At 42.6% G+C, this 72,089-nt stretch overlaps 2 protein-coding genes and 1 long non-coding RNA gene across 3 annotated transcripts; 2 read left to right on the top strand and 1 right to left on the bottom strand.

Annotated features, from left to right (window-relative positions):
* Positions 1-31,973: 31,973 nt before the first annotated feature.
* Positions 31,974-36,151, top strand: LOC146035222 (uncharacterized). The gene is made up of 5 exons (XM_083158552.1): positions 31,974-32,290; positions 32,387-32,961; positions 33,178-33,438; positions 33,874-34,522; positions 35,275-36,151. Coding segments are annotated over exons 2-5 (1,131 nt in total). The 5' UTR covers positions 31,974-32,290; positions 32,387-32,741; the 3' UTR covers positions 35,276-36,151.
* On the bottom strand, positions 35,038-39,127 carry LOC146035224 (uncharacterized). Its single transcript, XR_014460602.1, has 4 exons — positions 36,722-39,127; positions 36,536-36,623; positions 36,288-36,354; positions 35,038-35,357 (listed from the first exon to the last, which is right to left on the bottom strand). It is a non-coding gene; the product is annotated as an uncharacterized LOC146035224 (long non-coding RNA).
* A 15,235-nt stretch (positions 39,128-54,362) lies between these two features.
* Positions 54,363-62,610, top strand: LOC146035221 (uncharacterized). Its single transcript, XM_083158551.1, has 2 exons — positions 54,363-54,711; positions 59,869-62,610. Exon 2 carries the CDS (start codon positions 60,227-60,229, stop codon positions 62,246-62,248), a length of 2,022 nt encoding a protein of 673 aa, XP_083014677.1. The 5' UTR covers positions 54,363-54,711; positions 59,869-60,226; the 3' UTR covers positions 62,249-62,610.
* Positions 62,611-72,089: the final 9,479 nt, after the last annotated feature.

Below are 72,089 nucleotides of genomic sequence, written 5' to 3'. Positions count from 1 at the left end.
GAGCCACAAATTCACATTTTACCACACAGAATGAGCCACAAATTCACATTTTACCACACTGAATGAGCCAAAATTCATATTTTGCCACATGAAATGGGCCAAAATACACAATATGCCACACAATATGAACCACAAATTCACACTTTAACACTCGGAATGAGCCAAAAATTCACATTTTACCACATGGAATAGGCCAAAATTCACAATATGCCACACAGTATGAGCCACAAATTCACATTTTACCACACAGAATGAGCCACAATTCATATTTGGCACATGGAATGAGCCAAAATACACAATATGCCACACAGTATGAGCCAAAAATTCACACTTTACCACACCGAATGAGCCAAAATTCAGACTTTACCACATGGAATGAGCCAAAATACACAATAAGCCACGCAGAATAAGACAAGAATTCACATTTTACCACACGGAATGAGAAAAAAAATCATATTTTGCCACATGTGGAGCCCCATATAATCCGGTCACCAGTTACTACACCAAGGAGATGTCCCTGAATCTGTGCTAACAAGCATTCAAAAGCATTTGGATACTCAGCACCTGGAGCGCTCCCCCTCATCAGAGGGAGGTAGCGGGCTCAGAAAAAGGAATGGGTTGTTACAAAGATCCAGAGGAGACCCATATACTTTTAAACAGGGTCTGGTAATTATACCTATATTGCCTCATTTTCAAAGAGACATTCAGAATCAGAATCTAAGCCATATAAGCCTCATTAGAGACACTATAACATTGCCTCATATGATTGCCTCAAATTTTATTTTATGTTATATGTTGTATGTTTTGTTTGTCTATTTTTATGCATTGTTATGATTATGAAATTGCTCATTTTTAAAATAAAATATGCAAATATAGCGCACTAAGAAGTGTTGCAGAATTATTATAGTTGGAGTACAGCTGCACTTTCTAGGTGTCAATTAATAATTGTCACCAATCCTTTTACCTCCTATACAGCATGGGCCCTATACAACCTCTACAGTATGTGCCCTATACATCCTATACAGCATGTACCCTGTACAACCTATAGAGCATGTGCCCTGTACATCCTATATGTGCCCTATACATCCTATATGTGCCATATACATCCTATACAGCATGTGCCCTATACATCCTATACAGCATGCACCCTATACATCCTATACAGCATGTGCCCTATACATCCTATACAGCATGCACCCTATACATCCTATACATTTTAATTTAGTAAATTTTTTTCACAATATTTTCATTAAATAAAACATCTCATAAAATTGACAATAAAAAGGTATCCACAATGCAATATACAAAACACAGTTTAAAGTGCATAAAGAAAGTCCTGAATGAGACAGAGGCTAAGACTTACCGGATCTTAAGGAACTGAAATGCAACAGTTCCATACAAGCTTAGAGCAGTCCCACACTGGTGCATCAGCTGGGTTTCCTGTCCTGCCGTTTACATCCCTTACAGCTTGTGCCCTATACAACCTATACAGTATGTGCCCTATACATCCTATACAGTATGTGCCATATACATCCTATACAGCATGTGCCCTGTACAACCTATACAGTATGTGCCCTATACATTGTATACAGCCTATATGTGCCCTATACATCCTATTCAGCATGGGCCCTATACATCCTATACAGCATGTGCCCTATACATTGTATACAGCCTATATGTGCCCTATACATCCTATTCAGCATGGGCCCTATACCTCCTATAAAGCATGTGCCTTATACTCCTATCCAGCATGTGCCCTATAAATCCTATACAGCATATGCCCTATACATACTATACAGTTTGTGTGCCCTATACATCCTATTCAGCATGGGCCCTATACATCCTATACATCATGGGCCCTATATATCCTATACAGCATGGGCCCTATACATCCAATACAGCAGGGTTGGCCGGACTTTTGTAACTCGGGATCTACTTTTTGTACACTTACTTACCGGTGGTCTACCGGCATCTCCCCCGGTGCAAAATATTCCCCTACCAGTGCAATATGCCCCTTACACATTATGGCACACGGAATAAGACAAAATTCACATTATGCCACACAGTATAAGCCAAAATTTGCATTATGCCACACGGAATGTGCCGAAAATTCATATTTTGCCACATAGAATAAGCCATTAATTCACATTTTACCACACAGAATGAGCCAATATTCATATTTTCCAGATGGAATGGGCCAAGATACACAATATGCCAGACAGTATGAATAACAAATTCACGTTTTACCACACGAAGTGAGCCAAAAATTCCCATTTTACCACACAGAATGAGCCAAAAATTCATATTTTACCACATGGAATGGGCCAAAATACACAATATGCCACACAGTTAGAGCCACAAATTCACATTTTACCACACAGAATGAGCCAAAATTCATATTTTCCACATGGAATGGGCCAAAATACACAATATGCCACACAGTATGAATCACAAATTCACATTTTACCACACGAAGTGAGCCAAAAATTCACATTTTACCACACAGAATGAGCCAAAAATTCATATTTTACCAAATGGAATGGGCCAAAATACACAATACGCCACACAGTATGAATCACAAATTCACATTTTACCACATTAAGTGAGCCACAAATTCACATTTTACCACACAGAATGAACCAAAAATTCACATTTTACCACACGGAATGAGCCAAAATTCATATTTTGCTACATGAAATGGGCCAAAATACACAATATGCCACACAATATGAGCCACAAATTCACATTTTACAACACAGAATGAGCCAAAATTCATATTTGGCCACATGGAATGAGCCAAAATACACAATATGCCACACAGTTAGAGCCACAAATTCACATTTTACCACACAGAATGAGCCAAACTTCATATTTTCCACATGGAATAGGCCAAAAGACACAATATGCCACACAGTATGAATCACAAATTCACATTTTACCACACGAAGTGAGCCAAAAATTGACATTTTACCACACAGAATGAGCCAAAAATTCATATTTTACCACATGGAATGGGCCAAAATACGCTATATGCCACACAGAGCCACAAATTCACATTTTTCCACACAGAATGAGCCAAAAATTCACATTTTACCACACGGAATGAGCCAAAATTCATATTTTGCCATATGAAATGGGCCAAAAGACACAATATGCCACACAATATAAACCACAAATTCACACTTTAACACTCGGAATGAGCCAAAAATTCACATTTTACCACATGGAATAGGTCAAAATACACCATATGCCACACAGTATGAGCCACAAATTCACATTTTACCACACAGAATGAGCCAAAATTCATATTTGGCACATGGAATGAGCCAAAATACACAATATGCAACACAGTATGAGCCAAAAATTAGTATTATGCCACACAAAATGTGCCGAAAATTCATATTTTGCCACATAGAATGAGCCATAAATGCACATTTTACCACCCAGAATGAGCCAAAATTCATATTTTCCACATGGAATGGCCCAAAATACACAATATGCCACACAGTATGAATCACAAATTCACATTTTACCACACGAAGTGAGCCAAAAATTCACATTTTACCACACAGAATAAGCCAAAAATTCATATTTTACCACATGGAATGGGCCAAAATACACAATATGCCACACAATATGAGCCACAAATTCACATTTTACCACACGGAATGAGCCAAAAATTCACATTTTACCACACTGAATGAGCCAAAATTCATATTTTGCCACATGAAATGGGCCAAAAGACACAATATGCCACACAATATAAACCACAAATTCACACTTTAACACTCGGAATGAGCCAAAAATTCACATTTTACCACATGGAATAGGTCAAAATACACCATATGCCACACAGTATGAGCCACAAATTCACATTTTAACACACAGAATGAGCCAAAATTCATATTTGGCACATAGAATGAGCCAAAATACACAATATGCCACACAGTATGAGCCAAAAATTCACATTTTACCACACTGAATGAGCCAAAATTCAGACTTTACCACATGGAATGAGCCAAAAATACACAATAAGCTATGCAGAATAAGCCAAAAATTCACATTTTACCACACGGAATGAGAAAAAAAATCGCATTTTGCCACATGTGGAGCCCCATATAATCCGGTGGCGGTCACCAGTTATTACACCAAGGAGATGTCCCTGAACCTGTGCTAACAAGCATTCAAATGCATTTGGACACTCAGCACCTGGAGCGCTTCCCCTCATCAGAGGGAGGTAGCGGGCTCAGAAAAAGGAACTGTGTTGTTACAAAGATCCAGAGGAGACCCATATACTTTTAAACTGGGTATGGTAATTATACCTATATTGCCTCATTTTCAAATAGACATTAAGAATCAGAATCTAAGCCATATAAGCCTCATTAGAGACATTATAACATTGCCTCATATGATTGCCTCAAATTTTATTTTATGTGATATGTTGTATGTTTTGTTTGTCTATTTTATGCATTGTTATGATTATGAAATTGCTCATTTTTAAAATAAAATATGCAAATATAGCGCACTAAGAAGTGTTGCAGAATTATTATAGTTGGAGTACAGCTGCGCTTTCTAGGTGTCAATTATTAAATGTCACCAACCTTTTACCTCCTATACAGCATGGGCCCTATACAACCTCTACAGTATGTGCCCTATACATCCTATACAGCATGTGCCCTGTACAACCTATAGAGCATGTGCCCTATACATCCTATATGTGCCCTATACATCCTATATGTGCCCTATACAGCATGTGCCCTATACATCCTATACTGCATGCACCCTATAAATCCTATAAAGTATGAGCCCTATGCAACCTATACAGAATGTGCCCTATACATACTATACAGCATGTAACCCTATACAATCTATAAAGTATGTGCCCTGTACATCCTATACAGTATGTGCCCTATACATCCTATAGAGCATGGGCCCTGTACAAAACTACAAAAAAAAAATGTACCGACCAAGTTTAACAGATATCAACCGCAAGAATACAGAGAAGCCAGGACCTACAGGCCGGGTAGGGCCTATAAAAGGGGAACCTGGATGTCAAGGGCAAATTTTCGTGCCCAAAGGGGCAGAGAAGGTTAATTTCCCTTAAAAAAAGAACAGCAATGACGCCGACCCGTGAAGGGTAGGGGCCAGGCTGCTGCAATTTTATCAAGTCTGGCAAGGATCCACCACTGACAGGTGGGTCTTAGAGATTCTAAACTTAACAGTAAAGCCTTCCTTTCCTCTTTGTCCCTGGGAATAGGAGACTCTATTATCAGATTCCCTGGACGTCTTCTGAAGTCTATCTTGTATCCCGACTAAATAATATGTGCCATATACATCCTATACAGCATGTGCCCTGTACAACCTATTCAGCAAGGGCCCTATACATCCTATACAGCATGTGCCCTATACATCCTATACAGCATGTGCCCTATACATCATATTCAGCATGGCCGTATACCTCCTATAAAGCATGTGCCCTATAAATCTTATACAGCATGTGCCCTTTACATCCTATACAGCATGTGCCCTATACATCCTATACAGATTGTGTGCCCTATACATCTTATTCAGCATGGGCCCTATACATCCTATACAGCATGGGCCCTATACATCCTATACAGCAGGGTTGCCCGGACTTTTGTAACCCGGGATCTACTTTTTGTACACTTACTTACCGGTGATATACCGGCATCTCCCCCGGTGCAAAATATTCAGCTCCCAGTGCAATATGCCCCTTACACATTATGGCACATGGAATGAGCCAAAATACACAATATGCAACACAGTATGAGCCAAAAATGAGTATTATGCCACACGAAATGTGCCGAAAATTCATATTTTGCCACATAGAATGAGCCATAAATGCACATTTTACCACACAGAATGAGCCAAAAATTCATATTTTACCACATGGAATGGGCCAAAATACACAATATGCCACACAGTTAGAGCCACAAATTCACATTTTACCACACAGAATGAGCCAAACTTCATATTTTCCACATGGAATAGGCCAAAATACACAATATGCCACACAGTATGAATCACAAATTCACATTTTACCACACGAAGTGAGCCAAAAATTGACATTTTACCACACAGAATGAGCCAAAAATTCATATTTTACCACATGGAATGGGCCAAAATACACTATATGCCACACAGAGCCACAAATTCACATTTTTCCACACAGAATGAGCCAAAAATTCACATTTTACCACACGGAATGAGCCACAAATTCATATTTTGCTACATGAAATGAGCCAAAATAAACAATATGCCACACAGTATGAGCCACAAATTCACATTTTACCACACAGAATGAGCCAAAATTCATATTTGGCACATGGAATGAGCCAAAATACACAATATGCAACACAGTATGAGCCAAAAATTAGTATTATGCCACACAAAATGTGCCGAAAATTCATATTTTGCCACATAGAATGAGCCATAAATGCACATTTTACCACACAGAATGAGCCAAAATTCATATTTTCCACATGAAATGGCCCAAAATACACAATATGCCACACAGTTTGAATCACAAATTCACATTTTACCACACGAAGTGAGCCAAAAATTCACATTTTACCACACAGAATAAGCCAAAAATTCATATTTTACCACATGGAATGGGCCAAAATACACAATATGCCACACAATATGAGCCACAAATTCACATTTTACCACACAGAATGAGCCAAAAATTCACATTTTACCACACTGAATGAGCCAAAATTCATATTTTGCCATATGAAATGGGCCAAAAGACACAATATGCCACACAATATAAACCACAAATTCACACTTTAACACTCGGAATGAGCCAAAAATTCACATTTTACCACATGGAATAGGTCAAAATACACCATATGCCACACAGTATGAGCCACAAATTCACATTTTAACACACATAATGAGCCAAAATTCATATTTGGCACATGGAATGAGCCAAAATACACAATATGCCACACAGTATGAGCCAAAAATTCACATTTTACCACACTGAATGAGCCAAAATTCAGACTTTACCACATGGAATGAGCCAAAAATACACAATAAGCTATGCAGAATAAGCCAAAAATTCACATTTTACCACACGGAATGAGAAAAAAAATCGCATTTTGCCACATGTGGAGCCCCATATAATCCGGTGGCGGTCATCAGTTATTACACCAAGGAGATGTCCCTGAACCTGTGCTAACAAGCATTCAAATGCATTTGGACACTCAGCACCTGGAGCGCTTCCCCTCATCAGAGGGAGGTAGCGGGCTCAGAAAAAGGAACTGTGTTGTTACAAAGATCCAGAGGAGACCCATATACTTTTTTTTTTTTTTTTTTTTAAAGATGCTTTTTATTGAAACACCAAAATCAAACAAGCATAAAGAAAATGAAATACAAGTACAATAGAATATAAATCTCGCTCAGACTATGGCAGCGTACAGAGGTTCACTAGTTGGTTCTGCGACAATCATACTTATTTGGTTTTACAATAAAACTTTTAGTTTTGAAATATATCCTCTGTCCAGCTTTCCTTATTTGCGAAGTGTTTTTACCGTCAATGAATGTCCTCTAATCCACTGGTTTTAACACTTAGTAGATGGTCAGGTGGCCATGGCTCAGGGCTGTTTCCCCACCGTAAGACAAAGGGGAGAGAGGGAAGAGAGTAATAATACCCGATAATTTATCTGGTCTAAAGATTAATCTTGTAGTGTTATCGGAGGGTCTCCTGAGGTGAGACGCAACATGTACCATTGGGTGTTTTTAAGTGAGTTGTGGATCTTGGACCTGAGTGTTAGAGGGAGGGTGGTCACGTAGCTCTCCCATGTTTCGAAGAGTTTTTTAGTCAGTCGGTCCTTATTCAGGAGGCACTCTATCCATTCCATATTAAATATATGAAACAGTTTAGTTTTGAACAGTTGTAAAGAGGGTGGGGTACTGTCGATCCATGCCTGCAGGATGGCCTTTCTTGCTGCCGCGCTGACTATCAGCATGAGGCGCCTACTCCCCCTCGCCGCTCTCTGATCCTCAGGAACAATGCCAAATATGGCCCATTGATCTGTAAAGGGGACATAGTTTACCAGGTGGTCCAGCGCGAATTTCTGGACTTGGAGCCAAAAACATCTGAGTAAAGGGCAGCCCCAAAAGTAATGGTATAAATTTGCCTCACCCGCGCCGCACCTCGGGCAAGATGCCGAAGATGACATTACCGCTAGAAACTGCCTCCGAGGAGAAAAATAAGCCTTATGAAATATGTTTAGGAACATCTCCTGATACTGTATTGCGGGCAGCATCTTCCTGGAACGCTGCAGGGCCCTAGACAACTTTGCGCAAGTAAGCTCTGGCATCACCTTCGTCCAGGCCTTCATGCCTGATTCTATCTGTTCGTGATCTACTATCTGTCTAAAGAAATTATAGTGTATCGAGATGGCTTTGTACTCTGCCACTCCCGACAGAATCATAGTGTCAAGTGTGTTGGACCAATCTGCTTCTGAGAAATTACGTATTTCCGTCTGTGTGTAATGTTTAGCCTGGATATAGGCGAAGGGGTACTTCTTAAAAGATGGGAATGTCTCAGCGGCTTTGGTGTACGGCAAGGGCCCTTTTGTTTCCAGGTCGATCATATCCCGCACTGACCTTAGGCCTTCAGAGTAAAGAGCTCCGAAAGGTTGGCCTGCTTGTCCTCCCTGAAAATCCGGGTTGTGTAGGAAAGGTAGGAAGAGTGATTTATGGGAGTTTAGGTTAAGTTTGTGTCTTAGGATGTGCCAGACCTTACGGGTTGACCACAGCAATGGGTTAAGCTTGACTCTTTCCTCTATCTCCTCATCGTGACAGTGCAGAAAGCCTATTAGGTCACAGTTTTCTAGGAATGCCCCTTCGATTTCTATGTTTGAGTACACCTCCCGCCTGTTAAGCCAGTCCCTTAGGAAACAGAAAATAGAGGAGTGGTTGTAATGTAGGATATTTGGGAGGTTTATGCCTCCATTGAACACCGGTTGTTGTAGTTTATGCAGCCCAATGCGTGGGCGTTTCGTTCCCCATATAAACCTTCTGAACTGTGTGTCCACAAATCGGAGATCTTTCTGTGTTAACAATAGTGGAAGTGCCTGGAGCAGATATAGCAGGCGGGGGAAAGTTACCATTTTTATGAGGTTGGCTCTACCCATGTAAGACAGTTTTAGGTGTTTCCAGCCGTCAAATTCTCTAGTAATCGCTTGGATAGCTTTGGAGATATTATTTCTGTATAGATCAGAGATGCTCTTTGGGAGGCATATGCCCAGATAATCTATGGAGGACCTTTCCCAACGTATCGGGAGATCCTTTCCCCATGGTGGTGTGGAGGACCGCGGGTGTAGGAATAGTCCCACTGACTTAGAGGCGTTAATTGTGTACCCCGATATCTCCCCATAATCATTCAATCTGTCCAGGATCTTTTGTAAAGCCGTTTCAGGATTACTAATGTACAGGAGGACGTTGTCTGCAAAGGCTGAAAGCTTTAGTTCAGAGCCGCCCTGCCCGATACCCCCAAATTCTGACCACGATTGTAAGATGCGGAGTAAAGGGTCTATGCATAAGTTGAATAACAGAGGGGAGAGCGGGCAGCCCTGACGCGTCCCCCTGTACATCGGTATGCTAGCCCCTTTCTGCCCATTAATCAGCAAGGATGTTGTGGGTCCCGTGTAGAAGTATTTTATAAGGTCTATAAAATTACACCCAAATCCCCTCCTTTCAAGTATTTCGTATAAGTGGGGCCATGCTACCGAGTCGAAAGCCTTGTTGGTATCGAGACTCAACAGCATGCCCTGTGGTGATGGTTTATGGGACTCCGCCACCACCGCCGCAATAGCCATCCGGATGGCTTTCACTGAATGCCGCCCTCGAATAAAACCAGTTTGGTGGTGAGTGAAAAGGTCCCCCGCCATCAATTGCAATCGGTTGGCCACTATCTTAGTTAATATCTTAAAATCCACATTAAGTAGGGAAATAGGGCGATAGGAGTCGACCAGCCGCACGTCTTTGCCTGGCTTGGGTATGAGGGTGGTATATGCCTCTGAGAAGGAAGGAAAGAGGGGCTTGTGTTGGAGGATACTATTATACAACTCCAGAAGAGTTGGGGTCAATTATTTTTCTAAGAGTTTGTAATAGCACCCCGAGAAGCCATCTGGACCCGGGGCTTTATGTGACTGAAGGCCTTTGATGACATTGTGCAGTTCTTCAGGGGTGATTACCGCTCCTAGGATTTCCCTTTGTTCCTGGGACAGTGGAGGTAAATTTGCCAGGTCCAGGAGGGAGGCCTGTTTCTCAGGGTCAATGGGGATTTCCTTGTACAGGTTTCTAAAGTGTTCCTCGAACAGGGCCATTATATCTTTAGTTGTGAGGGCCATTCTATGATTAATGGTGTCTTTAAAGGCTGTAATATGTGAACGTTTTTTGTAGGGTTTAGATAGAAGCGCTAGGAGCCTGCCCGACCTATTCCCCCACTTATAGTATAATTGTTTAGTATAGTCAAGCTTAAGGCGGGCTTGGGCCGTCAGGAAAGATTCTAACAGTTTCCTGTTTTGTAGGTAGCTCTCTAGATTCTGGGGTGTGTTAGAGGCTTGGTATCTCCCAAACGACTCCGCTACCTCCCTCTGTAGATCCTTATACTGACGTGCTGCCTCCTTTTTGCGTTTAGAGACATATTGTATTATGTGACCCCTAAGTACTGCCTTGGATGTCCTCCAAAATAATACTATATCATCCCAGTGCTCCAAATTATCATCCTGATAATTATTCCAGGATTGTAAGAGAAAGGTCTTAAAATCTTCTGAGGAGGTTAGATAGTCAGGGAATCGCCATAATCTATCTGCCTCGTCCCCCCGGTCCAGGCCTATTGTCAGTGATACTGGGGCATGGTCTGAGACTACAATGTCGTGTATATCCGCTTCTAGCACCGATGGCACCAATGAATCGGGGATGAGGAAGAAATCAATCCTAGATAACGTGTGGTGTGCCCTGGATAGGTGCGTATAAGACTTCTCTGTCGCATGTAGTAGTCGCCATGGGTCACTTAACTGAAGGGTATTCCTAAATCCCTGAATGTGGTGCCAGGACGGTGGTAAGACCCCCCTTAGTGGTGGGGATTTATCTATTGTGGGGTCATCTATTAAGTTAAAATCCCCCCCTATCACCAATTTGAAGACCTTGCGGCCTATGAGCAACTGTGAGATCCTGGACAGGAACTTCTCCGGGGAAACATTCGGGGCATAGATATTAAGCAAGGTAAAATAGGTCCCTTCAATTTCCAAGTCTAATAACAGAAAACGACCTCCCGGGTCCTCCACCACATCCAGAATCTGATATCTAAGATTCCTATATAGTAAAATCGCCACCCCTCTGCTCTTAGAGTTATATGAGGAAGCATAGCAGTCCCCGATCCAGCGGGCCCTAAGGGTGGACTCCCCGTCATTTCGCCAATGTGTCTCCTGAAGCATTGCAATGTCAGGGCCTAATTTTTTAAGGTGGGTTATTACCTTCTTACGCTTCACTGGTGTGTTAAGCCCGTTAACGTTCCAGGATATCAGCCTCATATGTCCAGGGGAACGACGCGGGGGTTGGTCATCTATTCCTGCAGACATGGATCAACTGTGTGGGAGAGCTGTTCATATGCCTGGAAGTATACTCGGAAAGGCATGAAGTAAAGACAGCAAGTAGGGGTACTATAGGGCGGCCACCCTGAGCACATGGCCTGAGCACTGAGATCATTATACAGAGAACTTCTAAACAAAAGGATTTTAGTCAAGCAAAAGCCTAAATCAAAAAGTATAAGGTGTTTCATTTTCCTTTTTCCCCATTTTTATACGTAACATAACCTTGAAGAGTGTATTCCACTCATTGATCTTTTTGAGGACCCCATAGGTTTCCATATGGGGTGCTCTGGAAAAGACCATCAAATATGAAAAAGCAATAGTAGTAACTGTAACTTCGATCTTGGGGGGAGGGCCCCCTGACCACACTGAACTGTTAGTCACAAATGTTAATTATATAAATGCCCATCCTTCCTCACAATCACTCGGGTTGTCTGTCAGGTGAACGGGGATGAACCCGATCGATGAACTCTTTGGCCTGAACAGGATCCGTGAAGAAGTGAGGGCGGCCATTCTCCATTACTCTCAATTTTGCTGGGTACAAAAGTGAGAAGCGCTGATTCCTTTCTACCAGGAGTCTACATATGGGAGAGAACTCCTTCCTTTTTTGGGACACTATAGCAGAGAAGTCCTGAAATATCAGGATTCTTTGGCCATCAATTGACAAGGATGGGGCAGAACGATAGGCCGCCAGCACTTTCTCCTTGGCTCTGTAGTCTAGAAATCTGGCTATAGTAGGCCTTGGCCTATCCTGTGGATTTTGTCTCTCTGGGCCTATTCTATGTACCCTTTCTATCTGAAGCATATTCGAGTGGTCATAGATGCCTAGGGCCTGAGCCACCTTGACTACAATGAATTGTTCGAGTTGTGGGCCATTCACTGACTCTGGTATCCCTATGAAACGCAAATTACATCTCCTATCTCTATTCTCCATGTCGTCTAACTTAGCGGAGAGGGATAGAATTGTTTGTTCTCTCCTGTCTAGGAGGGCCTGCACACTCTGGACGGCATCCTCTACGTCACTAATGCGTTGTTCTGCACCAGCAATTCTAGAGGTGTTCGCGTCTATCTTTGCCAGTGACGTTTCCAATCTGGTGTGCAGATCCTCAAACTTCTTATCGAGTAAGGGCATCAGCATTTGAATTGTGACCCTTGCGTTCTCCTCCGGGGAGGGGACAGCTTGTGGTTGGGTTGGGGGACCCGAGGGCTCCCCCCCAGGTGTCTCTGTAGAGAATAGGGGAGGCGAGGGGGGGGAGGTGGCTTGTGAGGACTTTGCGCGGTTTTTCCCCATGGTCGAGCTCTGAGAGGATTGAGAGTTCTTCCCAAGAAATCTGTCCATGCCACGCGAGGCAACCCAAGGGTCACAAGGGTACGGAAACCTCCGATATGGGGGTCCCTATAGGGCAAGAGAATGGCCTAAGGCGGCTAGCGGCGGTCACGGAGCCCCACTAAGAGCTTCACCCACTCATCCCGCCACAGGGGGTGGGACCCGTCACCAGAATAAAACTTATTTTAGGCAAATGAAATAGTTTCTGTGGCGTTACTGGTTTGGTGGTTGCACCCACGCCTAAAGCACAATGCAGGGGCGTCCTCCCTAGTTACCGAACCAAACGGCGTGCCGAGTCGCAGCCTCCAAAGGTTTCGTCTAGAGTTTTGCAAGATATTACCTATACAAACAACTGACCTATTATTTTAGTACTGTGCCGGTATCACCCCGCTAAAGGGTGTCTTATCCAACTGCTACTGTTTAGTGGCTGCGCCCACGCCCAAAGCCCGGCACCGAAGCGCCTTCCCCAGTTAACGAACCGCACGGCGAGCCAAGCCGCAGCCAACAAAGATTTAGTCTAGAGTGTTGCAAGGTATTATCTAAACAAACCACTGACCTATTATCCTAACACTGTATCAGTATCACCCCGCGAAAGGGTGTCTTATCCACAATGATACTCTAGGAAGTAATCCTATTTTCGGGGGGGCCCACACTGATCCTCGACCCCCCAAGGAGGAATGTTAAACCGGAGCTCTATGAATCTTGTGGGTTTATGTCAGATAGATAAGCAGAATTAAGCAAGGAGGGGGGTCGCCACTAGGTGGCGTTTTGTTTCTGTATCCCTGATTATACTACCGTTTTATAGCAGGGATATTATTTGTAGAGACCTCCTATGATCACAGTTAAGAGCGATTTATCCCCCCAAATGGTTTACCAATACCCAAATTACTAATTCCCCAAGTGGGTAAACAAGGTTACGTGTAAGCAGTCTGGGAGGCGAAACAATCAGAGTTCACGTGGCTATTCACATAAGCGTCCTGCAACACTTATGCAGTACAGGTGCTGTGATCCAATCCGGGGGTGAGTTCACAAATCAAAGTCAGTCCTTTCCAGGAGGGAGGGGGTGGAATGTGGGGAAAAGCAGGATCCCCCAGGGGAGGAACACCAGGGTTGCTGCTGAGCGCTTTTAAACAGCACCTGTGCACTGGTGGCTCAGCTTCCCTTTGTATAGTGGAGGCTGCTTTATTCAGGGGAGAGTAGCCTTAAAGCAGAGAGTTTTTGGGAGCAGTCTGGGGGGAGGGATCCTCTCCCAGGGGGGTAGGATGTGCCCAATCCCCGGGGAGGTAGGGATTTCTGGCAGTTCAAGCAGGCCCAATCCAGTTAATCAGTGGTGCCAGAGGGCAACCTATAGGCCACAGAAGGGAGCCCAAACAACAGGGGGGTGAGGGTTATAAGCACCAATAAGGGCCTCTCCACACTGTCCTCCAGGCCCGGGCAGTCTCTTTTGGAAGTCCAGAACTCAGTTAAGGAAGGGGGGTTGGAGGCCCAGCCAGTCAAGCCGGTCTGAGACACTTAGGAGGCGTTCCGGTCCCCACTCCCAGGCTATCAGGAGGACCCGGGGGGGGGGTAGGGGAGCCCTCTCACACTCACCGGCGCTCTCCCGTTCCTCCGACACCGCGGGGGATGCTGGACCCGCCGCCGGCTTAGTCTGGGGTCGATGGCGTCACGGGAGCACCGCGCCCGCCTCCGGCCGCGTTACCGCGGTGCGTCGCGGGGGAGCCGGGTCACCGGCCGAGGCGGGCGGTACGAGACGGCAGTTCGCGTCACCCACGCAGCCTTGACGGGTGCAGTCTCCGGCGTCTCTGCTGACTGTGAAGGAGCTTCTTCGCCTTCCAGCCGCCGGAAGCGTCCCCGACCCGTCTCCCGTCACTGTAAGTTGCGCCTTGTTATCGAGGACTGTAGCGGGTCTCTCTGAGCGGGTGCAGCGGGTCACCGGGGGCAGGTTCCCCCGCGCTGTGCTACGATGCCTTCCCTCCTGTAAAACCCTGTGTGGGTTCCTAGCGGGGAGCTCCGTTGGGGTGAGGCCCTTGTATTCGCGCCTAGCTTCAGGCGGTCATGTGCGCCTTCCTCAATGAAGGCCGGACTCCGGTGCTGTTTCTTGAAATCGGCTCAATAAAGGTACCCCTGCAATCCTTGCATTCCGATACACCTAGGCAAGATGTTTTTAGCCTTGGATGGCGTTCTCAGGATGCGATGCTGGCAGATTCTTTTAGAGCTGGGTAGGAGCCATAGTAAAAAGCGGCCGCTCTTGGCGCCCCGCCCACCGGAAGTCCGAGACCCATATACTTTTAAACTGGGTCTGGTAATTATACCTATATTGCCTCATTTTCAAAGAGACATTCAGAATCAGAATCTAAGCCATATAAGCCTCATTAGAGACATTATAACATTGCCTCATATGATTGCCTCAAATTTTATTTTATGTGATATGTTGTATGTTTTGTTTGTCTATTTTATGCATTGTTATGATTATGAAATTGCTCATTTTTAAAATAAAATATGCAAATATAGCGCACTAAGAAGTGTTGCAGAATTATTATAGTTGGAGTACAGCTGCGCTTTCTAGGTGTCAATTATTAAATGTCACCAACCTTTTACCTCCTATACAGCATGGGCCCTATACAACCTCTACAGTATGTGCCCTATACATCCTATACAGCATGTGCCCTGTACAACCTATAGAGCATGTGCCCTATACATCCTATATGTGCCCTATACATCCTATATGTGCCCTATACAGCATGTGCCCTATACATCCTATACTGCATGCACCCTATAAATCCTATAAAGTATGAGCCCTATGCAACCTATACAGAATGTGCCCTATACATACTATACAGCATGTAACCCTATACAATCTATAAAGTATGTGCCCTGTACATCCTATACAGTATGTGCCCTATACATCCTATAGAGCATGGGCCCTGTACAAAACTACAAAAAAAAATGTACCGACCAAGTTTAACAGATATCAACCGCAAGAATACAGAGAAGCCAGGACCTACAGGCCGGGTAGGGCCTATAAAAGGGGAACCTGGATGTCAAGGGCAAATTATCGTGCCCAAAGGGGCAGAGAAGGTTAATTTCCCTTAAAAAAAGAACAGCAATGACGCCGACCCGCGAAGGGTAGGGGCCAGGCTGCTGCAATTTTATCAAGTCTGGCAAGGATCCACCACGGACAGGTGGGTCTTAGAGATTTTAAACTTAACAGTAAAGCCTTCCTTTCCTCTTTGTCCCTGGGAATAGGAGACTCTATTACCAGATTCCCTGGACGTCTTCTGAAGTCTATCTTGTATCCCGACTGAATAATATGTGCCATATACATCCTATACAGCATGTGCCCTGTACAACCTATTCAGCAAGGGCCCTATACATCCTATACAGCATGTGCCCCATACATCCTATACAGCATGTGCCCTATACATCATATTCAGCATGGCCGTATACCTCCTATAAAGCATGTGCCCTATAAATCCTATACAGCATGTGCCCTTTACATCCTATACAGCATGTGCCCGATACATCCTATACAGATTGTGTGCCCTACAGTATATATCCTATTCAGCATGGGCCCTATACATTCTATACAGCATGGGCCCTATACATCCTATACAGCAGGGTTGCCCGGACTTTTGTAACCCGGGATCTACTTTTTGTACACTTACTTACCGGTGATCTACCGGCATCTCCCCCGGTGCAAAATATTCCCCTCCCAGTGCAATATGCCCCTTACACATTATGGCACACATAATAAGACAAAATTCACATTATGCCACACAGTATAAGACAAAATTTGCATTATGCCACACGGAATGTGCCGAAAATTCATATTTTACCACACAGAATGAGCCATAAATTCACATTTTACCAAACGGAATGAGCCAAAAATTCACATTTTACCACACAGAATGAGCTAAATTCATATTTTTCAGATGGAATGGGCCAAAATTCACAATATGCCAGACAGTATGAATCACAAATTCACATTTTACCACACAAGTGAGCCAAAAATTCACATTTTACCACACAGAATGAGCCAAAAATTCATATTTTACCACATGGAATGGGCCAAAATACACAATATGCCACACAGTTAGAGCCACAAATTCACATTTTACCACTCAGAATGAGCCAAACTTCATATTTTCCACATGGAATAGGCCAAAATACACAATATGCCACACAGTATGAATCACAAATTCACATTTTACCACACGAAGTGAGCCAAAAATTCACATTTTACCACACTGAATGAGCCAAAATTCATATTTTGCCACATGAAATGGGCCAAAAGACACAATATGCCACACAATATAAACCACAAATTCACACTTTAACACTCGGAATGAGCCAAAAATTCACATTTTACCACATGGAATAGGTCAAAATACACCATATGCCACACAGTATGAGCCACAAATTCACATTTTAACACACATAATGAGCCAAAATTCATATTTGGCACATGGAATGAGCCAAAATACACAATATGCCACACAGTATGAGCCAAAAATTCACATTTTACCACACTGAATGAGCGAAAATTCAGACTTTACCACATGGAATGAGCCAAAAATACACAATAAGCTATGCAGAATAAGCCAAAAATTCACATTTTACCACACGGAATGAGAAAAAAAATCGCATTTTGCCACATGTGGAGCCCCATATAATCCGGTGGCGGTCATCAGTTATTACACCAAGGAGATGTCCCTGAACCTGTGCTAACAAGCATTCAAATGCATTTGGACACTCAGCACCTGGAGCGCTTCCCCTCATCAGAGGGAGGTAGCGGGCTCAGAAAAAGGAACTGTGTTGTTACAAAGATCCAGAGGAGACCCATATACTTTTAAACTGGGTCTGGTAATTATACCTATATTGCCTCATTTTCAAAGAGACATTCAGAATCAGAATCTAAGCCATATAAGCCTCATTAGAGACATTATAACATTGCCTCATATGATTGCCTCAAATTTTATTTTATGTGATATGTTGTATGTTTTGTTTGTCTATTTTATGCATTGTTATGATTATGAAATTGCTCATTTTTAAAATAAAATATGCAAATATAGCGCACTAAGAAGTGTTGCAGAATTATTATAGTTGGAGTACAGCTGCGCTTTCTAGGTGTCAATTATTAAATGTCACCAACCTTTTACCTCCTATACAGCATGGGCCCTATACAACCTCTACAGTATGTGCCCTATACATCCTATACAGCATGTGCCCTGTACAACCTATAGAGCATGTGCCCTATACATCCTATATGTGCCCTATACATCCTATATGTGCCCTATACAGCATGTGCCCTATACATCCTATACTGCATGCGTCCTATAAATCCTATAAAGTATGAGCCCTATGCAACCTATACAGAATGTGCCCTATACATACTATACAGCATGTAATCCTATACAATCTATAAAGTATGTGCCCTGTACATCCTATACAGTATGTGCCCTATACATCCTATAGAGCATGGGCCCTGTACAAAACTACAAAAAAAAAATGTACCGACCAAGTTTAACAGATATCAACCGCAAGAATACAGAGAAGCCAGGACCTACAGGCCGGGTAGGGCCTATAAAAGGGGAACCTGGATGTCAAGGGCAAATTTTCGTGCCCAAAGGGGCAGAGAAGGTTAATTTCCCTTAAAAAAAGAACAGCAATGACGCCGACCCGCGAAGGGTAGGGGCCAGGCTGCTGCAATTTTATCAAGTCTGGCAAGGATCCACCACGGACAGGTGGGTCTTAGAGATTTTAAACTTAACAGTAAAGCCTTCCTTTCCTCTTTGTCCCTGGGAATAGGAGACTCTATTACCAGATTCCCTGGACGTCTTCTGAAGTCTATCTTGTATCCCGACTGAATAATATGTGCCATATACATCCTATACAGCATGTGCCCTGTACAACCTATTCAGCAAGGGCCCTATACATCCTATACAGCATGTGCCCTATACATCCTATACAGCATGTGCCCTATACATCATATTCAGCATGGCCGTATACCTCCTATAAAGCATGTGCCCTATAAATCCTATACAGCATGTGCCCTATACATCCTATACAGCATGTGCCCTATACATCATATTCAGCATGGCCGTATACCTCCTATAAAGCATGTGCCCTATAAATCCTATACAGCATGTGCCCTTTACATCCTATACAGCATGTGCCCTATACATCCTATACAGATTGTGTGCCCTATATATCCTATTCAGCATGGGCCCTATACATTCTATACAGCATGGGCCCTATACATCCTATACAGCAGGGTTGCCCGGACTTTTGTAACCCGGGATCTACTTTTTGTACACTTACTTACCGGTGATCTACCGGCATCTCCCCCGGTGCAAAATATTCCCCTCCCAGTGCAATATGCCCCTTACACATTATGGCACACATAATAAGACAAAATTCACATTATGCCACACAGTATAAGCCAAAATGTGCATTATGCCACACGGATTGTGCCGAAAATTCATATTTTACCACACAGAATGAGCCATAAATTCACATTTTACCAAACGGAATGAGCCAAAAATTCACATTTTACCACACAGAATGAGCTAAATTCATATTTTTCAGATGGAATGGGCCAAAATTCACAATATGCCAGACAGTATGAATCACAAATTCACATTTTACCACACAAGTGAGCCAAAAATTCACATTTTACCACACAGAATGAGCCAAAAATTCATATTTTACCACATGGAATGGGCCAAAATACACAATATGCCACACAGTTAGAGCCACAAATTCACATTTTACCACTCAGAATGAGGCAAACTTCATATTTTCCACATGGAATAGGCCAAAATACACAATATGCCACACAGTATGAATCACAAATTCACATTTTACCACACAAAGTGAGCCAAAAATTCACATTTTACCACACAGAATGAGCCAAAAATTCATATTTTACCACATGGAATGGGCCAAAATATGCTATATGCCACACAGAGCCACAAATTAAAAATTTTCCACACAGAATGAGCCAAAAATTCACATTTTACCACACGGAATGAGCCACAAATTCATATTTTGCTACATGAAATGAGCCAAAATAAACAATATGCCACACAGTATGAGCCACAAATTCACATTTTACCACACAGAATGAGCCAAAATTCATATTTTACCACACTGAATGAGCCAAAATACACAATATGCAACACAGTATGAGCCAAAAATTAGTATTATGCCACACGAAATGTGCCGAAAATTCATGTTTTGCCACATAGAATGAGCCATAAATGCACATTTTACCACACAGAATGAGCCAAAAATTAATATTTTACCACATGGAATGGGCCAAAATACACAATATGCCACACAGTTAGAGCCACAAATTCACATTTTACCACACAGAATGAGCCAAACTTCATATTTTCCACATGGAATAGGCCAAAATACACAATATGCCACACAGTATGAATCACAAATTCACATTTTACCACACGAAGTGAGCCAAAAATTGACATTTTACCACACAGAATAAGCCAAAAATTCATATTTTACCACATGGAATGGGCCAAAATACACAATATGCCACACAATATGAGCCACAAATTCACATTTTACCACACAGAATGAGCCAAAAATACACATTTTACCACACTGAATGAGCCAAAAATTCCCATTTTACCACACTGAATGAGCCAAAAATTCACATTTTACCACACTGAATGAGCCAAAATTCATATTTTGCCACATGAAATGGGCCAAAAGACACAATATGCCACACAATATAAACCACAAATTCACACTTTAACACTCGGAATGAGCCAAAAATTCACATTTTACCACATGGAATAGGTCAAAATACACAATATGCCACACAGTATGAGCCACAAATTCACATTTTAACACACAGAATGAGCCAAAATTCATATTTGGCACATGTAATGAGCCAAAATACACAATATGCCACACAGTATGAGCCAAAAATTCACATTTTACCACACTGAATGAGCCAAAATTCAGACTTTACCACATGGAATGAGCCAAAAATACACAATAAGCTATGCAGAATAAGCCAAAAATTCACATTTTACCACACGGAATGAGAAAAAAAATCGCATTTTGCCACATGTGGAGCCCCATATAATCCGGTGGCGGTCACCAGTTATTACACCAAGGAGATGTCCCTGAACCTGTGCCAACAAGCATTCAAATGCATTTGGACACTCAGCACCTGGAGCGCTTCCCCTCATCAGAGGGAGGTAGCGGGCTCAGAAAAAGGAACTGTGTTGTTACAAAGATCCAGAGGAGACCCATATACTTTTAAACTGGGTCTGGTAATTATACCTATATTGCCTCATTTTCAAAGAGACATTCAGAATCAGAATCTAAGCCATATAAGCCTCATTAGAGACATTGGGGGAAATTTACCAATATGAAAAACCTAGTATTTTCCCTATGGTTGCATATGACTGTTTAAGTCATATGCAAACTCGTGTTCTGGAGGATCAGTTACAAAGCAATCAGATACGACTGCTTTGTAACCCTCCGATGGTGTAACAATTCATTTAGCGGCCGTATATACGACTGCTAATACGAATTATTTCGAGCAGTCTGCACGGATCAGTCAGATCCGTGCAGGCTGCAAGGTGTAAAAAAAAATGGAAAAATAAATAAATAAATAAACAAAACGGCGTGGGGTCCCCCCCACAGCTGTAACCAGCACCAGGCTGAAGGAGCCGGGGCCGGTAATTAAAAATCATGGAACCCGACAAATAGGGGCTCCCCGATTTTTAACAACCAGCCCCAGGCTCCAGGTCCGGGGCTGGTTCCCAAAATACGGGGGACAAAATGACTAGGGGTCCCCCGTATTTCAAGAACCAGTCCCAGGCACAACCAGCCAGCAGGGTAATGCCACAGCCGGGGGGAGACTTTTTATGCAAGTCCCCCCGGCCAAAGCATTCATCCCTGTGACCGGTCAGTCTGGCCAGGGGCCCTGGGGGAGTGGGGACCCCCCCAATGAAGGGGTCCCCCCCCTCCAGGACTTACCTGACCAGGCTGAAGCCTGGTACTGTCCCCGATGCCCCTGGGCGGTGGGCATTGGGCTGATAAATGGTGTAAAAATAAGGATAAACTATTGTTTTTTTACTGTGGCACTACAAGTGCCAGCAAGCCTCCCCAGCAAGCTGGGACTTGGAGAACCACAAGTCCCAGCCTGCTGGGCATTAATGGGCCCGCTGGCACTTGTAGTTCCACAGTTAAAAAAATAGTGCACAAAACACACTGACACACTTTTAAAATAAAACTTTATTACATACAAAGCCCACACATACTAATACTTACCTATCTTCTTTCCGTAGGTATCCCTGGTCCTGTGTCGGCGTCTTCTGGTCCTGTGTCGTCTTCTTCCTCCATGTCGACCGTCGCTGTCGCCGTCCGGATCCGACGAAATCCATTTGGGAAGCTGTGGAAGGAAACCATACTCACCTGTCCCAGGGCGACGTAGTCCAGGTAAGTGTCTTGGCAAAAAAACAAAAACGAACACCCCGAAACCAGCCGGACACGGAGACGCACGGTACTGTGTGTACATCGTGCGGCTCCGCCTCCCGAATGCCGCTATTGGCCGCCTTGCGGCCTAGCGGCTCCTGATTGGCCGCTAGGCCGCAAGGCGGCCAATAGCGGCATTCGGGAGGCGGAGCCGCACGATGTAAACAAACACCGTGCGTCTCCGTGTCCGGTCTGGATTCGGGTGTTCGTTTTGTTTTTTTGCCAAGACACTTACCTGGACTACGTCGCGCTGGGACAGGTGAGTATGGTTTCCTTCCACAGCTTCCCAAATGGATTTCGTCGGATCCGGACGGCGACAGCGACGGTCGACATGGAGGAAGAAGACGACACAGGACCAGAAGACGCCGACACAGGACCAGGGATACCTACGGAAAGAAGATAGGTAAGTATTAGTATGTGTGGGCTTTGTATGTAATAAAGGTTTATTTTAAAAGTGTGTCAGTGTGTTTTGTGCACTATTTTTTTAACTGTGGAACTACAAATGCCAGCGGGCCCTTTAATGCCCAGCAGGCTAGGACTTGTGGTTCTCCAAGTCCCAGCTTGCTGGGGAGGCTTGCTGGCACTTGTAGTGCCACAGTAAAAAACAATAGTTTATCCTTATTTTTACACCATTTATCAGCCCGATGCCCACCGCCCAGGGGCATCGGGGACAGTACCAGGCTTCAGCCTGGTCAGGTAAGTCCTGGAGGGGGGGGACCCCTTCATTGGGGGGGGGGGTCCCCACTCCCCCAGGGCCCCTGGCCAGGCTGACCGGTCACAGGGATGAATGCCTTGGCCGGGGGGACTTGCATAAAAAGTCTCCCCCCGGCTGTGGCATTACCCTGCTGGCTGGTTGTGCCTGGGACTGGTTCTTGAAATACGGGGGACCCCTAGTCATTTTGTCCCCCGTATTTTGGGAACCAGCCCCAGACCTGGAGCCTGAGACTGGTTGTTAAAAACGGGGAGCCCCTATTTGTCGGGTTCCCTGATTTTTAATTACCGGCCCCGGCTCCTTCAGCCTGGTGCTGGTTACGGCTGTGGGGGGGAACCCACGCCGTTTTTTTTATTTATTTATTTTTTTATCTATTTTTTTTTCACAGAAGCCTGCACGAATCTGACTGATCCGTGCAGGCTAAAACGCAAATAGAACAGGAAAATGGTGTTCTATTTTCCTGTCGTATTTGCGTGGGTGTTTCACACCACTTAGCAGCCGTATTGTCAGTACGGCTGCTTAGTAAATCAGGAATCACCATTCTTTTGAATGGTGATTTCTGTCGTATCCGATCGATGGTGTAGGACATTCGTATTTGTAAATACAAATACGAATGTTCCATCTTTAGGACTACGAATTGTTGTATTTTTGGGATTATAAATCCCGAAAATACAAATTCGTAAAAAAAAGGTGTATTTCTGCCTACGAATACACCTTTTTTCTACGAATCCATTTTGGTAAATTTCCCCCATTATAACATTGCCTCATATGATTGCCTCAAATTTTATTTTATGTGATATGCTGTATGTTTTGTTTGTCTATTTTATGCATTGTTATGATTATGAAATTGCTCATTTTTTAAATAAAATATGCAAATATAGCGCACTAAGAAGTGTTGCAGAATTATTATAGTTGGAGTACAGCTGCGCTTTCTAGGTGTCAATTATTAAATGTCACCAACCTTTTACCTCCTATACAGGATGGGCCCTATACAACCTCTACAGTATGTGCCCTATACATCCTATACAGCATGTGCCCTGTACAACCTATAGAGCATGTGCCCTATACATCCTATATGTGCCCTATACATCCTATATGTGCCCTATACAGCATGTGCCCTATACATCCTATACGGCATGCACCCTATAAATCCTATAAAGTATGAGCCCTATGCAACCTATACAAAATGTGCCCTATACATACTATACAGCATGTAACCCTATACAATCTATAAAGTATGTGCCCTGTACATCCTATACAGTATGTGCCCTATACATCCTATAGAGCATGGGCCCTGTACAAAACTACAAAAAAAAAATGTACCGACCAAGTTTAACAGATATCAACCGCAAGAATACAGAGAAGCCAGGACCTACAGGCCGGGTAGGGCCTATAAAAGGGGAACCTGGATGTCAAGGGCAAATTTTCGTGCCCAAAGGGGCAGAGAAGGTTAATTTCCCTTAAAAAAAGAACAGCAATGACGCCGACCCACGAAGGGTAGGGGTCAGGCTGCTGCAATTTTATCAAGTCTGGCAAGGATCCACCACGGACAGGTGGGTCTTAGAGATTCTAAACTTAACAGTAAAGCCTTCCTTTCCTCTTTGTCCCTGGGAATAGGAGACTCTATTATCAGATTCCCTGGACGTCTTCTGAAGTCTATCTTGTATCCCGACTGAATAATATGTGCCATATACATCCTATACAGCATGTGCCCTGTACAACCTATTCAGCAAGGGCCCTATACATCCTATACAGCATGTGCCCTATACATCCTATACAGCATGTGCCCTATACATCATATTCAGCATGGCCGTATACCTCCTATAAAGCATGTGCCCTATAAATCCTATACAGCATGTGCCCTTTACATCCTATACAGCATGTGCCATATACATCCTATACAGATTGTGTGCCCTATATATCCTATTCAGCATGGGCCCTATACATTCTATACAGCATGGGCCCTATACATCCTATACAGCAGGGTTGCCCGGACTTTTGTAACCCGGGATCTACTTTTTGTACACTTACTTACCGGTGATCTACCGGCATCTCCCCCGGTGCAAAATATTCCCCTCCCAGTGCAATATGCCCCTTACACATTATGGCACACATAATAAGACAAAATTCACATTATGCCACACAGTATAAGCCAAAATTTGCATTATGCCACACGGAATGTGCCGAAAATTCATATTTTACCACACAGAATGAGCCATAAATTCACATTTTACCAAACGGAATGAGCCAAAAATTCACATTTTACCACACAGAATGAGCTAAATTCATATTTTTCAGATGGAATGGGCCAAAATTCACAATATGCCAGACAGTATGAATCACAAATTCACATTTTACCACGCAAGTGAGCCAAAAATTCACATTTTACCACACAGAATGAGCCAAAAATTCATATTTTACCACATGGAATGGGCCAAAATACACAATATGCCAAACAGTTAGAGCCACAAATTCACATTTTACCACTCAGAATGAGCCAAACTTCATATTTTCTACATGGAATAGGCCAAAATACACAATATGCCACACAGTATGAATCACAAATTCACATTTTACCACACGAAGTGAGCCAAAAATTCACATTTTACCACACAGAATGAGCCAAAAATTCATATTTTACCACATGGAATGGGCCAAAATACGCTATATGCCACACAGAGCCACAAATTCAAAATTTTCCACACAGAATGAGCCAAAAATTCACATTTTACCACACGGAATGAGCCACAAATTCATATTTTGCTACATGAAATGAGCCAAAATAAACAATATGCCACACAGTATGAGCGACAAATTCACATTTTACCACACAGAATGAGCCAAAATTCATATTTTACCACATGGAATGAGCCAAAATACACAATATGCAACACAGTATGAGCCAAAAATTAGTATTATGCCACACGAAATGTGCCGAAAATTCATGTTTTGCCACATAGAATGAGCCATAAATGCACATTTTACCACACAGAATGAGCCAAAAATTCATATTTTACCACATGGAATGGGCCAAAATACACAATATGCCACACAGTTAGAGCCACAAATTCGCATTTTACCACACAGAATGAGCCAAACTTTATATTTTCCACATGGAATAGGCCAAAATACACAATATGCCACACAGTATGAATCACAAATTCACATTTTACCACACGAAGTGAGCCAAAAATTGACATTTTACCACACAGAATAAGCCAAAAATTCATATTTTACCACATGGAATGGGCCAAAATACACAATATGCCACACAATATGAGCCACAAATTCACATTTTACCACACAGAATGAGCCAAAAATTCACATTTTACCACACTGAATGAACCAAAAATTCACATTTTACCACACTGAATGAGCCAAAATTCATATTTTGCCACATGAAATGGGCCAAAAGACACAATATGCCACACAATATAAACCACAAATTCACACTTTAACACTCGGAATGAGCCAAAAATTCACATTTTACCACATGGAATAGGTCAAAATACACAATATGCCACACAGTATGAGCCACAAATTCACATTTTAACACACAGAATGAGCCAAAATTCATATTTGGCACATGGAATGAGCCAAAATACACAATATGCCACACAGTATGAGCCAAAAATTCACATTTTACCACACTGAATGAGCCAAAATTCAGACTTTACCACATGGAATGAGCCAAAAATACACAATAAGCTATGCAGAATAAGCCAAAAATTCACATTTTACCACACGGAATGAGAAAAAAAATCGCATTTTGCCACATGTGGAGCCCCATATAATCCGGTGGCGGTCACCAGTTATTACACCAAGGAGATGTCCCTGAACCTGTGCCAACAAGCATTCAAATGCATTTGGACACTCAGCACCTTGAGCGCTTCCCCTCATCAGAGGGAGGTAGCGGGCTCAGAAAAAGGAACTGTGTTGTTACAAAGATCCAGAGGAGACCCATATACTTTTAAACTGGGTCTGGTAATTATACCTATATTGCCTCATTTTCAAAGAGACATTCAGAATCAGAATCTAAGCCATATAAGCCTCATTAGAGACATTGGGGGAAATTTACCAATATGAAAAACCTAGTATTTTGCCTATGGTTGCATATGACTGTTTAAGTCATATGCAAACTCGTGTTCCGGAGGATCAGTTACAAAGCAATCAGATACGACTGCTTTGTAACCCTCCGATGGTGTAACAATTCATTTAGCGGCCGTATATACGACTGCTAATACGAATTATTTCTAGCAGTCTGCACGGATCAGTCAGATCCGTGCAGGCTGCAAGGTGTAAAAAAAAATAGAAAAATAAATAAATAAATAAACAAAACGGCGTGGGGTCCCCCCCACAGCTGTAACCAGCACCAGGCTGAAGGAGCCGGGGCCGGTAATTAAAAATCATGGAACCCGACAAATAGGGGCTCCCCGATTTTTAACAACCAGCCCCAGGCTCCAGGTCCGGGGCTGGTTCCCAAAATACGGGGGGACAAAATGACTAGGGGTCCCCCGTATTTCAAGAACCAGTCCCAGGCACAACCAGCCAGCAGGGTAATGCCACAGCCGGGGGGAGACTTTTTATGCAAGTCCCCCCGGCCAAAGCATTCATCCCTGTGACCGGTCAGCCTGGCCAGGGTCCCTGGGGGAGTGGGGACCCCCCCCAATGAAGGGGTCCCCCCCCTCCAGGACTTACCTGACCAGGCTGAAGCCTGGTACTGTCCCCGATGCCCCTGGGCGGTGGGCATCGGGCTGATAAATGGTGTAAAAATAAGGATAAACTATTGTTTTTTTACTGTGGCACTACAAGTGCCAGCAAGCCTCCCCAGCAAGCTGGGACTTGGAGAACCACAAGTCCCAGCCTGCTGGGCATTAAAGGGCCCGCTGGCACTTGTAGTTCCACAGTTAAAAAAATAGTGCACAAAACACACTGACACACTTTTAAAATAAAACTTTATTACATACAAAGCCCACACATACTAATACTTACCTATCTTCTTTCCGTAGGTATCCCTGGTCCTGTGTCGGCGTCTTCTGGTCCTGTGTCATCTTCTTCCTCCATGTCGACCGTCGCTGTCGCCGTCCGGATCCGACGAAATCCATTTGGGAAGCTGTGGAAGGAAACCATACTCACCTGTCCCAGGGCGACGTAGTCCAGGTAAGTGTCTTGGCAAAAAAACAAAAACGAACACCCCGAAACCAGCCGGACACGGAGACGCACGGTACTGTGTGTACATCGTGCGGCTCCGCCTCCCGAATGCCGCTATTGGCCGCCTTGCGGCCTAGCGGCTCCTGATTGGCCGCTAGGCCGCAAGGCGGCCAATAGCGGCATTCGGGAGGCGGAGCCGCACGATGTAAACAAACACCGTGCGTCTCCGTGTCCGGTCTGGATTCGGGTGTTCGTTTTGTTTTTTTGCCAAGACACTTACCTGGACTACGTCGCGCTGGGACAGGTGAGTATGGTTTCCTTCCACAGCTTCCCAAATGGATTTCGTCGGATCCGGACGGCGACAGCGACGGTCGACATGGAGGAAGAAGACGACACAGGACCAGAAGACGCCGACACAGGACCAGGGATACCTACGGAAAGAAGATAGGTAAGTATTAGTATGTGTGGGCTTTGTATGTAATAAAGGTTTATTTTAAAAGTGTGTCAGTGTGTTTTGTGCACTATTTTTTTAACTGTGGAACTACAAATGCCAGCGGGCCCTTTAATGCCCAGCAGGCTGGGACTTGTGGTTCTCCAAGTTCCAGCTTGCTGGGGAGGCTTGCTGGCACTTGTAGTGCCACAGTAAAAAACAATAGTTTATCCTTATTTTTACACCATTTATCAGCCCGATGCCCACCGCCCAGGGGCATCGGGGACAGTACCAGGCTTCAGCCTGGTCAGGTAAGTCCTGGAGGGGGGGGACCCCTTCATTGGGGGGGTCCTCACTCCCCCAGGGCCCCTGGCCAGGCTGACCGGTCACAGGGATGAATGCTTTGGCCGGGGGGACTTGCATAAAAAGTCTCCCCCCGGCTGTGGCATTACCCTGCTGGCTGGTTGTGCCTGGGACTGGTTCTTGAAATACGGGGGACCCCTAGTCATTTTGTCCCCCGTATTTTGGGAACCAGCCCCAGACCTGGAGCCTGAGGCTGGTTGTTAAAAACCGGGGAGCCCCTATTTGTCGGGTTCCCTGATTTTTAATTACCGGCCCGGCTCCTTCAGCCTGGTGCTGGTTACAGCTGTGGGGGGGAACCCACGCCGTTTTTTTTATTTTTTTATTTTTTTCTATTTTTTTTTCACTGAAGCCTGCACGGATCTGACTGATCCGTGCAGGCTAAAACGCAAATAGAACAGGAAAATGGTGTTTTATTTTCCTGTCGCATTTGCGTGGGTGTTTCACACCACTTAGCAGCCGTATTGTCAGTACGGCTGCTTAGTAAATCAGGAATCACCATTCTTTTGAATGGTGATTTCTGTCGTATCCTATCGATGGTGTAGGACATTCGTATTTGTAAATACAAATACGAATGTTCCATCTTTAGGACTACGAATTGTTGTATTTTTGGGATTGTAAGTCCCGAAAATACAAATTCGTAAAAAAAAGGTGTATTTCTGCCTACGAATACACCTTTTTTCTACGAATCCATTTTGGTAAATTTCCCCCATTATAACATTGCCTCATATGATTGCCTCAAATTTTATTTTATGTGATATGCTGTATGTTTTGTTTGTCTATTTTATGCATTGTTATGATTATAAAATTGCTCATTTTTAAAATAAAATATGCAAATATAGCGCACTAAGGGGGATATTCAATCTGTGTCGATTTTATTTTCCTCGGCGAGTATTTGACTTTTTCGTTTTGCTCGCCAGATTATATTATGTCGCCGAAGCGAGATCTCGGGTATTCAATGTGCCAATCAAGCGAGACCACTCCCGTCGAGGTTGTTACAATGTTGCGAGGTGTGGGCGTCACTTTTTCCCGTTTCCCGCCTCGACATCTTCTATATAAGTCCCTGTGCTGCTCGCCACGTGTGAGCGAGCGAGTTTGAGGAGGAAGTGTATGCTGTCCGTGGGTGCAGGCCAAATATTGCTTTCCTTTGGCTGCGGAAGAAGCGTTAGGTAAGTGTAAATTAATCTGTAGCATGTATGTGGGTGGTGCAGATGTTTGAATGTGTATTGTGTCATTGTGTTTGTAATGTGTTTGTTAACAACACCACATTGCCATTCTTCATAACTATATAACTTATTGTTGTGCTTGACTAGTCTAATTGTTGTTGCCTATGTTATGGTGTGTAGGGTGTGCGGAATATTTGCACTGATAAACTATGGTGCTGGTCATGGTCTGCAGCCATGGGGCACACTGTGCGCGTGCAGAGCATTGCAACTGTTCATGGCAGCTTTGATGGATGGTGAGGGGTTGTGTTGGGGCTTGCTGGCTGTGCACTCTCAATGCAGGGTTTTTTCAAAGGTTTCCTTCTCAGCTGTGGGTGTATTGCGCTGCAGGGGCCAGTCCATGCTCTGCAGAGTATTGCTCCTTGGCCATGCACTATATTTATATGCATTTGTATAGTCAGGGATGTATTACAAGTATTATGTCCAAAAGGGCTGATCAGGCTCATTATCTGCAGATCCCCTCCAGCACACAATGTCTCAATTGTCACAGCTTTATATATTAATCCCTGTAAAATGTAAATCGATGTAAGCAAAATTTGTCAGTCACACAACCAAACAGAATTCTCACATTTGTGTAAAGGGTGATTTATCCCATAGTTATTCTATCTTGTAATATCCATATGTGCTTACATTGCTCAATTGTTTACACTGGGATTATGGTGTTTTTTGGTTTATCATGGGATTATTGGTTTTTGTGGCCACATATGTCTAGCCTTTCCTTTTTCATATATGTTTCCAGTGTGAGGATTGTGATTGTGGTTTTGTTTTGGTGGGATGATCATGTGTTTTGCACTGTTATGTCTAGCTGGCCCTGTTATCTATGGCTTTATAGGGGTCTAAGTAATTAAGTGGCATGATCCGGGTTGTATTCATGATATGTGTAGCTGCCTCTTGTTTTCTATGCTTTTCTAGTAGGGTGATCAGCTTTTTATTGCTGTTATGTCTACCCGGACCATCGCCAGCACCACTCTAGAAAAACATATAAAACAGGGGCAGCAACACATATCACCAATGAAACCCTCATCAACCCATGCATTCTTTCATTAATGATATGTCCTTTGTGTTATAACCCATTGCTCATGGTACCACAGTGTATTTTGTGGAGTTATAAATAGTTAAATTCTTTGTAGGCCAGCCCTTTTTAACAAATGTTTACTAATAAGTACACACATCTAAAGGTGTGAATAGGACCTGCAGCCAACCATCCCCAACACCCCTTTCTCTGATGATCCTTTTTGTACATCCCGTATAGTGTTTATGATGTCTATTGCCCATTTACGGGTAGTTAGTGGACCAGTGCTAATTTGTGCTTGAATTGTTTGTTTTACATACAGATATGTCAAAGTCCACTCTGAGAAAACATCAGGAAGATTCTAATTCCTCCATGAGTGATGGTTTGCCAGACATTGATATGGGAATGCGGCAAGAAATATTGGAGGATTGTGGGCAAATGGTAAGCATATTTTTTTTTAAGTGGTATTTCTGGGTCAGGGAGTAACTTATTTCAAGTCTAGTACAAACCTTGCATTTGAACATTGTACACCAGGCTTTTCTGTAACTTATTAAATTAAGTGACCTTTTTTTTTGTTTATTTTTGGTGCTATGTGCCATTTTTGAAGGAATCAATCAATATTGTGACCCAATCTGATGATGATGAGCCCTCAGAGTCTGATGTATTTGTGGGGACAAGCCATGGTACAAATCGAGACAATGCTAAAAAGGTGATTTGTGACATATTTATTTAGCATTTTGGACAAAATACAATTCACAATGCAACATGGCAACGATATCTTTTCAAATTCATTGTAGACTCTAAAAAGATGTAAGAAACCCGCTACACCATCCAGTGATGAATCCCTAGATTCCGATGATGATTGGCTTCAAAGCGCAGAATATCTGCAATGGAAAAAGCATTTATATGAAAAAAAGAAAAAAGAAAAGGTATATTTGTGGCAAGCACATTCATGAACCTATCCTAATCAAACACATATGGGACGGCATTGTCAAGGTATTTATTGTAATGTGTCCGTTTTTTAGATTCGGAGACAGAAAGCCAAATCTTCTGCTACCAGTCATTCTCAACAGAGGCAAATATGTGTAGATGATGCAAATAGTGAAAAATCGAATGAAGAGGATCATGATTCAGACGATACATGCAAAAAAGAAAAGGGAGTGCGTTATAGTGAGTCTGAAAACATGGCATTAGTAGAAGAAGTTGAGAGACACTATGACGTTCTTTATGGGCCGAGATCCACAATGACAGCTGCACGGGCTAAACGAAAAATCTGGGAAGATATTGCCTCTAGAGTGACAGCAATAGCTGGGAATCGCCGAACACCCCGAACGTGCATGAAGCGTTACAGTGATTGTCGGCGTCAGACAAAAAAAAAAAATGGCCCACTACAAAATGTTGGCTATGAAAACCGGCGGAGGGCCAGAGATCAAATTCAAATGGAAACTTTGGGAAGAGATCGTAAAAAGGAGAATAAATCCAATTATGGTGGAGGGAGTCAAGGGTGTTTTGGATTCCAGAAGTCTTTGTAAGGGCCGAATTTCCGAATCTGACCTAGTAGCAGAACTTAAACATCATACTAAAAAAAGGGCCGCAAAGGGTAACTTATAATAATTTATAACATGATATATTGTTGCACGTATCATGTGCATTTTCCACCATTTCTTAAATGTGCCAACTCCACAACACAATAATGTATTGTTAGCCAGTTCCATGTAACCTGGGACATTTTCAGTGTAATGTTTTGGGGTCCTATATGTATAACCATTCTTGTATGAAAGTATGACATATCCTTGTTATTTGTTCCACTTTATAGAGCTGGCTTTGAAAAAAAGTTCTAGCAACAAACTGCAACCAAAGGAAACTGTTGAAATCGAAGAAGACATACCACCTGCCAGTCCTGCTGAAGGTTTTTCTGGAATTCCAAGTGTATTTAACGAAAGTACAATGACGGAACATACTTTTTACGGATTTGAAAGCAGCATCTGTGACTCCACATTGGCCAAATCAAAAGTATCCTCCACTTCTGTGTCAAAAACAACAAACACATGTGAAACCAAACAATCTTCCGTGCAAGGTGACATTTGTTCCTAGTTTGTACTAATATTTATATTGTGTAGTAAGTAATGTCTATAGTAACAAGTTTTTGTTTTATAGGAATTTCAAACAAGAACAAATCTAATACTGTCATATACAATCTGGAACATGGTCGCAAACATAATTGTAGAGCTAAGAAAAATAACTCTAATCTGTTAACAAGTAGTCCTTTAGGTAATACTTGATGACGTTAATAAGTAAGCACAAAATATTGTCACAAATATCGTAGTCTAATTAAATGCACATGTTGGGTAGGTGTTTTCGTTCACAACCTTGGTGCCCTTTCAACTATAAGTTGTCCTTTATTGGTAATCTCTAACCTTTTACTTATACTTACTTTCCAACTGTCATATTGACAATGCATAATAATGATTATTGCCCTAATTCCTCCTATTATTTTCATTAACTGCACTAGGTCAAGAAGATCAAGTTGATCTAACTATAACGGATTCTACTGTGAAGAGCTCATGCGATTTAGAGGATTTGAGCAAAGTTGTGGCAAAAGTTCAAAGTGGTCAAGACGAATTTAGAGAAATGCTCAGCGAAAGATTAATGTCAATGGATGACACTTTGAAAGTATTAGGGCAAACACTGGGAAACTTTGTCCAGCTAACAGATTTGGAAACACATTTCAAAACAATTAGTAAGGAACACATGCTAACAACACAAATCCACAATAATATTTATGTGGAAATAACCAATTTAAGTCACAATTGTGGCGCCATACATGCAGCACTTGAAATGCTATTACCCATTCAACAAGAGGCAGCCAACGCACAAAAGCAACTTGCAGAATCCTTAAAACACATCTATAATCCAAACACCACTGATACCGATGCAAATGTGTCACCCATCCGAACGTCTGAAAATCTGTTATTTCCTGCTACACTACGCAGACCATTCACTCCACCAATGAGAAGGTATACAGTTGCAGAAAGACATGAAGGGCCGAAAAGAAGCGTCCCAACTTATGCAGCAAATCAATCACATACAGGTCTTCAAACAATGGAAGTGAAATTGGAGAATGCAGCCCAGGATCGAGATGAAGATCAAGTTCTTGATTAGTAAGTTATCTTGACACATATTTAATTTCCATGATTGCTCTACATTCTACATTGGCAAAGGTGGATAAATTACCTACAATATATGTCTTGGGCTTAACAGAGTTCAGCATAGTGATAATGGACATACTGTATGAAGCTCAAACATTTCCCCCCCAGAAAATGTATGTACGTAAAAAATGTGTTTCAAACACATCTATGCATTCCATTACTCATTATATCATGTCTTATTTAACTGCCCAGCAATGAAAGGGCAATAGCATTAGAAACAGCAGGAAACATCCCATATAATACACCTTATCTAACCATTACATATGAAATTGTGAAAAATCTAACAATTTTGGAAAGATGGCCACATGTGCTAACAGCAACTACATTGTCGCCTTAAACCACAACTCTACAAGTCCAAAAGTAAAAAAATAAAGTGTTACTTACCAAAATACATGTATAGACAAACTTAGGAGTATGTTCAAATAGATATATATATCTCTCTATATATATATATATAGATACAGGATTTCAAATTAATTCACATAAGCCAAAAGATAAAAATCCAATTTCAATTTGCAAACCCATTCAAAACAGGAACTGACAATAGAAGGTCACTTTTGTTCCACATTGTAATTGGTTATGTTATCTAGGGGTTGTTTGCCCTTATTGCAGTAATATTGTTGTGGCATAACTTCAGCTTGTATGGTCCATTGAATTATGTACTATTTAATTCATGACATTTCATTCTTTGCAATTTCAACCAGGCAGAAATCATCTGGCAACAATGGAGATGTAATACTTCCTTCGACATTTTTTTCATTTTTGACGTTTCTGAAAGTTCCCACTTCTAGTCGATGGAAAAGAGAAAGCGGTTTAGTTCATCATTAAGAAACATGTTTAGCAAACTCAAACACATTGTCAAAGTTGTAAGGAATCAATGTTGTGTCATGAGGTTTGCAAATGACACTTACAAATAAGTTAGTATAGCAATTTGCACGTTATGTGCATGCATTATGAATAAGCCTGTATGGCTTTGAAGATTCAGATTACTTTATTCTTAATAGATGTGATTTAAACATCCACTGTCAACACAATTGCATCCAATGCAATTGAGGCATTGGACTCATTTTGACAACAGCCAACAATGGTAAAATGTATTATGCTAACAAACACCATGACATGGGACTACCATAGCAATACAAATGTTGATTACTAGAAAGTAGTGCAGAGCGTAACAAAACACCAAGGCTGATTAGTTAACAACTTCATTGCTGAGAAACTGTGGGAGGCCACAGCTTCGTGGCCTTGACATGTTGTGACCTCTGACGGGCCATACGCTCCGCACTGCTTTACATTGATCTGCAAATGTCATTGTAGTTTTTGCCCTAGAGAATTACCTTTGTAACAGAAGTAAATGCTATTTTCAAGAGTTCCTGTCAACAATACCAATGTTCACTATAGAATGTCAGCCTCAATCACATTACATGCAATTGGGTGTACAGGAGATTTGCCAATGCTGGTTCAGGGCAAATTTTTTAGTTATAACTGAGATTGTATGAGCAAATACGGAGTAATATGTTTATGCTGATATACTTTGACAATTGTCTTGCTAACAATATCTTGGCATATCTTTCTAAACAATGTCATTGCACTAATAAACAATATTACTTTAACATTTTTCATTTTGTCCAAAAAATAAAAAGACATGTGTTCAAATGATACTAAAATTGGCAACATTGTGTCTATTATATTAGTACTTCATACTAGTTCAACTTACCTGTATTTTCAGTACCGCAGGTCCTATGAAACAAAGTTCTTGCCAGTTGATGTTGTGTTATAGTTCACTTTGTGTCCCAAAGAAGGAGTCCAGAGTGTGTGCAAAAAACAAAACAAAACCTTTACATTACACTGATTACACCCTTACCAAAAAATACCCATTACAGTCACATATATATTTGTGGTGACAACATAATGTTGGTAAAAACTACACCAGGGGCCACAAATTGGATAGCCTACCATACTTACCACACAACATTGGAGTAGGGGAAGTGTCCTTAATCACAAAATTAACAGGATTGGACACATCATAAATACACACATAGAGAAGACCAACCTGAAAAACACAACAAACAACAACAATACACGTTATTATGTAAAAATAGCCATATTCACACATAAATATGTTCTCCACACTGACAGAGAAACACTTACCCTGTGCTTAGGCCGGATATTGGTTTTGGCATGAACTTGCCATGTAATCAATTACAGGATCAACTTAATAAAATATTATGGTAAACGTCAGAACTTCATAACTCATATACAACTCCTTTTGCATTAATTTCATGCAAAAGAGAAGGGAATCCAAATAGACTCTGTAAATACATGCAAAATATAACTATCAATATTACGTATTTGTAGCAATACCAAGATATGTTTGTGGTGCAAAAGTTACTTACAAGAGAAAAAGGTCCGGATGACATGACTTCTACTTTCAACTCGTTCATCCATGCCCACAGGTAATGTAGAGAAAATGTCCCCATGCAGATTAATATCTGCATCTATATTGACCGGAAAATGGTTTGCCACACAAATATTATGCAATATACAGCAAGCATTAAATATGCTGCAAACCTTTTCCGGTGAATATAAAAGCGCCCCGCCGGAGATATCTAAACATCTAAAGCGGCTTTTAAGTGCACCAAAGGTTCGCTCAATTACACGCCTTGATGCTATATGGGCCGCCTGGTATTTCTTCTCTGCAACACTTATGGGATTAGGCAAGGGGGTCAGCAACCAGGACTTATTTGGGTATCCCGCATCACCTTTAAAGGGACAAATTACAAGTCTCAAAATGTTTAATTGCTTTTTGGACTTTATCCTAGCAATATGGATATGGAAACACACTTACCTAACAGCCAGCCATCTGTAAAATTGCCACTTTCAAAATCCTGGAATATAGATGACTGACTCAGGATGAAGGAGTCGTGGGTCGACCCAGGAAAACCCACTACAAAATCCATTATTTTCATGTCACTATCACAAACCACCTGCACATTCAAGGAATGGAAGTGTTTTCGGTTACGAAAACATTCTTCCGATTCCCTGGGTGGCGTGATGTGTATATGTGTGCAGTCAATCGCTCCCAGAACATTGGGGAACTGCCATTTTTGGAAAAAGCCAAATTTGATCTCTCGCCATTCACTGTCTGTAGCAGGAAAATGGATGTACTGGGTCGTTAATTTACGGAAGCATTTAAGGACCTGTGTTATACTCCTTGACAGAGTGGCCTGTGAAAAACCGCAGGTCTGAGACAAAGTGGGCTGGAATGTACCCGAAGCCAAAAAATGCAATGTACCCAGCAATTTCTGTAGGCCAGAAATTGCATGGTTTGACCGTACCCGAGGCTCCAGGTCTGCTTCCATCTGCTGATACAGTGAATAGATTGCCCGAGAGGATAAGCGATAGTTTGCTATCACTTCAGCCTCTGAGAGAGAGTCCAGTTCACGCCTAATTCTATATTGGCGTGGACGTGGAATTGACACCCGCACAGACTCACCCAATGCAGCCAATCTCTGAGTATTAGATGTTGCAGAGGAATCCTGGTTTCCATGTCCCCTAACCCTTGGCTGCAAAAGCCTCACCAGCAAAGTGAGTATTACATCAGAGAAGGGCTCCATTCTTGTAGTCTATGTTGAAAAAATAAGGTATGTGACAAAACCGCAAATTGACCTACAGGAAAACGATTCCAAAACAGCAGACTGCTTATGCTGTGTGCTCCCTACAGTCTCAGAACAGAGGAGTGAGAGCTGTGAGGTAAGCATGATGGATTGTGGGTTAAATAAGCAGGTGCAGGTGCAAAGTATCCAAGCATGCTGGGAACTTAATCAACACCATGTAGATGGATCCACATAGCATTCATAAGGATCATTCACAGGAGAATAACATCATAAAGCATCAAAACACAGGAAAAGACATATAACAGTTATCACTAGATTGTAATATACTGTGCAGTTTCAGTTAGGGCATATAGACATTACAATGACATTTCAGTAATTCCAATGCACTCTGCATTATTTGCATCAAACAGTCCTTCTTCATAGAAATGGAAGGTCAGCTTTCACTACATTGCAAACATTCCAAACAAGATTGTCAGTAATCAGGCAGCAAGAATAAAGGTAGGACCCCTTCCTACAATGATTTCACACACTCTTAACAAGTAGTTAACAAAATAGATAACAATAGTAGTCTATTACATATAGCTATATATCACTAATGTGTTATAGGGAGCAAAATTAATGCATAATATTACAATCACGCCACACAAGCCTGGCGAGACTTCCAAGACGAGAAGTGTTGAAAATTTCGTCGACAAAACCAAACACAGCAAAGATTGCATAGGTTACGAGAAAAGTCGAGGAAAATGTGTGGACAAAATGCTCGATAATGCGAGCTTTTGTGCCCTCGACAGTCGAACAGATCGAAAAAAAAAAAAAAACGGGACAGTAAAAAAAACGAGATAAAAACCAGATTGAATTATCGAGGACGAGAAACCTAACGTTGCGTGGCGAGAAAACATAGAAACTCGCGATTTCACAGAACTCGACAGACATTGAATACCCCCCTAAGAAGTGTTGCAGAATTATTATAGTTGGAGTACAGCTGCGCTTTCTAGGTGTCAATTATTAAATGTCACCAACCTTTTACCTCCTATACAGCATGGGCCCTATACAACCTCTACAGTATGTGCCCTATACATCCTATACAGCATGTGCCCTGTACAACCTATAGAGCATGTGCCCTATACATCCTATATGTGCCCTATACAGCATGTGCCCTATACATCCTATACGGCATGCACCCTATAAATCCTATAAAGTATGATCCCTATGCAACCTATACAGAATGTGCCCTATACATACTATACAGCATGTAACCCTATACAATCTATAAAGTATGTGCCCTGTACATCCTATACAGTATGTGCCCTATACATCCTATAGAGCATGGGCCCTGTACAAAACTACAAAAAAAAAATGTACCGACCAAGTTTAACAGATATCAACCGCAAGAATACAGAGAAGCCAGGACCTACAGGCCGGGTAGGGCCTATAAAAGGGGAACCTGGATGTCAAGGGCAAATTTTCGTGCCCAAAGGGGCAGAGAAGGTTAATTTCCCTTAAAAAAAGAACAGCAATGACGCCGACCCACGAAGGGTAGGGGCCAGGCTGCTGCAATTTTATCAAGTCTGGCAAGGATCCACCACGGACAGGTGGGTCTTAGAGATTCTAAACTTAACAGTAAAGCCTTCCTTTCCTCTTTGTCCCTGGGAATAGGAGACTCTATTACCAGATTCCCTGGACGTCTTCTGAAGTCTATCTTGTATCCCGACTGAATAATGTGTGCCATATACATCCTATACAGCATGTGCCCTGTACAACCTATTCAGCAAGGGCCCTATACATCCTATACAGCATGTGCCCTATACATCATATTCAGCATGGCCGTATACCTCCTATAAAGCATGTGCCCTATAAATCCTATACAGCATGTGCCCTTTACATCCTATACAGCATGTGCCATATACATCCTATACAGATTGTGTGCCCTATACATCCTATTCAGCATGGGCCCTATACATCCTATACAGCATGGGCCCTATACATCCTATACAGCAGGGTTGCCCGGACTTTTGTAACCCGGGATCTACTTTTTGTACACTTACTTACAGGTGATCTACCGGCATCTCCCCCGGTGCAAAATATTCCCCTCCCAGTGCAATATGCCCCTTACACATTATGGCACACGGAATAAGACAAAATTCACATTATGCCACACAGTATAAGCCAAAATTTGCATTATGACACACGGAATGTGCCGAAAATTCATATTTTACCACACAGAATGAGCCATAAATTCACATTTTACCAAACGGAATGAGCCAAAAATTCACATTTTACCACACAGAATGAGCCAAAATTCCTATTTTTCAGATGGAATGGGCCAAAATTCACAATATGCCAGACAGTATGAATCACAAATTCACATTTTACCACACAAGTGAGCCAAAAATTCACATTTTACCACACAGAATGAGCCAAAAATTCATATTTTACCACATGGAATGGGCCAAAATACACAATATGCCACACAGTTAGAGCCACAAATTCACATTTTACCACTCAGAATGAGCCAAACTTCATATTTTCCACATGGAATAGGCCAAAATACACAATATGCCACACAGTATGAATCACAAATTCACATTTTACCACACGAAGTGAGCCAAAAATTGACATTTTACCACACAGAATGAGCCAAAAATTCATATTTTACCACATGGAATGGGCCAAAATACGCTATATGCCACACAGAGCCACAAATTCACATTTTTCCACACAGAATGAGCCAAAAATTCTCATTTTACCACACGGAATGAGCCACAAATTCATATTTTGCTACATGAAATGAGCCAAAATAAACAATATGCCACACAGTATGAGCCACAAATTCACATTTTACCAAACAGAATGAGCCAAAATTCATATTTGGCACATGGAATGAGCCAAAATACATAATATGCAACACAGTATGAGCCAAAAATTAGTATTATGCCACACAAAATGTGCAGAAAATTCATATTTTGCCACATAGAATGAGCCATAAATGCACATTTTACCACACAGAATGAGCCAAAATTCATATTTTCCACATGGAATGGCCCAAAATACACAATATGCCACACAGTATGAATCACAAATTCACATTTTACCACACGAAGTGAGCCAAAAATTCACATTTTACCACACAGAATAAGCCAAAAATTCATATTTTACCACATGGAATGGGCCAAAATACACAATATGCCACACAATATGAGCCACAAATTCACATTTTACCACACAGAATGAGCCAAAAATTCACATTTTACCACACTGAATGAGCCAAAATTCATATTTTGCCACATGAAATGGGCCAAAAGACACTATATGCCACACAATATAAACCACAAATTCACACTTTAACACTCGGAATGAGCCAAAAATTCACATTTTACCACATGGAATATGTCAAAATACACCATATGCCACACAGTATGAGCCACAAATTCACATTTTAACACACAGAATGAGCAAAAATTCATATTTGGCACATGGAATGAGCCAAAATACACAATATGCCACACAGTATGAGCCAAAAATTCACATTTTACCACACTGAATGAGCCAAAATTCAGACTTTACCACATGGAATGAGCCAAAAATACACAATATGCCACACAGTATGAATCACAAATTCACATTTTACCACACGAAGTGAGCCAAAAATTGACATTTTACCACACAGAATGAGCCAAAAATTCATATTTTACCACATGGAATGGGCCAAAATACGCTATATGCCACACAGAGCCACAAATTGACATTTTTCCACACAGAATGAGCCAAAAATTCACATTTTACCACACGGAATGAGCCACATATTCATATTTTGCTACATGAAATGAGCCAAAATAAACAATATGCCACACAGTATGAGCCACAAATTCACATTTTACCACACAGAATGAGCCAAAATTCATATTTGGCACATGGAATGAGCCAAAATACACAATGGCCCTTATTCAGATCTGATCGCAGTACAAATTTGTTCTCAAAATGGGCAAAACCATGTGCACTGCAGGTGGGGCAGATGTAACATGTGCAGAGAGAGTTACATTTGGGTGGGGTGTGTTGAAACTGAAATCTAAATTGCAGTGTAAAAATAATGCAGTCAGTATTTACCCTGCACAGAAACAAAATAACTCACACAAATCTAACTCTCTCTGAACAGGTTACATCTGCCCCACCTGCAGTGCACATGGTTTTGCCCATTTTGAGAACAAATTTCTACTGCAATCAGATCTGAATAAGGGCCAATATGCAACACAGTATGAGCCAAAAATTAGTATTATGCCACACAAAATGTGCCGAAAATTCATATTTTGCCACATAGAATGAGCCATAAATGCACATTTTACCACACAGAATGAGCCAGAATTCCTATTTTCCACATGGAATGGCCCAAAATACACAATATGCCACACAGTATGAATCAAAAATTCACATTTTACCACACGAAGTGAGCCAAAAATTCACATTTTACCACACAGAATAAGCCAAAAATTCATATTTTACCACATGGAATGGGCCAAAATACACAATATGCCACACAATATGAGCCACAAATTCACATTTTACCACACAGAATGAGCCATAAATTCACATTTTACCACACAGAATGAGCCAAAAATTCATATTTTACCACATGGAATGGGCCAAAATACGCTATATGCCACACAGAGCCACAAATTCACATTTTTCCACACAGAATGAGCCAAAAATTCTCATTTTACCACACGGAATGAGCCACAACTTCATATTTTGCTACATGAAATGAGCCAAAATAAACAATATGCCACACAGTATGAGCCACAAATTCACATTTTACCACACAGAATGAGCCAAAATTCATATTTGGCACATGGAATGAGCCAAAATACATAATATGCAACACAGTATGAGCCAAAAATTAGTATTATGCCACACAAAATGTGCAGAAAATTCATATTTTGCCACATAGAATGAGCCATAAATGCACATTTTACCACACAGAATGAGCCAAAATTCATATTTTCCACATGGAATGGCCCAAAATACACAATATGCCACACAGTATGAATCACAAATTCACATTTTACCACACGAAGTGAGCCAAAAATTCACATTTTACCACACAGAATAAGCCAAAAATTCATATTTTACCACATGGAATGGGCCAAAATACACAATATGCCACACAATATGAGCCACAAATTCACATTTTACCACACAGAATGAGCCAAAAATTCACATTTTACCACACTGAATGAGCCAAAATTCATATTTTGCCACATGAAATGGGCCAAAAGACACTATATGCCACACAATATAAACCACAAATTCACACTTTAACACTCGGAATGAGCCAAAAATTCACATTTTACCACATGGAATATGTCAAAATACACCATATGCCACACAGTATGAGCCACAAATTCACATTTTAACACACAGAATGAGCAAAAATTCATATTTGGCACATGGAATGAGCCAAAATACACAATATGCCACACAGTATGAGCCAAAAATTCACATTTTACCACACTGAATGAGCCAAAATTCAGACTTTACCACATGGAATGAGCCAAAAATACACAATATGCCACACAGTATGAATCACAAATTCACATTTTACCACACGAAGTGAGCCAAAAATTGACATTTTACCACACAGAATGAGCCAAAAATTCATATTTTACCACATGGAATGGGCCAAAATACGCTATATGCCACACAGAGCCACAAATTGACATTTTTCCACACAGAATGAGCCAAAAATTCACATTTTACCACACGGAATGAGCCACATATTCATATTTTGCTACATGAAATGAGCCAAAATAAACAATATGCCACACAGTATGAGCCACAAATTCACATTTTACCACACAGAATGAGCCAAAATTCATATTTGGCACATGGAATGAGCCAAAATACACAATGGCCCTTATTCAGATCTGATCGCAGTACAAATTTGTTCTCAAAATGGGCAAAACCATGTGCACTGCAGGTGGGGCAGATGTAACATGTGCAGAGAGAGTTACATTTGGGTGGGGTGTGTTGAAACTGAAATCTAAATTGCAGTGTAAAAATAATGCAGTCAGTATTTACCCTGCACAGAAACAAAATAACTCACACAAATCTAACTCTCTCTGAACAGGTTACATCTGCCCCACCTGCAGTGCACATGGTTTTGCCCATTTTGAGAACAAATTTCTACTGCAATCAGATCTGAATAAGGGCCAATATGCAACACAGTATGAGCCAAAAATTAGTATTATGCCACACAAAATGTGCCGAAAATTCATATTTTGCCACATAGAATGAGCCATAAATGCACATTTTACCACACAGAATGAGCCAGAATTCCTATTTTCCACATGGAATGGCCCAAAATACACAATATGCCACACAGTATGAATCAAAAATTCACATTTTACCACACGAAGTGAGCCAAAAATTCACATTTTACCACACAGAATAAGCCAAAAATTCATATTTTACCACATGGAATGGGCCAAAATACACAATATGCCATACAATATGAGCCACAAATTCACATTTTACCACACAGAATGAGCCAAAAATTCACATTTTACCACACTGAATGCATACCTCCCAACTGTCACGATTTTAGAGGGACAGTCCCGATTTTCGGGTCCTGTCCCGCTGTCCCACCCGCGGCAGGCATTGTCCCGCTGCGGGGGGTGGCAGTTGGGAGACCCCCCAATCTAGTAGAATAGACGCTGTGCGCACGCGCACAGCGTCTATTCTCGTATGAAAATGAGGTCCCGGCTAATTAGCATAAGCCGTGCCCTCATTTGCATACGCCCCGCCCCCTTTTCGGCCGCTCGCGCGAAGTGTCCCTATTTCCTCCGGACAGAAGTTGGGAGGTATGCTGAATGAGCCAAAATTCATATTTTGCCACATGAAATGGGCCAAAAGACACAATATGCCACACAATATAAACCACAAATTCACACTTTAACACTCGGAATGAGCCAAAAATTCACATTTTACCACATGGAATAGGTCAAAATACACAATATGCCACACAGTATGAGCCACAAATTCACATTTTAACACACAGAATGAGCCAAAATTCATATTTGGCACATGGAATGAGCCAACATACACAATATGCCACACAGTATGAGCCAAAAATTCACATTTTACCACACTGAATGAGCCAAAATTCAGACTTTACCACATGGAATGAGCCAAAAATACACAATAAGCTATGCAGAATAAGCCAAAAATTCACATTTTACCACACGGAATGAGAAAAAAAAATCGCATTTTGCCACATGTGGAGCCCCATATAATCCGGTGGCGGTCACCAGTTATTACACCAAGGAGATGTCCCTGAACCTGTGCTAAAAAGCATTCAAATGCATTTGGACACTCAGCACCTGGAGCGCTTCCCCTCATCAGAGGGAGGTAGCGGGCTCAGAAAAAGGAACTGTGTTGTTACAAAGATCCAGAGGAGACCCATATACTTTTAAACTGGGTCTGGTAATTATACCTATATTGCCTCATTTTCAAAGAGACATTCAGAATCAGAATCTAAGCCATATAAGCCTCATTAGAGACATTATAACATTGCCTCATATGATTGCCTCAAATTTTATTTTATGTTATATGTTGTATGTTTTGTTTGTCTAATTTTATGCATTGTAATGATTATGAAATTGCTCATTTTTAAAATAAAATATGCAAATATAGCGCACTAAGAAGTGTTGCAGAATTATTATAGTTGGAGTACAGCTGCACTTTCTAGGTGTCAATTATTAATTGTCACCAACCTTTTACCTCCTATACAGCATGGGCCCTATACAACCTCTACAGTATGTGCCCTATACATCCTATACAGCATGTGATCTGTACAACCTATAGAGCATGTGCCCTGTACATCCTTTATGTGCCCTGTACAACATATAGAGCATGTGCCCTATACATTCTATACAGCATACACCCTATACAATCTTTAAAGTATGTGCCCTGTACATCCTATACAGCATGTGCCCTGTACAACCTATAGAGCATGTGCCCTATACATCCTATATGTGCCCTATACATCCTATTTGTGCCCTATACAGCATGTGCCCTATACAGCCTATACTGCATGCACCCTATAAATCCTATAAAGTATGAGCCCTATACAACCTATACAGAATGTGCCCCATACATACTATAAAGTATGTGCCCTGTACATCCTATACAGTATGTGCCCTATACATCCTATACAGCATGGGTCCTATACATCCTATACAGTATGTGCCCTATACATCTTATACAGCATGTGCCCTATACATCCTATACAGCATGTGCCCTGTACAACCTATACAGTATGTGCCTTGTACATCCTATTCAGCAAGGGCCCTATACATCCTATACAGCATGTGCCCTATCCATCCTATACAGCATGTGCCCTATACATCCTATTCAGCATGGGCAGGGCTGCCAAGAGAAATCCTGGGCCCCGGTACAACAGTGTCATGGGGCCCCTCTGGATTGGCGAGCTACAGAAAAGAGGTGTGGCCATGAAAAGGATATAGGGGTGTGTACCACACCATATACCCTTTATGGAACACAATAGTAGACCCCTTATACTTGCCCCTTACACATTATGCTACACAGAATGAGCCAAAATTCACCTGGAATGTCTTAAAATTCACATTATGCCACACAGATTGTGGCAAAATTCATGGACAGTGAGAGGAATGGTGGGGATGCAGGGAGGGAGATGGCGGGGACAGAGGTGCATTGAGCGGGATGGCGGGATGCAGGGACAGAGATGGTGGTGACGAAGGGCCAGAGGGTGGGGACAGAGATGGTGGGGACGCAGGGACAGAGACAAATTAGGTCTAGAAGGTCATTTCTATGTAAGGGATGGCAACAAAAATCTTGGGGCCGGTACACCAATATCACTGGGATTGAAAAATGCAAAAATACAATCTTAGAGCAGTCCCACACTGGTGCATCAGCTGGGTTTCCTGTCCTGCCGTTTACATCCCTTACAGCTTGTGCCCTATACAACCTATACAGTATGTGCCCTATACATCCTATACAGTATGTGCCATATACTGTACATCGTAATCAGCATGGGCCCTATACATCCTATACAGCATGTGCCCTATACATTGTATACAGCCTATATGTGCCCTATACATCCCATTCAGCATGGGCCTTATACCTCCTATAAAGCATGTGCCTTATACTCATATACAGCATGTGCCCTATAAATCCTATACAGCATATGCCCTATACATACTATACAGTTTGTGTGCCCTATACATCCTCTTCAGCATGGGCCCTATACATCCTATACAGCATGGGCCCTATACATCCTATACAGCATGGGCCCTATACATCCAATACAGCAGGGTTGGCCGGACTTTTGTAACTCGGGATCTACTTTTTGTACACTTACTTACCGGTGGTCTACCGGCATCTCCCCCGGTGCAAAATATTCCCCTACCAGTGCAATATGCCCCTTACACATTATGGCACACGGAATAAGACAAAATTCACATTATGCCACACAGTATAAGCCAAAATTTGCATTATGCCACATGGAATGTGCCGAAAATTAATATTTTGCCACATAGAATGAGCAATAAATTCACATTTTACCAAACGGAATGAGCCAAAAATTCACATTTTACCACACAGAATGAGCCAATATTCATATTTTCCAGATGGAATGGTCCAAAATACACAATATGCCACACAGTATGAATAACAAATTCACATTTTACCACACGAAGTGAGCCAAAAATTCCCATTTTACCACACAGAATGAGCCAAAAATTCATATTTTACCACATGGAATGGGCCAAAATACACAATATGACACACAGTATGAATCACAAATTCACATTTTACCACACGAAGTGAGCCAAAAATTCACATTTTACCACACAGAATGAGCCAAAAATTCATATTTTACCAAATGGAATGAGAAAAAATACACAATACACCACACAGTTAGAGCCACAAATTCACATTTTACCACACAGAATGAGCCAAAAATTCACATTTTACCACACGGAATGAGCCAAAATTCATATTTTGCTACATGAAATGGGCCAAAATACACAATATGCCACACAATATGAGCCACAAATTCACATTTTACCAAACAGAATGAGCCAAAATTCATATTTGGCCACATGGAATGAGCCAAAATACACAATATGCCACAAAGTTAGAGCCACAAATTCACATTTTTACTACACAGAATGAGCCAAAATTCATATTTTCCACATGGAATGGGCCAAAATACACAATATGCCACGCAGAATAAGCCAAAAATTCACATTTTACCACACGGAATGAGAAAAAAAATCATATTTTGCCACATGTGGAGCCCCATATAATCCGGTCACCAGTTATTACACCAAGGAGATGTCCCTGAATCTGTGCTAACAAGCATTCAAAAGCATTTGGACACTCAGCACCTGGAGCGCTCCCCCTCAGCAGAGGGAGGTAGCGGGCTCAGAAAAAGGAACTGTGTTGTTACAAAGATCCAGAGGAGACCCATATACTTTTAAACTGGGTCTGGTAATTATACCTATATTGCCTCATTTTCATAGAGACATTTAGAATCAGAATCTAAGCCATATAAGCCTCATTAGAGACACTATAACATTTCCTCATATGATTGCCTCAAATTTTATTTTATGTTATATGTTGTATGTTTTGTTTGTCTATTTTTATGCATTGTTATGATTATGAAATTGCTCATTTTTAAAATAAAATATGCAAATCTAGCGCACTAAGAAGTGTTGCAGAATTATTATAGTTGGAGTACAGCTGCGCTTTCTAGGTGTCAATTATTAATTGTCACCAACCTCTTACCTCCTATGCAGCATGGGCCCTATACAACCTCTACAGCATGGGCCCTATACATCCTATACAGCAGGGTTGCCCGGACTTTTGTAACCCGGGATCTACTTTTTGTACACTTACTTACCGGTGATCTACCGGCATCTCCCCCAGTGCAAAATATTCCCCTCCCAGTGCAATATGCCCCTTACACATTATGGCACACGGAATAAGACAAAATTCACATTATGCCACACAGTATAAGCCAAAATATGCATTATGCCACACGGAATGTGCAGAAAATTCATATTTTACCACACAGAATGAGCCATAAATTCACATTTTACCAAACGGAATGAGCCAAAAATTCACATTTTACAACACAGAATGAGCCAAAATTCATATTTTTCAGATGGAATGGGCCAAAATACACAATATGCCAGACAGTATGAATCACAAATTCACATTTTACCACACAAGTGAGCCAAAAATTCACATTTTACCACACAGAATGAGCCAAAAATTCATATTTTACCACATGGAATGGGCCAAAATACACAATATGCCACACAGTTAGAGCCACAAATTCACATTTTACCACACAGAATGAGCCAAAATTCATATTTTCCACATGGAATAGGCCAAAATACACAATATGCCACACAGTATGAATCACAAATTCACATTTTACCACACGAAGTGAGCCAAAAATTCACATTTTACCACACAGAATGAGCCAAAAATTCATATTTTACCACATGGAATGGGCCAAAATACGCAATATGCCACACAGAGCCACAAATTCACATTTTTCCACACAGAATGAGCCAAAAATTCACATTTTACTACACGGAATGAGCCACAAATTAATATTTTGCTACAGGAAATGGGCCAAAATAAACAATATGCCACACAGTATGAGCCACAAATTCACATTTTACCACACAGAATGAGCCAAAATTCATATTTGGCACATGGAATGAGCCAAAATACACAATATGCAACACAGTATGAGCCAAAAATTCACATTTTACCACACCGAATGAGCCAAAATTCAGACTTTGCCACATAGAATGAGCCAAAATACACAATATGCCACACAATATGATCCACAAATTCACATTTTACCACACTGAATGAGCCAAACATTCACATTTTACCACATGGAATAGGCCAAAATACACAATATGCCACACAGTATGAGCCACAAATTCACATTTTACCACACAGAATGAGCCAAAAGTCATATTTGCCACATAGAATGAGCCAAAATACACAGTAAGACACGCAAAATAAGCCCAAAATTCACATTTTACCACACGGAATGAGAAAAAAAATCATATTTTGCCACATGTGGACACTCAGCACATGGAGCAGTCCCCCTCAGCAGAGGGAGGTAGCGTGCTCAGAAAAAGGAACTGTGTTGTTACGAAGATCCAGAGGAGACCCATATACTTTTAAACTGGGTCTGGTAATTATACCTATATTGCCTCATTTTCAAAGAGACATTCAGAATCAGAATCTAAGCCATATAAGCCTCATTAGAGACACTATAACATTGCTTCATATGATTGCCTCAAATTTTATTTTATGTTATATGTTGTATGTTTTGTTTGTCTAATTTTATGCATTGTTATGATTATGAAATTGCTCATTTTTAAAATAAAATATGCAAATATAGCGCACTAAGAAGTGTTGCAGAATTATTATAGTTGGAGTACAGCTGCGCTTTCTAGGTGTCAATTATTAATTGTCACCAACCTTTTACCTCCTATACAGCATGGGCCCTATACAACCTCTACAGTATGTGCCCTATACATCCTATACAGCATAGGCCCTGTACAACCTATAGAGCATGTGCCCTGTACATCCTTTTTGTGCCCTGTACAACATATAGAGCATGTGCCCTATACATTCTATACAGCATACACCCCATACAATCTTTAAAGTATGTGCCCTGTACATCCTATACAGCATGTGCCCTGTGCAACCTATAGAGCATGTGCCCTATACATCCTATATGTGCCCTATACATCCTATATGTGCCCTATACAGCATGTGCCCTATACATCCTATACTGCATGCACCCTATAAATCCTATAAAGTATGAGCCCTATACAACCTATACAGAATGTGCCCCATACATATTATAAAGTATGTGCCCTGTACATCCTATACAGTATGTGCCCTATACATCCTATACAGTATGTGCCCTATACATCCTATACAGCATGGGCCCTATACATCCTATACAGTATGTGCCCTATACATCCTATACAGCATGTGCCCTATACATCCTATACAGCATGTGCCCTATACATCCTATACAGTATGTGCCATGTACAATCTATACAGCATGTGAACAAAAAGAGGAATACAACTTATCAGGCGCTCGGAGTCTTGAATCAACCCGGATGTCTCTGTGGCGTTCACATAAAAGTGAAAAAAATTAGAGCATATAATAGTGAAGTAAATTTTTTTTCACAATATTTTCATTAAATAAAACATCTCATAAAATTGACATTAAAAAGGTATCCACAATGCAAAATACAAAACACGTTTAAAGTGCATAAAGAAAGTCCTGAATGAGACAGACGCTAAGAATTACCGGATTTTAAGGAACTGAAATGCAACAGTTCCATACAAGCTTAGAGCAGTCCCACACTGGTGCATCAGCTGGGTTTCCTGTCCTGCCGTTTACATCCTATACAGCTTGTGCCCTATACAACCTATACAGTATGTGCCCTATACATCCTATACAGTATGTGCCATATACATCCTATACAGCATGTGCCCTGTACAACCTATACAGTATGTGCCTTGTACATCCTATTCAGCAAGGGCCCTATACATCCTATACAGCATGTGCCCTGTACATCCTATACAGTATGTGCCCTATACATCCTATACAGCATGCACCCTATACATCCTATACAGCATGTGCCCTATACATCCTATACAGCATGTGCCCTATACATCCTATTCAGCATGGGCAGGGCTGCCAAGAGAAATCCTGGGCCCCGGTACAACAGTGTCACGGGGCCCCCCTGGATTGGCGAGCTACAGAAAAGAGGTGTGGCTATGAAAAGGATATAGGGGTGTGTACCACACCATATACCCTTTATGCAACACAATAGTAGACCCCTTATACTTGCCCCTTACACATTATGCTACACAGAATGAGCCAAAATTATGCCACACAGATTGTGGCAAAATTCAGGGACAGTGAGAGGAATGGTGGGGATGCAGGGAGAGAGATGGCGGGGACAAAGGTGCATAGAGCGGGATGGCGGGATGCAGGGACAGAGATGGTGGTGACGAAGGGCCAGAGGGTGGGGACAGAGATGGTGGGGACGCAGGGACAGAGACAAATTAGGTCTAGAAGGTCATTTCTATGTAAGGGATGGCAACAGAAATCTCGGGGCCGGTACACCAATATCACTGGGATTGAAAAATGCTCAATCCCGGGATTGTCATCCCTAAAAGAAAATTGCCCCCTGTGCCCCCACACTGACTTACTTTTTCTGAGCTGCGGAGGGGGGCAGGCGGCCGCAGTGCAGAGGCAGGCATCAGGTAGACATGTGCGACGTGGGAGGCCCGGCGGCGAGCAGGTTCCGGCGTAGGGTATGATGTGGGAGGATGTGGGAGGCCCGGCGGCGAGCAGGTTCCGGCGTCGGGTATGATGTGGGAGGATGTGGGAGGCCCGGCGGCAAGCAGGTTCTGGCGCTGGTGGTCAGCGCTGCGGCCTGCGCAGTGTGACCTATGATCGAGACACGCAGCGCAGGCCACACGCCGGGTCGGGAACAGCCGGGCAGTGTCTGAGCGAGCGATACATTATGCCACACACCGCCATTTCTCTGAAACATGATGCAGCTCACCACAATGCCTATGATACTATGCTGCACACTGTAATGCCCCTAACACATTATGCCACACATTGCAATGCCCCTCACACCTAATGCATACCTCCCAACTTTGGCAGTGGAGAAAGGAATATATTTGCGTGCCAGAGGCAAAATTTTTGGGGCGCCGTTTTGTCGCTGTGAGGGTATGGCCAGTGCTGTGTGAACTGCTGGCCATGCCCTCAGCCTCCCTGCCTGCCTGCCTCATTAGACGCATGCAGTGTCTAATTCCTGCAGGACCGTCCCAAAAAAATGGGATGTCACACAAAAGTCGATACACACTGACTATGCCACACCCCATTGCCCCCCACAGTAAGGCTTCTAATAAATTATAAATTACCTGCTTGTTGCCAAGGGGGTTAATGTCCGTTGCCAAGGGGGTTAATGTCCGTTGCCAAGGTGGTTAATGTCCGTTACCAAGGGGGGTTAATGTCCGTTACCAAGGGGTTCTTGCTCGTTGCCAAGGGAGGGGGGGGGGGGGGGTTGTTAATGTGCGTTGCCAGGGGTTCTTGCTCGTTGCCAAGGGGGGGTTAATGTGCGTTGCCAGGGGTTCTTGCTCGTTGCCAAGGGGGGGTTAATGTGCGTTGCCAGGGGTTCTTGCTCGTTGCCAAGGGATTAATATGCATTGCCAGGGGTTATTGCTTGTTGCCAAGGGTTTATATTTGTTCCCAGGGGTTAATGCTCATTGCCAAGGGGGGTTAATGTCCATTTCCAGGGGTTCTTGCTTGTTGCCAAGGGGGGTTTATTGTCCATTGCCAGGGGTTCTTGCTCATTGCCAAGGGGTTAATATGCGTTGCCAGGGGTTATTGGATGTTGCCAGGGGGTTAATATTTTTTGCCAGGGGTTAATGCTCGTTGCCAAGGGGGATTTCCGTTGCCAGGGGTTCTAGCTCGTTGCCAAGGGGTTAATATGTGCCCGTGTGTCCGGCCACCCACCCATCAGCTGCAGCTGCCCCTGCTTTATCCTGCCTTCCCCTGCGCACAGAGAGACAGACGCTAGAAGTCATTTTTCACTTCCAGCGTCTCTGACAGGGAGCACAGCTCTGCAGCGTTAACCAGGAAGTGCAGAGCTGTGCTTGCTGTCAGACGCTAGAGGTGAACTATGACTTCTAGCGTCTGTCTCTCTGTGTGCAGGGGAAGGACAGACAGGGAAAGGCAGGGGCAGCCGCAGCTGACGGGCGGGTGGCCGGACACATGGACGGGCGGGTGGCCGGACACATGGGCGTGCGGGTCCTTGTCATCCCGGCGCACCCGCAGCCCAATAAATATTTTTTTTTAAAGTGTGTGTCCGCCGGACCCGGGCCCCCCTGGCAGGCCCGGGCCCAGGTAAAATGTATCCGCCCCCCCCTGCCTCTCGGCGGCCCTGAGCATTGGCCCTATACCTCCTATAAAGCATGTGCCCTATACTCCTGAAGGGTTAATCAGCCATCTTGTTTTCATTGAAGGGTTAATCAGCCATCTTGTTTCTCTATGTCTGTCCCTGCTGATTTCAAGGTGGTTATATCCTGGCTCTTTTCCAGTACTCGCTGCTATCATAAACTTTGTTACTTTCCTTAGACACTGTACATTCTGTGCTTTCTCATAACTAACGAATACTACACAAGGCGATGTATAAGCCACCCCACAAAGACACTGCTATTGCCCTACCTCTGCACCAAATATTAACCAATCATGTAATTGAACCAGCGTCGTTTGTTGTGTATAAATATGTTGTTTTCGTCATCATTAAATCAGAGTTCAACCTTGTATCTGTGGTCCTCGTTACTGGTCATATCATATGAGGTTGCACTCTCACGGAGCTCTAAGGGGTCTTCACACTGAGGTCAGATAAGGTAATTAATAGATTAGACAATCGATACATCGGCGTATGATCGATTCTCTTCAAGTGGGGGCTCGTCCGGGATGCGAGGTCCATTCCTACACAGATGTCATAAAGATTTTACAGTCTGCCTGAATCTGTTGTGAGGTTACGGACATACTCGATCCTGAACCTGTGACACCATGCCTGGGGTATGTTGAATGTCTTATATAGAAGTTAGAGTCTTCTATCATAGAAGTTAAAGTCTTCGAACCTGTGACACCATGCCTGGGGTATGTTGAATGTCTTATATAGAAGTTAGAGTCTTCTATCATAGAAGTTAAAGTCTTCTATTTTTGTGCACATAACCTGATCTGGGATCAGATGCCGTACTTGGAGTACGAAGGAGACCTGGGGTCTTTAGTCTAAATAGTACCTCACTTTGAACGCCCATTCTTTATTGGCCAATTGTCTTTATTGTATTGTCTTAAAGTATAAGTTTTTCTTTCATTCAATATCCCTGTGTGATTGGTGAGTATACACACTCGTGATATCTGTATTTCCTTGTAAACCGTGCGGCTGGTAAGTTCACGCACAATAACTTCACCATTTGTCTAATCTGACTACTGTATGCCAACAGACTTGCGGACTTTATGCTCTCCTTCTCGGAGTAACGCAACGTGAGGCTTCACATACAGTTCTCAGCAACATAACAACAAGACTCTGTCCACCGTCACGTAGACGGTCTGTTGTTTCACTAACATTTTGTACTTTTATATTTAATGGGATGTATCTAGAGGAAATATAGTTCATATAATATTCAGATAAAGACCAACCCTCACAGTCTGCTGCCACAGGTCCCGACCTGCCTGACTGAAGACGGTGCCCCTGGTCTGAGTATTAAGAACTTTCCACGCTCCCATTCATAGTCAGAAATATTGATACACAATCATACCCCGACATGGGTGGAAATAATAGTAAGAATAAAACAGTCTATCCACCCCCATTACCTAGTGAAATATGTAAGGAGTATGTTGCCCACAAATTATTACCTTGTTAATCCATGAGGTGGACAATATAATAGATGGGACTGGAATCAAGTCCCCAGTATTAATACCCCGATCCCTGCAATATAGTAAACAGCTGCAGACTATCCCCTTAACAAAGCACAGGAGATAACTGACATGTGGAATGAAATCACCGTACACCAGTTCAGCTTTGAAAGATCTATTTTCTGTTGAGCTCTCAGGGTGTACGGCGGATTCCTGCTGGGCTTCTGTGTCTTTGCTGGAAGAGGGGGGTTTGAGGGGGAAGCTGCAGTATTGGTCTCTCTCTCTCCCTAACACTGAACATCGCTGCCTATTGCAGTTTCATGTAAATAGAAACCTACAGTCACTGAATTTTGGAAGAGATTTAAAAGATGCTGGACTGAGGAAACGGGACTATTTCTTGAAATATTCCCTTTACTCATTTCCACCTTTACCAATAACCTACACCCCTCCATTTCCACGCCAGTCAAACAGAATGTCTCTACCTGGACATCTGACAAACTCACTGAATTTAGTGAGCACTTATATGAAAAAGAATCTGCTGGATGTTTTGATATGAAGAAGACTGTCGTCACTTCTACTCACAACTTCCAAAATAATAACAGAGGCCCACCAAATAGACCAAATAGGGGGATCCCACAAAATAACCAGAAAAGACCATATAGACCCCCTCAGGGTCCAACACCCCGTGCGCCTCCATACAACAGAGATTACAACAATACTGGTGCAGTACCAAGACAAACAACTTGTTTCAACTGTGGCCGGAATACACACTGGGCTAGGGACTGTCCACTCCCTCCCCAGAAACCACAACAACCTTACACTCACAGACCCCAACAGGGACCATACAGACCACACTCAACATCAGTTCAAGACCATGTACGTTTCAGAGTGGACTGGTCTGACCCTGCACATTGACGGGGCCCGGAGGAGGGTATCCCATCTTTTGCACAGTTCACTACTCATTGGGAAGATTCACCCCTCATCACATTATATGTTGATGATAAAAAACTGTCCTTTCTAGTAGACAGTGGGGCAACAACCAGTGTTTTGTGTTCTCTTAACTATGATGGTGAACTGCAAAAGACTACTCCTTCAATGGGAATCAACGGGATACCCACTGACACATACCTGACTGACCCAGTTATCATACGCTCTGACAAGGGAAAACACTTAGGGATACACCAATTCAGGATCATCCCAGAATGTCCTGTTAACTTACTGGGCCGTGACTTGTTTAGTAAATTCCACATCTCCATCTCACCCTCTCCACAAGGGAGTGAGCTCCAAGTCACCTCCCCACACTTTGTGTCACTACAAAATACTCTGGACAACTCACTTGATCAAATTGATGATAGAATTTGGGCCATTGGCCCTTATGACACTGGCTTCATACCCTGTACACCATACAAAGCCAAGCTCAAACCAGATACACAACCCGTGTTTTGCAGACAATATCCACTCTCACCAGAAAAGATTGAAGGTCTTAGACCTATGATACATGACTTCCTCGAACAAGGCATACTCAGGTACATTGTCTCACCTTACTCGACACCTATCAACCCTGTTGCTAAGGCCGATGGCTCTGTTAGATTCGTACAAGACTTGAGAAAAATAAATGATCTCATTGTTCCTATTGCACCCATAGTACCTGACATCAATTCACTCATCTCAGCAATCCCTGCAAACGCAACCCACTTTAATGTCATAGATTTGAAAAACGCATTTTTAGCATTCCTATAGACACAGAGACCCAATTACTCTTTGCTTTTTCATTTGAAGGTAAACAATTAACCTGGTGTCGTTTACCCCAAGGCTATATTGACTCTCCAGTGGTCTATAGCATAATCCTCCAAGCCACATTGGCTCCATGGCACCCCCCCCATAGTTCTGTCCTGCTACAGTATGCAGATGATCTGCTTCTCTGTAGTGTCACCGAGGAGACCAGCCGGTTAGATGGAATCTCATTGTTAAACTGGTTAGCAGAATGTGGACATAAAGTGTCAAAAGCAAAATTGCAATGGTATAAAACGCATGTCAATTACCTGGGTTTTGTACTCTCTGAGGGAGAAAGGAAAATCAGTCCACAACGCATACAGTCTGTATTGGGCCTGGTCACCCCAACTACCCAGAAGGATATGTTGTCTTTCTTGGGTATGGTAAGTTACTGCAGACAGTGGATTTCTGATTGTTCCTACTATGATAATATCTTGAGACAATGCACACTCAAAGACAAACCCAAGGTTATACAATGGTCAGATGAAATGTATTCTGCATTTAAAAAAATTGAAAGAAATGTTAGTACAGAGTCCCGCGCTTGGTCTCCCGGACTATATGTTATCATTTCACTTGTTTGCAAGGGACACATGTACAACTATGGCGGGTGTACTGACCCAACTTCACGGAGGCAAAATGCGCCCTGTCGCATTTTTTTTTCAAAAGTAATGCCTGTCACTGTGCAAGGAATGCCAGCTTGTCTTCGAGCACTGGCTGCATGTGCAATGGTTGTTGAGATGTCCACATCACTTACATTAGGACATCCCACTGTGTTACATACCACACATAATGTCCTCTCCATCCTCAAAGGTCTACACACACAACACATGTCTGCCCAAAGACTCAGCGGCTATGAAGTACTCCTACTAGGGAACCCTTCTCTCACTGTAAAATACGCAACAAACTCAGAAGGACCTGTCCCTGTACTAAACGCACTTTTAGGTCTTAAAGGACCTGACGACGAGGCGCCGCCTCAACATGACTGTACTCTGACAATTGACTCAGAAACTTCACCCAGACAAGACATGTCGACTGTGCCTATCCCTGATGCCGACATAATATTTGTTGACGGCTCCTGCAGCCGTCCCAATGACAACACGTACCAGGCAGGATATGCAGTGGTTAAACTTCCAAACACCACCCTTGAAGCAAAGACAGTCCCCTTACAGTCAGCACACGCTGCAGAACTCATTGCACTCACTCGAGCTTGTCACATTTACAAAGACAAACCTGTCACAATTTACACAGACTCCAAATACGCTTACGGAGTTGTTCATGATCATGGGATGATCTGGTAACGCCGAGGCTTCACTGGTGCTGATGGGAAAGGCATATCACATGCGCAACTCATCACAGATCTCTTACACGCAATTACATTACCATCTCAAATTGCCATCCTTCATTGTAAAGCACACACTGGAGGAAAGGATGATATCAGCAAAGGCAACGCTCTTGCTGATACCGCTGCTAAACGTGCTGCCACTATAGCAACATATAACCTCACTCTTGCTGTCATCTCGCCTCCTTCGTTAGATGATACATACCTACTGACAGAATTACAGGCTGCTGCCTCTAATTCAGATCTATCAGATTGGACATATTCAATACTGCAGAAGAATCCACGGACTGGATTAATCTGCAAAGAGGGGAAACCATGTATACCCCAAACCAGTGCATCATTGTTCATAGTACATTACCACGGAGTAGGACACCATAGTATAGTAACAACTACTTTACTCCTCTCCAATGATTTCTACATTACTAATGCCAAAGAACTTGTAAAACAGTACATCAGTAGATGTATAGCGTGTCTTAGAAACAACCCAAACAACCCAAATAAAGCAAGACACCAACATCTAGAATACCCAACCACTCCATTCACTCACCTGCAAATCGATTTTACACATATCAATAATGCAGGAAGACAGGAATATGCCCTGGTCATTGTCGACATGTTTTCTCGGTGGCCAGAAGCATATGCCACTAAATCAGAAGATGCAAAAACAGTAGCCCGCATACTCACGCGAGAGATCATTCCGCGCTGAGGATGCCCGCTCCAAATCAATAGCGATAAAGGTTCAGCCTTCACAGCCAAAGTCACAGCAGAACTAGTCAAAGCACTGCAAATAGAATGGAAGTTTCACATTCCATATCACCCACAGAGAATGACTCCACAAAAGACTCTAGGTTACTCCCCCTTTGAAGTACTGATGGGCAGACCTTTCCCCACTCCCTGGGCAAAGAACCCTTTAGTTACCACAGAAGGAGACTTAGAAATAATAAGAGAAGAGTATGTCAGATCCCTAATACAGAAACTTAATGAAGTTGAACAAAATGTTATCTTTAAGAATCCTTCTCATCCACAGATACCCACTCACCCATTTAGGGTTGGAGACAAGGTCGTTGTAAAGATCCTACCCAGAAATAAACATCCAGGAGATTTCACCTACGGTCCAGAAACAGAAGTGGTCGCGGTTACCAGGACGGCTGTCCTCACCGACGAAGGACCAACGTGGATCCATGCATCCAGAGTGAAGAAAATTCCACCTCCACCACACGTCAACACAGAGGTCGACACCGATCCCGAGACTGACACAGACGGGACGAGAGAGGTAATAACGGGGGCCAGTGGCTCTGACCTCCAACCTGGAGAAGACCTGCCGGCTGGAGGTGACGAGGAATCAGGGGTACAACATTCTGAAGCCGAGGACGACGCTACAGGATATGACCCCCCCCACCTTAGCCCTAGTGATTTTACTCGGGCTTGTTCTTTATAATTGTTTTGCTGAAGTTGATATAACCCAAAATGATGGACGCTTTACCTTCTGGTATAATTCTTCTAGCACGACTGTCGCTACTTTTATATTTTCTTATTGTGATATTGTATCTTGTTCAAACAATCAAGGCGGGAATCGAGGAGAACCACCGCTGCCCTGGCTGTGTAACATCCACCACACACCACACGCTGTAAGTCACGTATATATCTGTGTCACTAGTACTTACTGGGGAGATTCTTGCAACTCATGGGGGGCTGTTGGGTGGAACACTAGAGCAGATACCACTGCCTTTGATATCAGCCAAAACTGGGGATATCACCCCGATGTTGGCCTCCAGAAATGGTCCCATGGTCGATCCTTACTAACCCGTATGTCCCTACGAAAAAAGGGCACTTGCAATAGCCAATTTATCATTAACCTAGAAAACCCGGCCCCCGGCGATGCCGGACTATATGTCATGGGTAAATATCAATCAGGAGAAAGCGGGGGCCCAAGGGGAAGATTTCATTTAAAAGACATGTATGATAACCCAGAATACACCGCCCTCAAAACCACTGTAAAACCTAAAACACCACCATCATTCTTTAAACCACATGTCACTACTTTTAATGAAATGTTAGCCATTAACAACCCCACTTACGAAGACACTATAGCCATAGAGAACAACCCCACTTACGAAGACACTATAGCCATAGAGACTGGGTTATCTGACGTAAATTATTGGCTAGAATGGATGAAATATAATGCACGTAAAGTTAATCAAACTGATTGTTATGTGTGTGGAAAATCCAGACCCCACTTGGGTACGGTGCCCATACACATACCTTCAGACCAAGATAAATGTTTCTTTAGCCTGTATACTGATACTATTGTAGAAGAAACCAAATGTGAACAATGGAAGAAAGAATATCCCATAATGGTAAAGAATACCAATCCTGGTAGTACCATAATCATTTATCCTGGTAATTATACATGTTATTACTCAAACAGCACTGCACAAAACACTGTAGATCTGAAATTGTTTCCTGATGGGTATTGTGCTGAACGAAGACATATCAGTATACCCACCATGAAAAAATCATTAGGAGACATTTATTTTATTTGTGGAGACATGAGACTCAGGACAAAGCTGGACAATCCTTGGAAAGGAGAGTGTGCCCTGGCAAAGATCATTATGCCCATACACATTCTCCCAGCCGATTTGTCTGAGCCTCCTCCCACAAATAAACCTACCACAAACTCCAGAAACAAAAGAGAAGCTCCAAAGGAAAGCTTCGATCCACACATATACATAGACACTATTGGTGTTCCCCGGGGAGTTCCTAAAGAATTTAAGGCTCGTGATGAGGTCGCTGCCGGCTTCGAGTCCCTGCTTCCCCAGGTAACCATCAATAAAAATGTGAACTGGATAAATTACATATATTATAACCAGCAACGTTTTGTGAATGATACTAGAGATGCTTTAAAAGGTATAGCTGAACAGTTAGAAGCCACTTCTCAAATGACTTTTCAGAATCGTATGGCTTTAGATATGATGCTTGCCGAGAAAGGAGGAACCTGTGTGTACATAGGTAAGATTGATGGATGCTGTACTTATATCCCAGACAACACAGGTCCTAATGGGAAAACTACCCTAGCTATTAAACATCTAGAAGATTTATCCATCGAACTCAAGAAGAACTCAGGTGTCACAGACCCCTGGAGTAGCTGGTTTGGATGGCTAAACGATTGGAAACACGCACTAACACAAATAGGCATGTTTATTCTCATTATAATTATTGTACTTATGATAGTAGGATATTGTGTCTTTCCCATATGTAAGAAGATTGGTTCCAAGTACCTGGATAATGTAACACCTGCTATGTACACTGATCTCGCCAAAAGCCTTCCCTCACCAGAAGATTATAGTGAATATGTTAAAATCCATCGTACCAAACAAGATGCCATCTACAAGAATCAAATTGTCTAAAAAGGACATTGATTCTAAGAGGGGATTGAAGGGTTAATCAGCCATCTTGTTTTCATTGAAGGGTTAATCAGCCATCTTGTTTCTCTATGTCTGTCCCTGCTGATTTCAAGGTGGTTATATCCTGGCTCTTTTCCAGTACTCGCTGCTATCATAAACTTTGTTACTTTCCTTAGACACTGTACATTCTGTGCTTTCTCATAACTAACGAATACTACACAAGGCGATGTATAAGCCACCCCACAAAGACACTGCTATTGCCCTACCTCTGCACCAAATATTAACCAATCATGTAATTGAACCAGCGTCGTTTGTTGTGTATAAATATGTTGTTTTCGTCATCATTAAATCAGAGTTCAACCTTGTATCTGTGGTCCTCGTTACTGGTCATATCATATGAGGTTGCACTCTCACGGAGCTCTAAGGGGTCTTCACACTGAGGTCAGATAAGGTAATTAATAGATTAGACAATCGATACATCGGCGTATGATCGATTCTCTTCAACTCCTATACAGCATGTGCCCTATAAATCCTACACAGCATGTGCCCTTTATATCCTATACAGCATATGCCCTATACATCCTATACAGTTTGTGTGCCTTATACATCCTATTCAACATGGGCCCTAAACATCCTATACAGCATGGGCCCTATACATCCTGTACAGCATGGGCCCTATACATCTTATACAGCAGGGTTGGCCGGACTTTTGTAACCCGGGATCTACTTTTGTACACTTACTTACCGGTGATCTACCGGCATCTCCCCCGGTGCAAAATATTCCCCTCCCGGTGCAATATACCCCTTACACCTTATGGCACAAGGAATAAAACAAAATTCACATTATGCCACACAGTATAAGCCAAAATTTGCATTATGCCACACAGTATGTGCCGAAAATTCATATTTTGCCACATAGAATGAGCCATAAATTCACATTTTACCAAACGGAATGAGCCAAAAATTCCCATTTTACCACACAGAATGAGCCAAAATTCATATTTTCCACATGGAATGGGCCAAAGTACACAATATGCCACACAGTATGAATCACAAATTCACATTTTACCACACAAAGTGAGCCAAAATTTCACATTTTACCACACAGTATGAGCCACAAATTCACATTTTACCACAGAGAATGAACCAAAAATTCACATTTTACCACATGGAATAGGCCAAAATCAGAGATGTGCAGCGGCCACTTTTTTGGGTTTTGGTTTTGGATCTGGATCTCCCTTCGTGTTTTGGGTCTGGATTGGTTTTGGCAAAACCACCCTTGCGGGTTTTGGTTTTGGATCTGGATTTTTATGAAAAAATGCTAAAAATGACTAAAATAACAGAATTTGGGCCTGTTTTTGCCCCTAAAGTAGTATTGACCTCAATAACATTAGTTTCCACTCATTTCTAGTCAATTTTGATCACTTCACAGCTCACAAAATTGTTTTAATTTACTGTAGTTGGGCCAAAAGGTTATACCGAGGTAGCTGGATGACTAAGCTAAGCGACAGCAGTGGGCATCACATACATGTGGACCTTACACTTCCAACCTGGCACATCTTGGAAGCAGAGCGGCACTGCAGGGACAGACAGGGTGGCAGTTTAATAAACTACCCCAAAAAAAGAAATGCTCCAAAGAGCAAAAATTACGGATTTGGGTAGAAATAATTCCATACATACGAGGTGGATTTTTTTGTCTTTTGCCTGGCATGAGAATGGGCCTTTTCATATCCCGGACAACAACTGTCTCCGTCTGTGCCTTGAAACAAACAACATTGTCCTCAACATCGTCATTATCCACATCCTTCTGTGTGCCAACAGAACCCACATCCTCATCCAATTCCTCAGAAGCATCCTCAATAACCAGGTCAGCATCTTGACTGGGGATGCTCTTCCACACACTTGCAGAGGGCACGCAAATGGTGAAATAAACCTCCTATTCATAAACAGTATTTGAAAGGTCCGGCTCACATATGGCATCCGCGGACACACTTCGACTCTCCTCTGGGATTTGTGACATTTGTGAACTCGCCTTTGTCTTAAAAAGTTTCCTTCTTTTTTTTGTAGTAGCAGAAGGGCTACCATCATTCTTCTGAGACGCTTTACCATCAGTCAGAAACAAAGGCCAAGGCCGTAGCCTTTCCTTCCCACTGCGTGTGGTGAACGGCATATTGTCAATTTTATTTTTCTCCGCAGGTGACTTTAATTTTTTTTTATGGACCATTGTAAAATGACATTTCTGCTTTGCTTTTGCATGGCCTCTAGGCCTTTGACCATCGGCCTTGCCATCATGAATCTGACTGGTGGTAGCAGCTTCAGTACTTCTATCAGGTTGCTCATCTCCCACTATTTCCTCCTCCATCATCCTCCAAAAATGTGTTTTTATTTTAATACTTTTATTTATTTTTCTTATATTTTTACACTGGACACAGCCTGTGACACTGGACACTGCCCCTGGTCACTGGACACTGCCCCTGGACACAGCCCGTTACACTGGACACTGGATATATGCCGTCACACTGGACTCTGGATATAGTCCGTCACACTGGACACTAGATATATATGCCGTCACACTGGACACTAGGTATATGCCATCACACTGGACAATGGATATATGCCGTCACACTGAACAATGGATATATGCCGTCACACTGGACACTAGATATATGCCGTCACACTGGACACTGGGCACAGGCCGTCACACTGGACACTGGATATAGTCCGTCACACTGGACACTGGATATATATGCCCTCACACTGGACACTAGATATATGCCGTCACACTGGACAATGGATATAGTCCGTCATACTGGACATTAGATATATATGCCATCACACTGGACACTAGATATATGCCGTCACACTGGACAGTGGATATATGCCGTCACTCTGGACAATGGATATATGCCGTCACACTGGACACTGGATATAGGCCGTCACACTGAACACTAGATATATATGCCATCACACTGGACACAGCCCGTTACACTGGACACTGGATACAGCCTGTCACCCTGGACACAGCCTCTGGACAATGGACACAGCCCCTGGACAATGGACACAGCCCCTGGACAATGGACACAGCCCCTGGACACTGGACACAGCCCCTGACACACTGGACAAAGTCCCTGACACACTGGACACAGCCCCTTGTATACTGGACACTGCCCCTGGTCACTGGACACTGCCCCTGGACACAGCCCGTTACACTGGACACTGGATATATGCCGTCACACTGGACTCTGGATATAGTCCGTCACACTGGACACTAGATATATATGCCGTCACACTGGACACTAGGTATATGCCATCACACTGGACAATGGATATATGCCGTCACACTGGACAATGGATATATGCCGTCACACTGGACACTAGATATATGCCGTCACACTGGACACTGGGCACAGGCCGTCACACTGGACACTGGATATAGTCCGTCACACTGGACACTGGATATATATGCCCTCACACTGGACACTAGATATATGCCGTCACACTAGACAATGGATATAGTCCGTCACACTGGACATTAGATATATATGCCATCACACTGGACACTAGATATATGCCGTCACACTGGACAGTGGATATATGCTGTCACTCTGGACAATGGATATATGCCGTCACACTGGACACTGGATATAGGCCGTCACACTGAACACTAGATATATATGCCATCACACTGGACACAGCCCGTTACACTGGACACTGGATACAGCCTGTCACCCTGGACACAGCCTCTGGACAATGGACACAGCCCCTGGACAATGGACACAGCCCCTGGACAATGGACACAGCCCCTGGACACTGGACACAGCCCCTGACACACTAGACAAAGTCCCTGACACACTGGACACAGCCCCTTGTATTATGGACACTGCAGCCCCTGTACACTGAGTGTACAGTCAGCAGCAGTGCCAGATTAAGCCTTCGGGGGGCCCGGGGCACTTTAGACAGGGGGGCCCCCTTGCACTTGTTATTACTGGCCGCAAACTGCATGGGAGAATATTACACTGTCAAAACACAGAGTTAAGGCAGTATAAACTTGGGTACACACACACACACACACACACACACATACACATACACGCATACCACATGAAAAGCCTGTGTTTGTCCCTCTGCACCTTACTCTGTAGGAGACCTCACAGTTCCAGTGCTGCCTCTGATTAAAAACCCACCCATGACTTCGCTGCTGCGGTTCTCCATGGGCCTGAGAAGCATGTAATGAGCTCCACCAATCAGAGCTCAGCACAAACATCTCAGCCTCTGCCCTCTGGTGCAAAGTGTCATGGGACTTAGTCAACTCCCATTAATGCACTGCACACTTGTGCAATCAGTGTGCCTTGGCTCCCGGTGCTCAGCACCATTAATCATTGTCACATTGGCAGATAGGTGAAGCTGGAGCACTACCCCACTCCAATGCACAAAACCTTTAGCTAAAAATATATATATTTTTTTTGAAAAGTACATGCCAACCACAGGGGGCCCAGGGTACTGACCCCTTGTGCTCCCATTATAATTCAGCCCTGGTCAGCAGCACTGCAGCCCCTGCGTGTGAGCACTGCAGCACCTAGTTTACAATAAAATAAAAAAATCAGTCACTAAATAAATCACAGCACAGAGCACGGAGCACGGAGCATGGAGCACGGAGCACAGATCCCAACCACCCTCTTCCCTCTCCTATAATGGAGTGAAGATGGCGGGGCGCGCATGCGTCCTATATAGAATCCAAATCCCGTGAGAATCCGATGATGACGTTTTGCCTCGTTTTCAGTCCAGAATTCAGGCGGGAACTCCCGAGCCGGCTCGGATCCGGACTCGGATCACCATATTCGGATCAGTCGGAACCCGGAGATCCGGACCCGGTCATCTCTAATTAAAACAGCTCCATTATGCGATCTTAAGACCCCGATGTTACTATGATCCCTTTAGCGCACGAGCTCATCCCTTTCCGTGTACGGCGGCCTACACCCCTAGTCTTATAACCGTGTTGCGTAATGCGGAATGATGGCTGGTTGCTATGGAATGGAAAACATTGGATGCAAAACATCGTATGTGATGCGATTATCGGATGACATATCACCCGAAATTGTACAGTAAATTCACTAACATACAACCCTATGGAAAAATCGCATCGCATCCAATGTTTCGCATGCAAAACATTGGTGGCAAAACATCGGATGCAAAACATCGGATGCGATGCGATTATCCGATGCCATGGCACCCGATATTGTACAGTAAATTCACTAACATACAACCATATGGAAAAATCGCATCGCATCGCATACGATGTTTCACATGCAAAACAACGGATGCAAAACATCGGATGTGATGCTATTATCGGATGCCATGGCACCCGATATTGGGTACTTGTTTAGTTTCACGGCGGCAGCGTCTCAGTCGCAGCAGCGTCTGTGTCCCCTTGCTTCGCTCGCCCACGCTACGGGCTCGGTGGCTCGCCACGCTATCTAAAATCAACTCCATGCCAACGTGGATAGTGGGGGTATGAACCAATTCATGTTGGCATGGACTTTATTTTAGATAGTTTTCCGGGCGCCGAACCCAGAAGTATCGGCCGGCCATGCTGCCGTCGTGAAACTAGTGCCGCAGTGCAACTAGTAAAGTCACTAACCTAGAACCCTATGGAAAAATCGCACATCCGATGTTTTGCATGCAAAACATTGGATGCAAAACATCGGATGCGATGCTATTATCGAATGGGACGCGAAATACATGTAACGTAATACGCGTCCACTCGCCACGCTTCAGGCTCGGTGGCTCGCTGCACTCGCCACACTAGATAAAATCTACTTCACGACGATGTGGATAGTGGGGTATGAAAAGGTCGGGCGGACACGCTTCGGGTTCACGTGGATAGTGGGGGGTGCGACCATCACATTATATGTCATTTAATACATGGATAGTAGATTATATGGCATAAAACCCTATACAATTGGACCTGATATCGGATCCAATATCGGATCTAATATTTTATCGGGTATGCCATGGCACCCGATATTTTACATTAAATTCAATAACATACAACCCTATGGAAAAATCGCATCGCATCCAATGTTTCGCATGCAAAACATTGGATGCGAAACATCGGATGCAATGCGATTATCGGATGCCATGCCACCTGATATTGTACAGTAAATTCTCTAACATACAACCCTATGGAAACATTGCATCGCATCCGATGTTTCGCACGCAAAACATTGGATGCAAAACATAGGATGCGACGCGATTATCAGATGCCATGGCTCCCGATATTGTACAGTAAATTCACTACCATACAACCCTATGGAAAAATCGCATCGCATCCGTTGTTTCGCATGCAAAACATCGGATGCAAAACATTGGATGCAATGCGATTATCAGATGCCGTGGCACCCGATAATGTACAGTAAATTCACTAACATACAACCCTATGGAAAAATCGAATTGCATCCGATGTTTTGCATGCAAAACATCAGATGCAAACCATCGGATGCGATTATCGGATGCCATGACACCAGATATTGTATAATAAAGTCACTAACATAGAACCCTATGTAAAAATCGCACATCCGATGTTTTACATGTAACACATCAGATGCAAAACATTGGATAAAAAACATCGCATTGCAAAACATCGGATGCGATGCGATTATCGGATGCCATGGCACTCAATATTGTATAGCAAAGTCTCTAACATAGAACCCTATGCAAAAATCGCATCGCATCGCATATTATATAGCAAAGTCTCTAACATAGAACCTTATGGAAAAAACGCTTCGCATCACAAAAAAATTGTCTTAGTAAGATGTATGCTGAAGATGCAGTGCATTGGTGTAACACTTTATGAAATATACATAAATATTAAATCTGCTCCCATTAACACACACACACACACACACACTCCTTCTATGCATGGCACAGGAGGAGGATCACATGACATGCTTCCCCACCCCCAGGCCACCATGTGACCAAGTCTCTGAGGTAAAGTGGGTGTGGCCAGTGACAGTTTATGTTTTGCTCATATGCCTGGTGACAGAAGCATAAGTGTGGTGACAGGAGGGAGGTTGCCTTATGTTATGATGCTGTTGAAATTGTACATGGCTGTATTAGGCTGGCAGTGTTTTGTGGTGCTGGGTGTGATAAGGGCCCAGGTGATAATGCCCAGTGTCTCTCAAGTCAATGTCCTAAATGCCACATTGATCCAGCTCCCACACACTACTGGCCTTAGGTTGTCATGGAACTTTTTTCAATCTAATAATGTGTCTGTATTCCAGCTCACAGATCTAAGTAACGTGGGACCTTGGGAGGTGACCTTAAACAAATATGCCATTAAAATAGATACATGGTCTCCCCCATACAATACCACTGGATATGCAATTGCAAATATAACGTTGTTAACCAAAGCCATCAAATTAGGACCACTCTGTGGTGTAATGTACTACGCCAATGGCAGCGTTGGCATAAACATCACCAAAAGTCTAGGTGTCGTAACCTTAAATCCCATAGGTTCAACTAGTGAAAGCTACCATTGTAGTGAGATCAGTGGCCCCTGCAAAGTCTCAGTTGAGGATAAAGTGGAGCCCAGTTATAGCGTCCGCTTGCAACAGGATATGTTAACTTTCCAATTCCATTTTACATTTGTGGAAATGCAAAATTACATTCTAACTACACATGTGTACATGAACAGCACAGTGTTAGATACTGCAGTCTTGTGCAAGATAATTGTATTCAGGATCAAGAAACCTGAGCACCCTTCTGCCATACTGACCAAAAAGGGAGCGCATTTATCCATCTCTGTCAGTGTACAGATAAATTGCTCGTCTGCGCAGGGGGCAAGCGTGTTGTGGAGAATTTATAGAGTGTCCTCGGCATCTGACACACCCATGTGGGATAACTATTTGACTTTGCCGAAAGTATCAGCAATGAATCAGAGCAATATTGAAATCCCAAGATGGACTTTGCATTACGGCTTTTATGTCTTTAAGGTGTCCGTTAACATTTCTACAGGTGACCATGATGATTCCTTCCGTGCCAATACAGATTCTGTTGTTGTGCAGGTACTAGAGAGCGATTTGATAGCGGTCATTTCAGGAGGATCTTTTAGGACTGTTGGATTCAGTGAAACGTGGACTCTTGACGGACGTTTTTCTTATGACCCCGATTCATCAGATCCATTCACTGGTCTGTCTTTTCTGTGGTACTGTTCAAAAATTGAACCGGATTTGGAAAGTATGATGTTAAGTGCAAAAGCAAATTGCCATCCAAATCAACAAAGCTTGTTTTGGGTAGACCCCGATAATGTAACTCAGTCTGTGGAACCAGAGACCTTGCAGGGTAACAGATATTACTATTTTCGCTTGGTTGTTCACAAAGGAAATAGGACAAGCTATGTAGATCAGACTGTGTTTGTTGCTCCTGGTTCTCCACCTAGTATTAGTGTTACCTGTATAGAAAATTGCCTTAAAGTCTTAATTCCAACAGACCAGTTTTCCTTATCAGCAAAATGCACTGACTGTGTTATAACAAGCCGGCCACAGTACCAATGGTCGCTCTTTAACCATTCAGAGGAAGTTGTTCTCGACTGGGCATCTCAGACCACTACTGGGAGGTCCATCGCCTACATATCCTTTATTGCGTCAACGTTTGTAGATCTTGCAGATACGTGGTATACTCTGCAACTACAACTAACAACGTGGACAGGTGCAACGTCACTGTATAAATACAGATTTTATGTTAATGCTCCTCCAAAAAGTGGAAATTGTCACATCCAACCATCTGTAGGCATTACTTTGACGACTAAATTCATTATAAGCTGTAGTGGATTCACAGACCAAAATCTACCGCTACGGTATACGTTTAGAGCCGCCTCAAATAATCTTTGCAACATAAGTTCTCTGCAGGAAAACTCCTTGGGTTCAATTATTTTCGAGGGTTATGATGCTACAACTCCACCATTGATGCTTTCAATTGGAGCTTCAGGAAAATCTTCTGTTTTAAAAATATATATTAAAGTATATGACTCTCTTTCATCGTATACGCAAATAACCCTTAACGTAACTCTCAAGAATTTCCATGAAGGTCAGCCACCAGATACATTCTTTAAGGAGCTTGCCTCACAGGCCCACAGCCCTTTATTGTATTTGTTTCTTGAAATAGGAGATTTTATTCGTTTTGGGCATTTTACGTGCATGATCGCATCCGTTCTAAACAGTTTTACATCCAGCGACTTTACTTATGCTTTGGAGGTGGGGAGGTCCGAACTACGAGAAAGTCTGCTGAACATGACATCTGGTGTTTTGGTCACTAACATTATGGCTGTGAATCAAATAATCACTAGCGTCCATGAACTCACGCAAAAAACCAAGGAGTTGAACACAAGATCTCAGCAACTTGCGGTGGCAAAGTTAAAAGAAGTAAGCGACGTCTTGTCCAAATATAGGAAAGACAGAGTTGGATCTGTGGAGAGCGAAACCTTAAGCAGTGGCATTTTATCATCTTTGTCCAATATTATGACGGCATCCCTTGCTAACATTACTTCTGAAGTCCCGTTTAATACAGTTAAAGTTCTGAAGGACACCCTCTCCGTAATGGAGACTGTGACAGACATTGTATCCCAAGGGAAAGTTCCTGGAGAAGCAGAGACTTTTATGGTTACAGACAGTTTTAGTATCAGCTTAACAAAAGAAGAAAAATGGGATCTTGATGCCTCTTTCCGAAAGAAAACTGACTGCCTCACCTGCTTCTATCCAACATATCAGAAGGATCATTCTGGTTTACCTGTGGATGCTGTTGTGACTGCAGCTTTTTACGTCTTCAAAGAGGATCCATTGCCATGGCT

This window comes from Crinia signifera, chromosome 9 (assembly GCF_055691185.1).
Source record: "Crinia signifera chromosome 9, ASM5569118v1, whole genome shotgun sequence".
Classification (NCBI taxonomy): Eukaryota; Metazoa; Chordata; class Amphibia; order Anura; family Myobatrachidae; genus Crinia; species Crinia signifera.
The sequence above is the reverse complement of the archived record's forward strand: the minus strand, read 5'-3'. Positions and strand labels throughout refer to the sequence as shown.

Bases quoted from the DNA above. Each gene is read 5' to 3' on its own strand.
- LOC146035222 (XM_083158552.1), top strand. From the start codon at position 32,742: ATGGCCCACTACAAAATGTTGGCTATGAAAACCGGCGGAGGGCCAGAG. The intron at 32,962-33,177 runs GTAACTTATAAT...TCCACTTTATAG, and splicing joins TAAAAAAAGGGCCGCAAAGG to AGCTGGCTTTGAAAAAAAGT. The intron at 33,439-33,873 runs GTGACATTTGTT...TAACTGCACTAG, and splicing joins CAAACAATCTTCCGTGCAAG to GTCAAGAAGATCAAGTTGAT.
- LOC146035221 (XM_083158551.1), top strand. From the start codon at position 60,227: ATGACCCCCCCCACCTTAGCCCTAGTGATTTTACTCGGGCTTGTTCTT.